Here is a 72,089-nt window from a genome sequence, read left to right on the forward strand (position 1 = left end):
TGCATGCTCTACCAGCAGCCAGCCAGGCACCCCAACTGTTCTTACTTTTTAATGGAAGAAGTTATATGTATGCATATAATACAAAAGCTATCATTGTATCAGAATATCATTGTGTCAAGATAGGGAAATATATCTTACAATTCACACTGACATTGGCAGAGTCTATATATAAGCATTATTGAAACTGGTTTGCACAGAAGTGATAGTAGTTGGTGGTTCTGGAAAGATTACTAAATCTAAAGATGTTAATAAACTGGCTATTGAGAATCTTTGGTGTAATTTACCAAATTCAAAACCACCTCTTTTATGTTTACAATCCAGTACTTAAAATGCTGAAGACTAATGAATAAAATAGGTTTATATTGTATTTGAGTTATAGATGGGAACAAAGTAAAAATCAAACTGCTAAAACACATTAAAAAGGACCTAAGCCTAATCTTATAAGACTAGGTGAAGACTTTTCATCTGAAATAACAATTCTTAAGATCCAGAAAAAATCACCTGTCACAGAGGCCCTTCTTCCTTGAGAGGGGCTGAGGTTAAAGCAAGCCCTGGCTTTGCTACTCACCAGCTGGGATCTTGGGCAAGGCATTTAACCTCTCTGTGCCTGTGGTCTTCTCCATAAAACAGGTGCAGTGACAGAAGGGGATTTGAGAATTAATTATGCTGATGCATATTAGATGCTCAGAACAAGGCCTGGTGCTATCCATAAAGTTTACTTTAGAATTATTTGCTAACTGTACATACCTAGTATATTAGTGACAACTCAATGATTCTCTAGGAATCAATTTACTAGAATATACACTTAAAATTAGGAAAGGGAAAATAATTTTTCTAGGACACAAAAGGACATACTGAAAACTGGGAAATAGATACCCACAAATTTTCCCTTTGTCATAAAACTTTAAAAAGTGTTCTGAATGTAGGGATAACTTCCCAAAGATAGAAGTGGCAAATGAGCTTTTATTTGGGAAAAAACAAGATTAAATAGCAATATGAAAAAGTGTTTATTGGTAAAAACCTGTTACATAAATATACAAATGACCCAAAGTCATCTGACTTAATATGTAAACTTTACACAACTAAACTATGAACACATTTCCATCTTATATCATATCATGTTACTTTTCTCTTTGAGAGGCACAATTTTTCTTTTCCAAGAAAGGGAAAAAATTATTATTTTAAAATCTAATCACCAGTTTACTTGAGAAGACCCCGGCAATAATTATGCAATAAGTAAGAGTCATGTCCTAATTAGGCCCTGTTGAATTTATTAAAATTTGAAACAAAGCATTGAGCTTTTTCTCTGCTAATATTAAAACAACCTCATTTCAGATGAGGGGGAAGTTTTCTGTAGTCAAATTATCTTGAATATTTTAAATATTAAATGTTACTTTATTTAGCTTGGCTGGAGAGAATTTATTTCATTTTAGTATTTAGGTGCACATTCAGGTGCAAATCACACATCAATTGAGAACCAAAGTAGATAATGAATCTGTGTTTTCTATAAAGTCAGCAATGTGCCTGCACCTGAACATGTGTGGTCTTGTTTTGAATGGAAATATGATATTGGTGCTATTTCATTATTTATAATAGTTCCTTTAAATAGAATCCCAGTAGAGAGCTTTGATATTTACATGAATGTTCTTAAGTGTTATTTATGCTCGGCAGAGCTGATTCCATTTTGGTGAATCCACCAGAACCCTGGAACTGTTCAAGAATATAAAGTTCTCTTTGAGGGATACTGAATGGGCTTGGGAAAAAAGCTACAGAACATCTGGATGAAGGCAAGGCTTTCCCACTCCCCTAACCCCTTTGGGCCTTCTCAGTTATCTGAAAGCAGTAAATAATGCTCCACACCCCTCAATAATTATGCTTTGATCTTAATTCATTAGCAACTCCTTTGCAAAGGAGAATGTAGAATCTTACTTCTTCAGAAGCTGGTAATTTTAGAGAAAGAAAAGACAAAGGATAGGGTAAGTCATATTAAAAGACAACCAGTAGAGAAGAAACAATTATCCATTTGACAGTGAACCTTTTCAAAAATGAAAACGGGTTGCTAGGTTTTACTTAATAAGTAAATTTAAAGATTTTATTTTTTATTTATTTATTTGAGACAGAGAGAATGAGAGACAGAGAGCATGAGAGGGAGGAGGGTCAGAGGGAGAAGCAGACTCCCCGCTGAGCAGGGAGCCCGATGCGGGACTCGATCCCGGGACTCCAGGATCATGACCTGAGCCGAAGGCAGTCGCTCAACCAACTGAGCCACCCAGGCGCCCTTAATAAGTAAATTTAAAAACTCTACTTGAGACCTGAACAGTATTCTAGTCATGTATTTTCAGAGCAATCTGTTTAAAAGTTCTGTATTTTTGTCCCTATAAACATCCCATAAAAACTAGACATAAGAAAAACAGATGAAACCAATTCTATATAAGAACATAATTTATCTTTTTCATATAAAGTATATACTATATGAGCACTAGACAAACTGCACACCACACTCAGTACTCAATGCCTTCCCTGTGCAAGTAGCCTGGACACCACCCGGGAGGTGGTAAGAAATATAGACTCTCAGGCTCTACCCCAGACCCACTACATCGCGAGGAGTAATCAGCTCTCCGGATGATTCGGATGTCCACTTTAAGGCAGCAAATGAGAGGCAGGGGAATTGTGCGTCAGAGTCCCCTGGGAACTTGCTGAAAATACACCTGCCAGCGCTCTGCCCCTGGGGGCCCAGGGGGCCTGGAAGGAGGTAGAGGCATATGCATTTTAAAGAAGCTTCAGGGTGATTCTGAAGCAACTTCCTGGTTAAGAAACCATCCTTTAAAAAAGATTTTAACCAAAATCTTTAACATGTTACCAAATGTTAAAGTCAATAAACCTTACCCCACAACTCATCCAGTCTCTTTCACACCATGGGGGCTGGTGCCAGATGAGGACATGTGTTCTCAGTTTCCCCTACTAAGTAATTTCTGACAGACTAACCTTACAGAATCTCTTCTCTATTCAAAAGAATGAAAATTTCTCTCCATTGCTGTTTTTAAAAATAATTACCTTCTTGCTTGGTAAAAATTTCCGTAGAAGATCTGAATGTTTGTTTCTTTTCCAATCTGATGCCATAATGCCTCCAACCCCTTCCCACCATGCTGGTAGCTCCTGCCTGTGTTCTTAAATTTTTTCTTCGATTTACATCCAATAGTTGTTACGTGGTCGGTAAAATACTGGTTGGTAAATAGCATGTGAGAATAGGTGGCTTTTAATAAATATACATTATATATATATATTATAATAATATATATTAACAAATATTCTATTTATTATATATCTCATATAGTATGTGTAAATATATCTTATTTCTCCAGATAAATATGTATTCATTAAAAGCCACCTATTCTCATGTGTTATTTACCAACCAGTTTATTACTGGTTATATATATATATATGAATATATGATTTCTGTCTTATTTTAATAAGCAGGCTCTATGCCAGTTGGCTTTTTTTCCTTAAAATATAATTTCCATAAAGACTGTACCAGACATATTTACTAAGCAAACATCTTAGTAAAATTACATTAACTCAGCATAGGGTCCTGCCTTCAGTAAGCACTAAGCAAAAAACAGGATTTGTAATTATTATACTTGTAATGTTAAACTCAAGTCAAGAGAGTATTTTGGGGGGTGATTTTGTTTTGACAAAGGTAACATGAAAAACATAAACCTTTCACTTTTAATTAAAAGAAACAAATAGTGACCTGGTTGCTTATTTTATAAAACAGATTTATATAACAGACTTCTGACTTTACTCATCTGTTAAATGGATTAATCAATTGCATTTTAAAATACTCCAAATGGCAGTGCCATTTCAAGCATTCTTAAAATGTTAAATTATATTCAAAATTAGTATGAATCAATCTCTACCTATACATAGAAGGACATATGAACATATAAATGATGTCCTTTTTCCCCTACAGAATATCACATCTAACATATCAAGGACTGTGGAGAGAAATACCAAATAATGTGCACCCTTACATGTAGCTATGAATAACTTTTTGTAGTTAATCTTCTAGAATAAGCACTTAAAATAAGTTTTTGTTCCTTCAAAGCAATTCTGTTAGGCACATATCAAGTAATACTACTAACTCTCCAAATACTTTTGGGTTTTCCTTTAGAACTCTCTGATACATAAGTCATAAGAAAACTGGTCTCGGGGCGCCTGGGTGGCTCGGATGGTTGGGCGTCTGCCTTCGGCTTGGGTCATGATCTCGGGGTCCTGGGATCGAGCCCCATATCAGGCTCCTGACTCAGCGGGGAGCCTGCTTCTCCCTCTCCCTCTGCCTCTCCCCCTGGTTCATGCTCTCTCTGTGTCTCAAATGAATAAAATCTTTAAAAAAAAAGAAAACTGGTCTCACTGGCCAATTGTTACCCATTTTATTGGGATTAAAAATGGCATTTCCTGTTCTGCACACCTACCTTATTCATCCCCACTTAGCTCTAAATGAAATTTGGTGGTTTCAGAAAATTAAATTCATCTTCAGTGGAAAGAGTTGTCACTAATGGTATTCAAAGGAATGTATCATAAAGACATTCCAAAATTATCCAAATAATAAAGAGCACCACTATTGGAATAGGGGGGATAGCCTCTCTAGTTAAATATGCTTCATTCAGATGTGAAACAGGACTAATTTGTTAAAAGTCACATGATGTCAGTTATAATTTATATATTATATCCCCTCCTTTGAATCATCTAGAAATAAAATGAAAATAGGTGTTTTTCATAATAAGCAAATCTAAATTTCTAGTTGGACAATAAAATCGCATTAATTGAAGCAATTAAATTTAAGATATTACCTTTATTAAATAAAAAAGTTACACTAGGATTTTTATACACTGCTGAAAACAATGACTATTTTGTTTATTTCTCTAAAGACAGCAGTACTTCCCATTTCTCTCTCATGGTATTATAGTTAAGCCTCAATTTAGGTCCAGAAAATAAATAACAGGGTAGATTTTTTGCATTTCTCTATATTTATCAACTGGAAAGGAATTTCAGAGCATGAAGATAAAATGAGGCTGAAATAAAAGAACTTTTAGATACTGACAGTTTGTCCTTATAATCTGGTTAAATTTGGCTTCTTAAAATTCTATACTCATATCCACAGAAGTCAATTTCTATTTTAGTAGCCCTAAAAGAGCTGGGGAGAGAAGATTTAATTACTGTAGTAGTAAATAGCAAATACTTTGGCAAGCATGAACAATAGCACAAGTAAAGACATTTACAAATACATCTGTAACATCTCTTTGATGTGTTATGAGCTACAAATCAGAAGAAAAGCATTATGGTTATTTGATTGCGGGGTACTGGTGGGCATTCACAATGTAGCCAACACATTGATCCTCTATGGAAGTACAGATTCATGAAAAAAAAAAAAAAAAAATAAAAAAAAAAATGGGGGAGAAAAAAAAAAAAGAAAAAAACAAAAAATTTGAAAAATTTATCTTTTTTTTTGAAAAAAAAAAAAAAAAAAAGAAAGAAAAGAAAAAAGGAGGGGGTTCCCTGAAGCATGGAAAGTATTTTTCAGTGGGTGTGCCTCTATTCCGTTATCAGGGGAGGGCTTAATGCAGATTCTGGCCAGTCATACACATCTGGCAGCAGGGAATCATATTCACTTCGCCATATTCTTTCTCTAATGTATTTGGCCTTGTCCTCAGGTTCTGGGTATCGGAAAGCCATTTTGTTAGCATACAGGTATTCTGTAACCTGAAAAATAAATAAGATGACTGCATAGGCTCTGAGTATTAACCTGAGAGAAAAAGTACTATTAAAACCCAGAGACGTGAATTTAGAAGAATGACATTTTTCTTTTTTCAAATTAAAAAAAAAATAACATTACTTTGACTCATTTCAAAACATTTGGAAACTATTAAAACTTGAAAGATGAAATAAAAATAATCTGCAATTTCACCATAAATTTGATGTGTTTTAAAGCCCCTCCCCCCCCATTATTGGCATTTCCTTAATACTTCAACCTAACAAACAATTTTAAGCTCTACTTTGTGTCAGTCAAATAGCCCTACTTGGGCGACCTGCCTAGCCCATGTCCTTCCCCCACTTTCAAGTAGCATGTAGGAGAGTTTATTTCCTACCCACAGATGACTGGACTGGGGTGAAAACCTAACCTAATGTGAGCCAGGTGTTTTTGCTCTAGAATTTGGATTAAGAGACACAGAAATTATTATAAATCAGGTGTTGGACACCAGAACTACAAGGTCCAGTAAAGTTGGGGCTGGGACCTACACACGGCAACTCCCCACCACCACCATGGAGTGCCAGGCATGTTCCATGTGTTTTACATGTACAGCTCATTTAATCCTCGCACGAATCCTATGAGGTAAGTACTGGTAGTATTATCCTCAGTTTACATATGAGGACACCAAAGTATGAGGAGTTTAGGTAACTAACTTGCCCAAGATAGTTGAATGAGAGCTGTGTCTCAAACCCAAAGCATTCAGATTATAGATCCCAGGCCCGAAACAGTTAAGCCAGATTACTTCCCACCTCATTTGGCTTGAGTGGCTTTCCGATATTTGTAAGCAAGCCACACAAAGCATGACTGGTGATGAGGATAAACCCTCTCTGAGCCTCAGTTTTGATGTAAAATGAGGTAGTACAGAAAGCTTCCTCACAGGATAGCACAGTGCCTATTATATAGTAAATTCTCAAGTTATGGTTTCATTTTAACTTAAAAAAAATACTGTAACGCATGATTAAAAAAATTCAAACAATTAATGCATTTCTCTTCCTACTCCAATTCCCATTTTTTTTAAAAGATTTTATTTATTTTTCATTTGAGAGAGCGAGAATGAGAGAGAGAGAGAGAGAGCACATGAGGGGGGGAGGGTCAGAAGGAGAAGCAGACTCCCCGCCGAGCAGGGAGCCCGATGCGGGACTCGATCCAGGGACTCCAGGATCATGACCTGAGCCGAAGGCAGTCGCCTAACCGACTGAGCCACCCAGACGCCCCTCCAATTCCCATTTCAACTGGTAACCACTATAAAAGTTTATTTCAGCTTTCTAAGAAAAAAATTTAACCAAAAAATGAAGGTTATTAAAAATAAGCTTTCATTCCAGGGACTCAACCTTACTGTATTTTGTGATGAAAATGTGTTTCAATTATTTTCTAGCCTATTACAAGAAACATATTTGTACACACAGAAAAGGCTGGGGCAAAGCATGAGATCAGAGATGCTGACTGGCTGTGGGATGGGGTGAGGGACAGAAACAAAGCACTGCCTAGTCTCCTGATCCCTTGCTCTTAAAAAGGAAAACCTTAAGCCAATGAAGAAGAAGCAAATTCTCTACCCTGGGGAAGGGAGAAGAGGCATGATGCTGCGGCTACACTCCTGTACCAACCCCTAAGCACAGGTATCTCCTATTTCATATGACCTTTCATCTGGACACACCGGTAACCTCCCAACTGACTGATATGTTCCAAAATCTGTCCCAAATGTAGTATGAGTCTAAGACTGCGCTCTTTTCATCCTAGTTCTGGGCTCTAAAATCCTCAGTTGTTTTGCAACAGTAAGGTATTTAGACTCCTTAGCCTGGCATTTGTGTGTCTGTATAAGCTGGCCTGAAGGTAACTTGCAAATCCCGTCTTATGCCATTTTCCTACCTATACTTTAGATTCCAGCTCAACTGGATTGGCTGTTATTTATTTTTTAAGATGTTATTTTAGGGGCGCCTGGGTGGCTCAGTCGGTTAAGCGACTGCCTTCGGCTCAGGTCATGATCCTGGAGTCCCTGGATCGAGTCCCGCATCGGGCTCCCTGCTCGGCGGGGAGTCTGCTTCTCCCTCTGACCCTCACCCCTCTCATGTGCTCTCTCTCTCTCTCATTCTGTCTCAAATAAATAAATAAAATCTTAAAAAAAAAAAAAAAGATGTTATTTTAAAGTAATCTCTACACTCATCATGGGGCTCAAACTCATAACTCCAAGATGAAGAGTCACATGCTCCATTGATTAAGCCAGTCAGGTGCCCCTGGATTGGCTGTTCTTTCTTTCTTTTTTTTTTTTTAAAGATTATTTGAGTGAGAGAGAAAGCAGGCAAGAGTGTGTGTGAGTGGCGGGAGGGGCAGAGGGAGAGGGAGAGAATCTCAAGCAGACTCCCCACCAAGTGCGGAGCCTGATATGAGGCTTGATCTCATGACCCTGAGATCATGACCTGAGCCAAAATTAAGAGTCAGATGCTCAACCAAACTGACTGAGCCACAAAGGCGCCCCTGGCTATTACTTCTTAAATATATCATCCTCTAATCCCCAATCTTTATTTAGTTTATGAGTGTTAAAATAATGCAACAATATTTATAGTCAAAGGGGTAAAAATTTTATGATCATCAGCATACAGTCAAAAATGTGGTTGATAAATTCTACATCTAATCCTGATGTTTAAGAAAATTTTAGTAAACTAGGGATGAAGATTACTTCTTTAAAAAGATAAAAAAATATTTATTTCAACCAAAAGCCAGTATCACATTTAGTATTAAAATACAAGGATGCCCTTATCAACTAAGTTGCTTAAAACTCCTCTTAAAGGGGAAAAAAAGAGCAATACATAAAAAATGAAGAAAAAAATTACTTGCAAATGATTCAAAACTCAAAATTCCAAAAGAGTTAATTAAAAGAGTTAAGATTGCTCAACAAACTAGTTATCAAGTAAATTCATAAAAATTAATACCTCCCCTATATGCCAGAAACGATAAGTTAGGAAACAGATATGGAAAGAAAAATCTTCATTTATTATAAAGAACAAAAAAATTTTAGAAAACAATGAATCATGGAACACTACATCAAAAACTAATGATGTACTGTATGGTGACTAATACAACATAATAAAGTTAAATTAAATTTAAAAAAAAGAACAAAAAAATTTTAAATATCTAGGAAAATAAGTATTAAGCAACATACGACGTTTAGAGAAGAAAACAACAAAATTATTTTGACTTACAAAAAGAAACAGACTGCGCTGAGTGGGAAGAGGTACTGGTGGGGAGGGAAGAGCCAGTCCCCAAGACTCAATTTCATTAATTTATAAGTCTGATAGTTTCATACATAGATGCAGGGTTTTCTTTGAATTTAAAAAATTGATAGAAAAATTCATCCTAAAGAATGCACAATTTAAACAGATATGAAAATACTGAAAAACCATAATAATGGGAAACATATAGTTTCAAATAATACACATTATACATACCACAATAATTATTATTTAAGATTTTATTTTTGAGTAATCTTTACATCAACTTACAACTCCTAGATCAAGTTGCACTCTCTACTGATTGAACCAGCCAGGCACCCACATACCACAATAATTTTAAGGGTGCGTGGGTGGTGCCCCCCAGGGGCACCTGGGTGGCTCACTCGGTTAAGTGTCTGTCTTTGGCTCAGGTCATGATCTTGGGGTCCTGGGATCAAGCCCCGCATTGGGCTCCCTGCTCAGCGGGGAGTCTGCCTGAGATTCTCTCCCTCCCCCTCTGCCCCTCCCCCTGCTATCTTTCTCTCTCTCAAATAAATAAATAAATCTTAAAAAAAAATATTGTGGGTTACATTTTGGTAGTAAGAAAATGGGTGATCTAAAATTTCTTTGCACCCTTGAAATATTTCAAACTTCTCTCTAATAAACTTGTATTACTTAAGGAAACATCATTAAAACTTATGTGAAGAGGTATAAATTAATACTTACTTTAATAGCAATGTTAATAGAAACTTCCTGAATATCAGCAAGTGGTGGGTAAAGTCTCCCTTGAGCTAGCTCTTTATCTGTCAATTGATTTGCCAGAGCCTGAAGAGAAAAACAGCATTTTATTTTATTTTTTAAATTTTTTTATTGTTATGTTAATCCCCATACATTACATCATTAGTTTTAGATGTAGTGTTCCATGATTCATTGTTTGTGCATAACACCCAGTGCTCCATGCAGAACGTGCCCTCCTTAATACCCATCACCAGGCTAACCCATCCTCCCACCCCCCTCCCCTCTAGAACCCTCAGTTTGTTTTTCAGAGTCCATCGTCTCTCATGGTTCGTCTACCCCTCCGATTTCCCCCACTTCATTCTTCCCCTCCTGCTATCTTCTTCTTTTTTTTTTCTTAACATATATTGCATTATCTGTTTCAGAGGTACAGATCTGAGATTCAACAGTCTTGCACAACTCACAGCACTTACCAGAGCACATACCCTCCCCATTTTATTTTTGATTGTTTAAATAACACAGAATAAGGACCTAATAAAATGGAAAAGGGGTTTGGGGAGGAGAAAATACAGGTAACATAATTCTTATTTTTAGCAGGAATATGCTTAAAGCACTGCAGAGATTAAAACTGTTCACCACTAAACAAGAAATAACCAGACTGAAAGGTTTATTGACATATTCTACTTAATACCTACAAAGTTTGGCATAATTACATCAGTTACTATGAAAATAAACATTAAAATCTGTATTAATGTGAGTTCTTCAAAACTCACATTACAGTCTGGCGCTCAGACCAGCCCACTCAAAATCAACCAGTATTTGTCCACTAAAAAAAATGAAGGTGTTACATTTTATCTATGCTGTCATAATATATTACCTTCAGATATATATATACACAACAGGTACAGTATGTGTTATATATATGAAAGGATTCATAGCTTAACATTCAAACATTTGAAAAATCATGATAAAAAATTAGTTTTATGCAAAAGTAGATAGCCAAATCAAAAAAGCAACAGATGAATAACTTCCTTTCCATTCATAAGGCAGATTTAACCCCTTTTCTCTCTCTGCTTTTAATTAAAATCCACTCATCTTTATAATTCATCCTGATAAAAGAGCCAAACAATATTTAAAACATTTACCTTTGCAGCTTCTAGGAAAACATGGTCACTAATATGCCGGGTGTTACAGAGAATAACAGCTAAAGCCACACCTACGAAACATTTTAAATAGTTTATTTAGTAAGGTCACTTTTCAAATTATGAAAGGAACCAAATAAATTCCTAGACTTAAAGCAAGTTAATGGTAACACTACCCCCCAGACAGCCACCCCCCTCAAACAAAGCAGCCAAGAGAAAACAGAAATCTGAGAGTGAAAATCAAATGATCTTAGTTAACTGTTACAATTCTTATCTCCTAGAATAACTTTAGAAATATGAAATGGTTTTTCTCAATTTAGTTTTTGCAATTAGCAAAATTGCAATGCATACAATTCATCAACACTTGTTACAAGAAACATCAATTCCCAGCCCACCTTTAACCCTTCCACTTCTTGCTCTGTAGAAGCAGCTACTTTCAATTCTTTTAGCTGATTATTTTTGTATTTCTCTCTCTCAAACAGCTTGCTTGTATATCTCCTGATTGACGTCCTGTAGGAAATAAGTACTTGGCTTTCTTTCACATTTCCAGCCTCGTCCCTTCTTCCAGTATGGTTAGAGCACCATTTTGGCTGAATCAATCAGTAGTCAACGTTTATATTATTATGGCTTCATGAGTATTACTCACAGCAGAGCCATTATTAACATCGTGTCATAACTAGTTCTCCCCTTCTGCATAACTTTTGGTTTTCCCTGAAGTTACTCTCCTGTTCTCCTTGTTTTACTTTTTCAGTACTTAAAATTATTTCACACTGAAACACTCATTCGATTGCCTGAATCATCCAGTATCTCAGTCACCTCACGTACTCTCTTCCTTCATCCTCTAGAAGAAACTGCTGCCGCTACCATCTGGTGCAGCTGCTCTCCATCCCAGATCTGGATCAGTCATCCTGGAAAATCCCTTATGTTCATGGGGATTCCCTTTGTTTCTTTCTGAGTTCACTTCCTAAATCCCACCTCTTCCTAGCTTTTTGTTACTCTCTTTTTTTGGTAGGACACGATTTCCTGTAGTGCCCCCCTTTCAGTTCCTTTTCTGAAGATGCTCCCCTTTAGCACCACCCCCCCCTTTTTTTTTTTACTACTTTCCACTAATTTGATAGTTTGGGTTTAGAATTCTAGTTTGGAAATAATTTCCCTTCAGAATTGTGAGGCATTATTTCAATACCTTCTAGCTGCCAGCATTGTTGGTGAGAAATCAGTGCCAATTTGATTCCAGATCCTTTTCAGTGATTATCTTTTCACTGCATCTCTGGAAGTATTAGGATCCTTTTTCGTACCGAATATTCTGCAGTTTCCCAGTGATGTGCCTTGAGGTGCATGACTTTCACATACCACATCTGGCACTCAGTGGGGGGCCCTTCCTATCTAGAAACTTGGGTCTTTCAGTTTGGGGAAATGTTCATGAAGTCTTTGACAGTTTTCTTCCTTCCACTTATCTGTTCTCTCCCTCTACAATTGTTTTCTGATATTGTACTTTCTGGACTAGTCCTCTAATTTTCTTCTTTTGTTTTCCATCCCTTGTTCTCTGCTTGTTTTTTAGGTGATTTCCCCAGCTTTTTTTTTTTTTAAATAATCCTTCTGCTATCAAACTTTTCATTTTCAAGAGCTCATTTTTGTTTTCTAATTTAAAAAAATTCTGTCTTGTTTCTGGAACATAATATTTTTGTCTCCATGAGGATATTGATAATTTTTAAACTTTCCTTCTCCCCACCTAACCCCTGCTTCTTCCTAAACGGCTTTTTAACTTGTTTATTTTAGTCTCTTTTATGAGATAAATTGTTCATATAAGAGACTTACCTTAGCTGACCAGTAATCTTTGAGTGTTTTTCATATGTAAGGGTTAGGAACTAAAAGAATGATTGGTAGCCATGAGCATGAGGAGGGGGCTTGCCCACTCTGAGCATCACTGTGGTGACTTGGCTTTCAATCAGCCTACTTTTTGGCACCTCCTTCCTCAACTTTGTCTGGTGTCTTCCAGTCTAGAAAGTCTCAGTTTTACAGCATTCAAAGAGTATCCCAACAGTCTTTGGCCAGAGTGGGGCAATACAGTTATCCACTTAATCAAGGATGAGAAGGAAATCAGGTGGTTAATAGATTCCTTATTTTAATCCAGCCTCTAGATAATATATATATTTCAGAAAATAGAGCATTTGTTCCATCTACAGTTAATATAGTTGCTTAAATGTCTGGGGCAAAATCTATTGTCCTCTTATATTTGTCTTGTCTATTTCATGTTCCTTCCTTTCCTCTTCACTCTTGACTGTTGGATTTTTTTTTTTAATCATTTCATTTCCTCCCCCAACATTCTCTCACCATAGTTGGGAAGTTTTTCTAGTCTTCTAGTGGTTATCCTAAAATTTATAACATGCACCCTTATGAAAACTCCACGGCAATCTGTAATTTACCCTCCCACAAAATCTTTTCGCTCTGGCTGCATTCATAGTCTTCTCTTTGTTGTTGTTTGCTGAAGCCTCACAAGGATGTTCCTAGATGTGGCCTTCCTTTTATTTATCCCACATGGGTTTCACGTCAATATTGTGTATTGACGTCACTGATCAGGTTCTAAGAAATTCTCAGCCACGAAGCCTACAAATATTGCCTCTGCTTCATTCTCATGCTCATCTTCTGGGACTATACAATAAAGTGTATCAATTAAAGGTATATATCTGTTTTTCTATATTTTTCTCTTTTTTTGGTCTCTGGATCATTTCCTCTGACCTTACAGTTTAACTCTCTTTAGTCTAATCTGCTATAAGCCTCATTCACTGAGTTCTTAAATTTATTTTATTTTTCAATTCTACAATTTAGCGTTCCTTGGCTGAATCTTTCAAGCTTGGCTTTTATCTCCATAAACACAATAGCATATTTGTTTCATAGCATCTGTTTGATATCTAGAATTCCAGAGTTTTCTTGTTGTTTCTGATACTTTTGGCTTCTGCTGTTGTCTCTGTATGTGTGTCTTTATTTTTTATTTTTTAACTGGGGTTGTATTTCAAAATTTGTGATAGTAATTTGAAGAAAAGGATAGTGTTATCTTGTTCCACAGAAGATTTCTGTTCGCTTCTGCAAGTCACTTGTGGATGCTAGTAAGCCAGAACAAAGGCTTGAGGTCTTCTAGATCATCCGTGTGACAGTGCAAACTATACCCATATTCCAAGCTACAGCCTTTAGGGTTTCAGCCCACTAGTGGTTCACGTAGAACCCCATTCTTGGCAGATGCCAGACTCTAATGCTTGCCCTCCTTCCAGGAAAAGCATGGTTTTACTGCTCAGCCACTTCTTGCTGAGAATACTTGCAGTGCAAAAGTCCTTCACATGCTGGTTTTCTGAGCTCTAGTCCTCTCCCTACTCTTGATCCAGAATTCCCGAGGATTTTGTTAGTCAGTATCTTTTTAGCCTTTGGACCCTTTTAAGGCTTTATTTTTGTTGTTACTTCACCCAGTTATAATTGCTGGACCAGGTAATTCAAACATTATCAGAGCCTTACATTTTTTTTTAATCAACAGACTTTTGGCCTCCTGCTTTAAAGTCCATTTTTACCTCTACTACCAAGTCATTTTTACATCTATATGTATAGTGCTGGTAACGGTTAATAATAAAGTTATAGGACTTTGTAGTGTTGTATAAAAACAATCAATTGCCAAGTTCCTTATTCGTCAAATAAGATACAGAAAATGACTTTGTTAAAATCAGCAGAAAAGTATTCTTTTCCATGCTGTTATGCCTTTATGCCACAGAAATATTGTTGGATAGAATAGATTGATTTTGAACATTATCAAGTTCTAGAAAGAGATAACTGGTGATGGGAGAGTTCCTATTACAGACACTAGGTCTCAAGAGCGAAGCACTTCTAGACATGAAACGGCTACATGGGAGGAAAAAGGAGGAAAATTCATACACAAAAGCACTGGGATATTCACAGGCTAAAAGTCTTCTTTACTTTGACAACAGTTATAACGTGCTAGCTTGATGCTAGCCTACGTACACTACAAATCTACCTGTCATGAAATCTGAGTTAGAGCCTACTGTCAGCTCTTCAGGGAGAGGCCCACAAGAAGACAAAGGAAATTCAGGCCAAATCCAACAGTCTTTCATTAAAATGAATGAACAATTAAGGATCACCAGAAATTTACAGAAAATGAACAGCACAAAGGAAGAAATATTTAAAAGAATCTTAGCTCTCAGAAGAAACTCAAAAGGATCCTGCAACCTTTAAAAAAAAATAAAAGTGGTTATGAAAAAAGTGTGGCTTTAAGATAAGATAAAGGTATTGGGAATTAAAAAAATAGTATTTGAGCCTACTGAACTGATGATATGTGATATTAAGCAAATGTTAATTTCATGTGGTATGATATGAGTATTATGGTTATGTTTAATTTAAAAAATTACTTTTTTAGAGATACATACTGAAGTAGTTATAAATGAAATTATACGATGTCTCTGATTTGCTTTAAAATAATCCAGTGAGGAAGGAATGGGTAGGAAAATATGGTTACATGTTGGTAACTGCTGAAATGTGGGAGACTGGAACATGGGACTTCATTCTTCTCTCTGCTTTTGTGTATGTTTGAAAATTTTTATAATTAAGAAAAAGACTTTTTTGTTGTTTCTAGTTTTTACTTTAAGTAGGCTTCACGCCCACATATGGGGCTTGAATTCACAGCCCTGAGATCAAGAGTCGCATATTCTATGCACTGAGCCAGCCAGGTACCGCATAAAAAAAGACTTCTGAAACGTACACTGAAAGTGCTAAAAAACAGATGAATGAATGAATGCCACAGAACTCCCCCACATTACAGAATAAAAAAAGGCAGAGCTGAAAATGTGAAATATAATTTACAAGTCAAGGACAACAGAGGTATTTGACCATGGTCTAACATAAGTTCCTTAAGAGAAAAACAGAAATAATGGAAGGAAAGAAATGAGAAAAAAAAGTTATAAAAATCCTTTGGAAAAGAAGATACAGTGACCTGTCCCTCCCACAGATACGCATAGTAAATGGAAATAAGCCCAAACCTGGATGCATCCTAGTAACCTTTTGGAAATCTAAAGATAAAGAGAAAAATTTAAGTATTTTTAGGGAGAAAAAGCTAGTATGGATAAGGAAATGAGAATCTCAATGACATCAGATTTCTCACAGCAACACTAAAAGTGGAGAAATATTTTCAAAGATCTGCGGGAATGGGTGTTCAATCTACAAATCTCTACCCAACCAAACTATCAAGTGAGAAGACAAAATAAAGACGTTTTTAAGATATGTGAAAACTCAGGAAGTTTTCATCCATGCTTAATAAAAACACTTTTTCAAAAGATGTGCTCCAGAAAAATGAGACCAAGATAGAGAGGAATAGCACCAAGACAGAAATGGCACATATGCATGAGAGAGAACAACATGGGTCACAAGAAGTAGTCTGCTGTGCAGGACGGCTGGGTGGTTCAGTCAGTTAAGCATGTGACTCTTGGTTTCAGCTCAGGTCATGATCTCGGAGTTATGAGACTGAGCACCGCATCAGGCTCCCTGCTCAGCAGAGAGTCTGCTTGGGATTCTCTCCCTCTGCTCCTCCCCTGATATGCACTCATGCTCTCTCTCCTTCAAATAAATAAATAAATAAATCTTAAAAAAAGAAAAAGGAGTCTGCTGTGGAGCAGGATCCAGAAGAAATGAAGAAATTAAAGAAAGATTCACTATACTTGATACTTGAAAGACTTTTACTTTGAGTTTTATAAAAATTTTGTAATATAGAATTACATATTCTACATTTATCAAATCATACTCCTGTTTAGATATAATATATAATCATGTAATTTCAGAATCAATCCATAGACAAGGCACAGAAAATAATAGAGCACAACGTACATGTCCAAAAACCCTCTCTACAATGTAGAAATATTGACTAACCAAAATTGAGAGATGGAATAAGAACAGATAAAGCTAAATACCAGATTTTTCAACAGCGGCAAGCTAATAAAAACTGTCATAAGTTGCTATCAACAGTTTAGATATGTTATATAAAAAATAAAGGTACCTACTAGGAAAACTAAAAATAGTAACACAAATTGAAAGGTAGAGAAGCAAGGTATTAGGAGGTACATGTACACTATTACATTGAACAGTGGGAAGTTCGTACATATAGTCTACAGCCAGAATCAAGATAAGGGAAGATAAGTATATCAGTCATGATGGTAAACCATCAGAAAAACTCAAAGCAAACCACTGACAGTGGTTATAGCTGAGAAGTATAGTAAGGAGGTACCAAGTGGGACACTGGGCTGTTTCCATAGTTTGGCTATTGTAGATAATGCTGCTATAAACATCAGGGTGCATGTATCCCTTTGAATTAGTATTTTTGTATTCTTTGGGTAAATACCTAATAGTGCAATTGCTAAATCATAGGGTAGTTCTATTTTTAACCTTTTGAGGAAACTCCCTACTGTTCTCCAGAGTGGCTGCACCAGTTTGCATTCCCACCAGCAGTGCAAGAGGGTTCCCCCTTTCTCCACATCCTCACCAACACCTACTGTTTCTTGTGTTACTAATTTTAGCCATTCTGATGGGTGTGAGGTAAGATTATCTCATTATGGTTTTGACTTGTATTTCCCCGATGATCAGTGATGATGACCATCTTTTCATGTACCCATTGGCCATCTGTATGTCTTCTTTGGAAAAATGTCTGATTTATGTCTTTTGCCGATATTTTAATTGGATTACTTGGGTTTGGGGTGTTGAGTTTTATAAGTTCTTTTTATATTTTGGACACTAACGCTTTATCAGATAGGTAATTTGCAAATATCTTCTCCCATTCTGTAGGTTGCCTATAGGGCACCGGGGTGGCTCAGTCGTTAAGCGTCTGCCTTCGGCTCAGGTCATGATCCCAGCATTTTGGATTCTAGCCCCGCATCAGGCTCCCTGCTCAGTGGGGAGCCTCCTTCTCCCTCTCCCACTCCCCTTGCTTGTGTTCCCTTTCTTACTATCTTTCTCTGTCAAACAAATAAATAAAATCTTAAAAAAAAAGGAAGATGTGTGTATATATATATATATATACACACACACACACACACACAATGTAATATTACTCGGCCATAAAAAAAAAAAAATGAAATCTTGCCATTTGGGACAACATGGATGGAGCTAGAGAGTATTATCCTCAGCGAAATAAGTCAGTCAGAGAAAGACAAATACCATATGATTTCACTCATATGTGGAATTTAAGAAATAAACGAGCAAAGGGAAAAGAGAGGGGCAAACTAAGAAACAGACTCTTAACTATAGAGAACAAACTGATGGTTCCCAGAGGACGGGTGGGTGGTGGGGATTAAGGTGGGCACTTGTCCTGATGAGCACTGGGTGTTGTATGGAAGTGCTGAATCACTATATTGTGCACCTGAAACTAATACTACACTGTATGTTAACTAACTGGAATTTATTTATTTATTTAAAGATTTATTTTATTTTATTTATTTGACAGAGAGAGAGAGACAGCTAGAGAGGGAACACAAATGGGGGACTGGGAGAGGGAGAAGCAGGCTCCTGGCTGAGCAGGGAGCCCGATGTGGGGCTTGATCCCAGGACCCTGGGATCATGACCTGAGCTGAAGGCAGACGCTTAATGACTGAGCCACCCAAGCGCCCCACTAACTGGAATTTAAATAAAAACTTTTAAAAAAGGAGGTACTGAAGGCAGAGATAAAGAGGAGTAAATAATTTTATAACATTCTGTTCTTTTTACACTTTTATATACCATATACTACATTATTTCTATAATAAAAACAAGTTTAATGAAAAAGATGAATAAATACATTTATAGGGAAAATAAAGCAAGTTGGATTTGCTGAATTCCTTGAGTTTCCCTAGACATACATACCAAAATTCTATAAATACTATTGTTCATTTTAACCTTAAATTCTACATAATTTCGTTAAGTAGTTTAACATAATTAACAAATACTCTTTAACATAAATAATGGTGGCACTTACCTGGAAAAATATACACATTGTTTCCTTGGCCTGGTGTAAAGAGTTGCCCGTCACTGAGTTTCACTGGCTCAAATGGACTGCCACTGGCAAACAAACACCTTCCCTGTTAAGAAATGAAATAACCTCAATTTGTGACTTAATGTGGACTAACATTGAGGTGAATCAAAACAAAATTAAATCCTGTACTAAAAAAGACCAATATATTACTTGCGAGCAGGCATAATTTACTATATAACATAATCCTTTCATTAAAATTCTTATCAGAATGAGTTTTTATGCATAGCACACATTCAAATAAAATTGAAAACTGTCCATTAATAAACTAAAAAACCTCATGCTTCTCATTCCTTTAAAAAGTTTAAAATGTAGATGGGCCAACAAAAGCATCCCGAATAATAAAGACTGCTATAAACATCTGTGTTTGAAGGGGAACACATCAAAAATTAAACTGTATAATCACTGACTATACATCTACTATTTCTGGCTCTGTACCAGGTGCTTGGTATGTGTTAACTCAGTTTAGCCTGCACAAAAAGTCTTATGAGATTATCATCATCTCCATCTCACTGATATAAAAAAAAAGAATCTCAGAAAACTACAGCTTAGATTTCCAAGTACTCTGTAAAAAGTCACACAATTGTAGAGGTTAAACTTGAATCCAGATTTTTTTTTTATAACTCCAAAGCCCATGGTCTTTGTATTATGCTCATAATGCCCCCCGTCGGGCAGTTTACACAACAGATGTATGGTATAACCCCACTATTACCCCAGAAAAATACAGCATGTTGCCTTGTTGAAGAAAAGTAAGTCTCCAAATTTGTTGTATCAATTTTAGTACTGTGCTCAACAATGGCATATAATGTTACTAGCATATTCGATATATTTTTTTAAAAGATTTTATTTATTTGAGAGAGAGAAAACAAGCGAGCGCACAACAGCGGGGGAGGATCAGGGGAAGAAGCAGACTCCCTGCTGAAAAGGGAGCCCCATGCGGGGCTTGATCCCAAGACCTTGAGATCATGACCTGAGCCAAAGGCAGACGCTTAAGCAACTAAGTCACCCAGGCGCCCCCATATTCAATATTTCTAAGAGAATTAGATACTTGTGAAATTGAAGAGGACCTGAAAGTAAATTTATAAATCCTTTATTTTTTTAAAAAATATTTTATTTATTTGAGAGAGAGAGAGTGAGCAAGAGAGTACATAAGCCAGGGGAGCAGCAGAGGGAGAGGGAGAAGCAGGCTCACCGCTGAGCAGGGACCTAGGGCTCAATCCCAGGACCCCGGGATCATGACCTGAGCCGAAGGCAGATGCTTAACCAACTGAGCCACCCAGGTGCCCCTATAAATCCTCTGAATATCATTTCCCTGCCACAAAACCCATCTGTTCCACTCCTCCTTGGCAAAAAAACACAAAGAGCAAGAAAACAGTAGTTCTCAAACAGGATAATCTATCTTGGAATACTTGAGGTATGACTAAAGTAACATGTTTATTTATTTTTTAATTTTAATTTTTTTTAAAGATTTATTTATGTATTTCAGAGGGAGAGAGAGAGAGAGAGAGTGAGCAGGGGGGGAGGGGCAAAGGGAGAGGGAAAGCCAGTCTCAAGCAGACTCCACACTAAGCACAGAGCCCGACACTGGGCTCAGTCTCACAACCCTGAGATCATGACCCAAGCTGAAATCAAGCTTAACTGACTGAGCCACCCAGGCACCCCAAAAGTAAGTCATGTTTAAACAGCTACCTGGATTAAGTAAGAGATGGTTTACAGAAAACTGAACTATCTCCACACAGTAGGATGGACAAACTGACATAGCACCTGAACACTGGACAGAATAATAATTGTTTAGACAATGCTTTGTCTTCTTTTCTCTAGATCTAAAAATGTGTATTATACCAAGGCTGATTATTCTTTGAAGTACAGTGGATCCTTGGCATTAGTGGATTTAACACTCAACAATTTGACCCTTTGGACCAATGAAGGTCTACAATGTATATTAATTATTACTTTTACAAGACATACTTTCAGTTTCAAAGTGACACTAAGTGTAGAAGCTATCTACCTATGCTAGTGCTGGGCCCAGGTGACTATCCTGAAGCTGCAATGTCAGGTGGCTGTATCATTTTCTACAGAGAGCTATGATCATTCTCTACCTGTTCTAAGCATTGTTCCACTTGTGATGAAATTGTTTCTTTGAAGATTAAAGTCAGTTCATGGTTAATGCCATATATCATTACAATGATAATGCTTATAATAAGATACATTATTTTTGTGATACCACTAATTTTAATAGCTTTATAAAATGGCTTATACAATATAAGCTCTTCATAGGAAAAATGTTACATTCTAATGATATCAGTAAATTTGGAAATTTAGAAAGACCTTGGGTATCTTCTCTAGAATGGCAAGATTCTACAGCAGTTCATCTTCTTCAGGCTATTTTTTTTTCTTTCATAGTCAACCTATAGTTTAAATGTGGCTGGATCTCAATGATAACCAAGTGTTCTCATTCTGAAGTTCAAGAATTAAAAAAAGTATTTTTCTCACTAAGAAGCAGAGGGTGTTAGAGTAACACCAAGACTTCTCTCTACTGAAAACAAAAGGGCACTAAAAATTTAAGAGGTGACTGCAAATACATGATTTATGCCATTATTTTATATAACACTAAGAAGGAATTTATGTAAAATTAAACTATGACACAATGATTTTTTATCATTTTTAGGAGGTAATACAATATTGAGAAAAAATTTGCATATTAGAATTGATGGAATACAACATATCAAACTAGTCTCCTTGGAGGATTTTTATTCATTCTAATAATGCACAGCTCTTATAATAGTATTTATTCAAAAAATATAATTCTTAAATGTTTGGGCAGTCTTCTAGTGATATACTACTACTGCCCAAAACATTTATATTTTTTATATTTCTAAAATGCCAAAACCCACTGATACGTTGAGTATATTTATCAGTTGTTGTATAAGACTAATTAATTTGGAGGCACAATAACCACTAGTTTTAAGTAGTAAAGACTGGTAAACAGGATACCCTACTTTGTAAAAAGAAAGACAGTATACTAAAGAGACTGATTTTTATTTATTTACTTTTTTGATATCTGGATGCTGATTTTGTGGATGATTTCAAAGAAAAATATTTCAATAACCATTAGAAGTTTCAGTGATTACTATAACTGTTGGAAACCAATAGTCAGGAGAATTTACTTTGACTAAACTGAGTGGCAATATGAAGTGAAAGGAATTTAGAGGGCATGTATGTTATCAAAATAAATTTTTTGGCAGTGAGAAAAAAGAATGCTAAAGACATAAGGAGCATGAATACTCAGTCTGGAAAGTTCTGAGAAGGTTCTGCTTTGGCAATGATCTAGGCTGTTTCACACCAATTCTCCCTCTGATAACATGAGAGAAACTGGATAAAATATATTAAAAATATCTGTTAAGAAAGCAGCAGTGCTATTAAGATAGTGAGAGCTCGGGTGTGGGAGATGCAGAAGAACAGGAAAACAAGGTATGCGAGCCCAGCACTTGAAGCTTTCCCCCTCAAGGTGACTGCGGACTTCAAAAGCAGTATCTGTGGCCGAGAGCCTGAGCAACAAAGCTTTCAGGAGCCTCACAATGACACAGAGAGAAAAGTAAAGTTCAGGGGCTGCTGGGGATGATGGGTGCTAATAAATACCCCAGGACTTTTGATTCATGCCAAAAGGGGTACACACTGGGAGAAAGGGTAAACTGTGGAAAAAGAGCAGGCACCCCAAGGACTGCATCCTGGTTAGATTACGGTGAGCTGCTCCAGACCAATACCCACCAGAGGAAAAGGGAAGACCCCTTCATCCAGAGCCTCAAATTACTGCTACAATTTTTCACCCATACCATCTAGCATTCGACAAGGAAACAAAAAACAAAAATAAAACTAGGCTTACAAAAATACAAGATGGCAAAACCAAGAAAAAGAAAGACAGATAATAGAAATGGACTCCCAGAGAGTACGGTATTTCTTGCTATCAGACATTAACTTTAATCATAATCATATATTTCAGAAATTAAATAACAAGATAGAATATTTTAGCAGAGAACTATAAGCTAGGCAGAAAGATGAAATAAGTATTCTAAAAACACTGCTAAAAATTGTGAGGTGTGATAATGATACTGTGATTATATCTTTAAAAGAACTCTTAACTTTTGAGAGATACACTATAATATTTATAATGAAACGATATGATGTCTTGAGATCTGTTTCAAAATAACCCAGGATGGGTAGGATGTAGAAGGAACAAGATTGATGAAGAGGTGATAATTAGTGCACCTGGTACTAGCATATGGGAGTTGATTAGTCTCTTCTACCTCTGTATATGTTCGGAATTTTCCATAATAAAAGATGTTTTTAACAGAGTGGGGACAAAAACATTTATCACAGATTTGTTACCTATTCTGAAGTACATGACCTAATAATTATTCCTGCTGGGTATCACTGTAAATGAGCCTTTAAATATTACTTCCTGGGGCCACTTAAAGATCACTTACAAGAACAATACAGAATGTGGTTACATTGTAGAGATTAAAAATATATTCCTACAGAACAGTAGGAAAAAACCCACTTGTCCTAATGGTATATGAGCAGATACTTGTAATTGGTATATAACCCTATGGCAGTGTCAAAGAATTCAAAAGAAATAAATGTGGTTTTTTTTTTAAGATTTTTTTATTTGACAGAGAGAGAGATAGTGAGAGCAGGAACACAAGCAGGGGGAGTGGGAGAGGGAGAAGCAGGCTTTCTGCCGAGCAGGGAGCCCGATGTGGGACTCGATCCCAGGACCCTGGGATCATGACCTGAGCCGAAGGCAGACGCTTAACGACTGAGCCACCCAGGCACCCCAAAAGAACTAAATCTTAAAGATTTGGATGAAAGTAAAAACTTGTTCCTGATAGCTGTCAGATGACTGAAAACAATGACCTTCCTAAAGACAAACACCAATGGTGAAGATATGTTTGAAGAGTAAAAAGAATTGTTTTATTAAATGTGAGGGCAAGGAAGCAGAATTGATTATTTCTATAATATGCCATTTAAGTCTGTGTCACTAATTAGAAAAATAGTCAAATCAAAATTCTAAAAATGAAAAGTATAATAAAATTAAGACCCTAGCAATAGATTAGCATAGCTAAAGAGTATATACAACTGGAAGATAAACCCAAAGAAAATCACCAGATTAAAATCCAGTATGCAGGGGCACCAGGACGGTTCAGTCGGTTAAGCGCCCAACTCTTGATTTCGGCTCAGGTCATGATCTCAGAGTCGTGGAATCAAGCCCTGCGTCAGGCTCTGTGCTCAGCATGGAGTCTGCTTGTCCCTCTCTCTGCTCCTCCCCCTGCTCTCGCTCTCTCAAATAAATAAATAAATAAAAATCTTAAAAAAAAAAAAGACACACACAGTATGCCAATAGGATGGAATATGCAGAGAGTTGTGTAAGAGATGCATGAGATATGTGAACACGTCTGACACTCTACAACTGGAGACCCACAAGAGGAAGACAGAGAACGCAGCCAACTCAAGTATTTCCAACACAGACCACAAAAGAGGGCATCAAGATACAGAGCTCTACAGTCCCAGATGGAATAAATACAAACACAACTATGCCCAGTGTAGCAAAACCCAAGACAAAATGATGTATCAAAAGGAAAACAGAAGTCATGAGGCGCCTGGGTGGCTCAGTCGTTAAGTGTCTGCCTTCGGCTCAGGTCATGATCCTGGGATCGAGCCCCACATCGGGCTCCCTGCTCCGTGGGAAGCCTGCTTCTCCCTCTCCCACTCCCCCTGCTTATGTTCCCGCTCTCGCTTTGTCTCTCTCTGTTGAATAAATAAATAAAATCTTTTAAAAAAAAAGAAAAACAGAAGTCAGGAAACAATAGAATAGTATCTCTACTGACTTTTACTTCTATGCACAGTGAAAAACTATCCTTCAAAATGAAGGCAAAATAAAGAGATTATTAAGAGAAATTCATCAGATCCACACTCAAGCAAAGTTCTTCTGGTAGAAGGAAAATGATCCAAGATAAAAGCACAGACATACAGGTCGGACAGAATGGCAACAAAAGATATTAAAATGTATCGAAATGAATATTTTATGTTTCAAACAATAACATCTTTTGGGATTTAAAATATAATGAAAATGCACAACAAGGGGTGCCTGGGTGGCTCAGTCCTCAAGCATCTGCCTTCAGCTCAGGTCATGATCCCAGGGTCCTGGGATCAAGCCCCGCATCCGGCTCCCTGCTCCACGGGAAGCCTGCTTCTCCCTCTCCCACTGCCCCTGCTTGTATTCCTTCTCTTGTTCTCTGTGTCAAACAAATAAATAAAATCTTAAAAAAAAAAAGCACAACAATAGCACACAAGACATGAAGATGTTAACATGGAGACATAAGGTAATTATTTTCCAGAATCCATACACACAATAGTTTATATCAGAACTTGATGATCCATGGGTGTATACTGTAATCTCTACAGTTAACCATGAAAAGAATTATGCAAGAATGTATAACTAAGGCTAACAAAGGAAAACAATAGACACAACCAATTCATACAATTATTAGTACCTCTGTAAGTGTATATGCTTCTTCAGCCGTGCATTCAGCCATTGCTGTAGGATTGCTTAATGCAAATATTATAGGCCTTTCATTGATATCAGCCATGGCTTTGATTACACTAGGAGTGAAAAGTGGGCCAGCTCCTGCAACTCCTATAATACATAAGGGGAGAGAAAAGCAACTTCTTTACATGTACCATAAAACAATTCTTATCAACAGCATTTCTACAATAGGTTTAATACAACAAAAGCACAGATTTTGTATTGCTGAGAAAATGCCATGGGAACACAATCTCAAATCTGAAAACAACAATAAAATGCTAAAAATTTTCACTAAAATATTTATAGTTTACCCCAAACATAGTAAATTGTAGGAAATTAAAAAAAGAGTATGACTATCTCCATCACTGTCTAATTAAGATAAAACTTGCTACAACATGAATGAACCTTGAGGATATTATGCTAAGTAAAATAAGCCAGTCACAAAAGGACAAATACTATATGATTCCACTTATATGAGATACCTAGAGTAGTCAAATTCATAAACACAAAAAGTAGAATAGTGATAGTGAGGGGCTAGGGGAAAGTATTTGTTTAATGGGTACGGAGTTTCAGTTTTACAAAACGAGTTTTGGAGACCGGCTGCACAACAATGTGAACGCGCTTAACACTACCCAATTGTACACTTAAAAAGGGTTATGATATATGCAACTGATGAATTACTGAGCTCTACATCTGATACTCATGATGTACTATATGTTGGCTAACTGAATTTAAATTTAAAAAAAAAATGGTTATGAGGCAAATTTTATGTGTATTTTACCACAATTAAAAATATTCTAATATTCTAAAAAGATAAAAACTTGCATCTCAAATGTTAAGTTGTTAAACTCTGGTGTTCATTACAAAATAATAGGAATTCAGAAGGGATAAAAAAATCATCTTGACTAAAGCAATCTACTTTCTTGATGCAATTTAATGACCTTTTCTTAAGCCCCTAAAATGCCTCAGGCACTGCATTGGGCCATTGGGATACAAACATGAATACAATGCAGCTTACAGTTGAGAGAAAAACAAAGTAAGCAGAAAACGAGAAAACCTGTAACAGGTGCCAAGTATGCAGTGTTACAGAAGCATGAAGAGTACTTAGCCCATGATGGGAATCTGGGGATAACCAAGCAATACCTCATTCGAGTACTTTTCCAGTTCATCTAGTAAAAAGACTTATATTCAACAGTAAAAATAATTATTTTTCAATTCCACTTTATAAACTGATATGTAATAAAAATACTGATCTAGAGGCTAGAGTTTTAGTGCTTGCTCGGTCACTCCTGGCTGTATGAAATATTCACAAATCTTGGGCAAGTTGTTTAACATCTCTGTGCTTGTTTTTCTTATGTAAAAAAGGAATTTATATTCAGTGTTTCTCCATGTAGAAGTGTGTGGACATATTTTTAGGAGTCTATGAGTTCTAAAAGAATTAAACATTTTTAATTTTTGTTTCCTTGACCCTCCAGAGATAGAATCAATGGACAGATTCTTAGGTTTTCATATTGAGTTTTGAGAGAAATTGACTGGGTGATCTTCAAGATGTCCTCTTGCTCTAAGAAATTAAGAGTTCTAATCAATGAAGAAGCTAATAACCATAGAAACTTATTGTTTGTGACTGTTTTACTATTTAGCATTCAATAGGGCTTCTACATGAAAGTGACAAAATTATTAAAAACTTACGGATTCAAATCTTACAGCTATATAGAAAATGAAATAGTCCTCTTTTAAAGACTTCTACATTTTCTGGGGCACCTGGGTGGCTCAACTGGTCCGACTCTTGGTTTCAGCTCAGGTCATGATCTCAGGGTCCTGAGACTGAGCCCTGTGTCGGGCTCTGCGCTCAGTGCGGAGTCAGCTTGTCCCTCTGCTCTTCCCAACCCTCCTACCTCCCCTAGCCCCCACCCCGCTCACATGCCCTCTCTTTCTGTCTCTAAATGAACAAATAAAATCTTTACAAAAAATAAAGACTTTTACATTTTCTGGGGTGAACCCAATGCCATTTTGGCATATTCTGAAGTCAGCTATGCAATGTCTGACCCTCATAACATACCAAAGCTTTCTGCTTTGTTGCCAATGCAAAGCTTTGACCCTGCATAGGACTTTCTTGGTTCAGTCTGTCCTATGACCTTGGTCTTCTTCAGGTTTTGAGCACAGTAGTCACACCAACTCTAAAAGCAAAGCATGATCAATTGCACAGCTTCCCGCACTTAAGAGTACAGGCAAGGGGCGCCTGGGTGGCTCAGTCGGTTATGCGTCTGCCTTCGGCTCAGGTCATGATCCCAGGGTCCTGGGACCGAGCCCCGCATCGGGCTCCCTGCTCCACGGGAAGCCTGCTTCTCCCTCTCCCACTCCCCCTACTTGTGTTCCCTTTCTCGCTGTGTCTCTGTCAAATAAATAAATAAAATCTTCAAAAAAAAAAAAGAGTACAGGCAACATCTGTTAACTGAACTTTACACACTATGACCAAAAAGCTATCACAGAAAAACACATTATATGCTGAAAGCTAGACAAAATAGGTCATTTCATTTTTACTACTCCTGCATGGTAGTTATGACCAGCAACATAAAGTTAAGTGATATGATGACTTGTCAACAACTCTACTTACCAATTATAGCTGAAGGCCTGAGTATATTTACTGCATCTTCAAAAGTATCAGGTATATTCCCCGGGGCTGAGTGAGCAAATGGTTCCTGATGACTCTCTATTTTAGCTTTCCGCCCCTGAATTTTTGAGAAAAATACAGTATTTTTTAGTAAATGCTTACTGAGGATTAACTGAAAAGACATCATTATGAGTCATATATTGTTTCTACACTAGGAATATCTTTTCATTCTCATTTACTTTCCTCTTCAGCCTCTATCTTCCAATTCTATCTTGCCGTGTCCACAAAACCCAGATATAAACATAAATCCCGTCATAAATAGAAACTTTCTAGTCCCTGTCAAAAACTCATTTACTTTGTGAAGTGCTTCTAAATCCAATATGGCACAAAGGCTTGGAATCCCTTATCTGGGCTAGATGTAAAATATTTTCATATTTTATAAAGGTATTATGGTAATATATCAAATATTATAAATTCCCCCACCATGGCACACCAAACTGAACAAAATTTAGTACACTAAGTACAAAAGGTCGAGATTATTAATACCCTCTCTGGTTTTGCTACCAGATAAGTTCAAGTCAATCAGATTTGTTACCAATTTCAAAAAAAACTTTGGGATTTCAGAGCTTTTAGGATTTCAGAATTGCAGACAGACATCATGGACTTGTACTAGCAAGAGTTCTGAAATAAGAGGAACAGTGAATTCTGGTTCAAGATGGCTGAATGAAGAAATGTGTTTTCCTCCCAAAATCCTAAGCCAAAAACTATAACAATTAAATCTTTAGTAGTGTTTCAAGGCCAGGAGACATACCACTGACAAACTAGAACAGCGAAGAATTTCTCAACAATTTAAAGTGGTCAAAAATATATCAAATGCAAAAACCAACCAGGCTGAGAAATCCACATCCTTATTTTGGCAAAAGAGGAGACCCCACTGCAGAGGTGAATTTTTCCATCAGAATTCCAGGATAACCCCAGATAAGAACTAGCGGGCTCTGGGAAAAGCAGCACACTATCATCAGCTGGATGGGAAGTTAATTAAAGGACTGACATATAGGCACAACAGATCCAGGTTCTCAGGACAGGGGCTCTTTATGCTTGCCCCCAGGAGGATCACAGCTCTCCAATATGCAGGTTCAACAGGAAACTCTCAAAGTCTCAAAAAGGAGGGCAGTGTTTGGGTCAGCAGGAGAGTCTAGACGCCTAAAACCCATAGGTCAAGCTATTCACGCACCCTAAAAGAAGAATATACCCTGAACTTGCAGATACACAGGGATTCTCATTTGTGCTAGCCAACAGCATCCTCATTCTAGATTTGACTTGTTACAAATATAAAAAAGAAACAAAAAAACATTTGTGAAAACCAACACCACAAAAAGAAGCACCAAACTGTGTACCAGTAAAAATATGTATTCTGCCAATAGCCTTCTAAAAGTACAAAGTTTATAATCCTTGTATCTTATATACAAGCAAATACAGTGGTTATAGCTCACTTGGAAGGCAGCCCAGCTGAATGGCCAAGAGCACAGGCTTCACAGGCTGCTTGGATATGACCTTGGGAAAGTCACCTGCCCTTTCAGATCCTCAGTTTCCTTATTTGTAAAACTTCACAGAATTTTTGAGAAGATTAAATGAGATACCTGTAGAATCTTATCACAATGGTCTGGTACATTTTAAACTACTATTTTAAATTATGTATAATTTAAGCACTCAAGATTTTTCATTCACACACTTTTTCATTTTATTTTCTGTACCAACAGTTGTGAGTATTAGTTAAGAAGAAAAGATTTCAGAACTGAAACAAAGTACATTGAAATAAGCTTGCTCCAAAGAGGTATATTTCAAGTAACTGCTGTATGTCATTATATACAGCAAAAAGACAACAGCATTGTGTACTGGATAGGTTCAACCATGAAATGGTTTACCTAACGTGTTACACAGTATAAGATAAAATGCATTTAGTAAGCTACTAAAAATGGCAATCAATGCTAGGAAGGCAGGCAGGTGCAAAGGATACTAAATTAATCTGGGCTGGAAGCTCTTTCTTATCCATGAGCTGGCTTCAGGAAAGGGTCCGTGGATTTCTCTCACACTGTTACAAGGGATTAAGATCTCTAAATGGTTAAGGAATTTCTGCTCAAATGTCGGATGTCCTGCTAACGATTTAATTAGAAACTTCTGAGTTTCAATTAAAAACCTAGTTTTAGAAAGGTCAAATACAATGTTATTTGTATGGTTACTTGATCTCTTAAGAGTCAGAAAACAAAGCAAGAAAGAATATGGCTGGTGCCAACACGGAGATTATGACTTACTGAGTATGAAGCAAGAGTCTTTATAAAAGACAAAAAGGAGACTGGAGGATTTCTGTTGAGAATATACTGGAAGGTCCCCAACTGATACAATCTAGATAGTTCAGTATGATACACTATTTTAAGAATTGATAAAATTTTTAAAACGTCAAACTAAAAGTATCATTGTAACAACATTCTTTTGCTTCTCCAAGATTTAAATAGCTTACCTTAAATAATAAACCAAACTTGTCAACCATCCAAATTTTCTTTTGTGCCTCTTCTTCTGAGAGGCCATTTTCTACCATAGCCATAACTATGAGATTTGCAATTCCAAGAGCAGCCTGTCCAACAAAACATAAATTTAAAAAATAAAGACCAGGGTATAATACAATGCTTGAATTATTTTATATATGAGGATTATATGTTATGAGGAATATTTGGTTTATTCCCTAACAAATCATGCAAAAGTTGATTCTTTGTGATATTCTCTCTAAACATAGTATTATCTCTAAACATTTTAAATTACCTACGTTACAACAGAGATTTTCACTTCATACAAGATCCCAACAAAATTAGAAGCTCATTATGTCACATTTTTCCAATTCTAAAGGAGAGTTTTAGTTTTAAATTCTAAAAGCTTACAAAAACTTACCTCTCCTGCTCCAAGGAATAAGATTTTGTGTTCTGAGAATGATTTACCAATAACTTTTTGTGCTGCAAGAAGACCTGCTAGAGCTACTGCAGCTGTTCCTATAAAGAAAAAAAAAGATTTTTTAAAATGATTTATTTATTTTGGGGAGAGAGAGAGCTCATGAACGGGGACCAGGGGGAGGGCAGAAGGAAAGAATCTCAAGCAGACTCCCCACTGAGTGCAGAGCCCAATGCAGGGCCTGATCTCATGACCCCAAGATTATGACCTGAGCTGAAATCAAGAGTTGGATGTTCAACCAACTGAGCCACCCAGGTGCCCCCCCAAAATAAATATTTTTTTAAATAAAAAAAGGGCAGATTAAAAACATTTAAAGAAGGAGAGATCAAAAACCTAAGCTTTTCTTTTTGCTTTACCTTGAATATCATCATTGAAGGTACAATACTTTTCTCGATATTTTCTCAAGAACCTGAATGCATTATGATTTCCAAAGTCTTCAAACTGAATAAGTGTGTTCTGTCCATATCTAAAAACAGCAAAATCCATAATGGCTGTGCTGAAAATACCATTATTAAACAGCTTTCCTGTCTAATATTCCTTATGATCCCATTTAAAAATAATGTATCATGTTAGTCCATTTAAGGCCATCTGGCAATTTTCAGAGCCTGTGAAAACTGGAGTCGAAATGCAGAAATCTACTACTCATTCAGAAAAATTTATGAGGTGAATCTATGGGATATTAATCGGTATAAGCGATTTCCAAGTGCCTACAAGGTTGCCCAGCACATATAAGCATGAAATAACTTCCTAAAAAGAGATTTTTATTTGAGTCTCATAAAGTATATATTTGATATGTGTAGTCTCGTTATATTAAGAGTTAAACAGCAACACAGGAAAGTATATATTAAATAAGAGGTTAAAAAATAATTTCTGTAGGAGTTCACTGGCATTCAAAAAAAGAACCCAATCATCTGGGGTAAGGGAAGGCTTGAAAAGGAGGTAAGACTTTATTTGGGCCCTCAAAGAACAAAAAGTAAAGAGGTAGGAAGAAAAACAAGGTGTATTTTGGTGACCCTGAATTTTCAACAGTCAGGTTATATATTTCAGGGTTTATATGAAAGGATCAGGAGAAGCTGGTTAAGGTAGGTTGGCGCCAGATAAGGTAGACTCTTGAATGCAAAATTAGGGAATGGGGATTTTATTCTGTATCTGATACAGAATCACTGAAGGGCTTCAGGAAAGGAAAGACTCTCTAGGAAGGACAGACCTGCCAGTGACAATGCAGCACATTCTGGTGTGTGGAGAAGCAGCTAGAAGGCCCCTCTGGTATGGGGACAAGAGAATCTGAGGGAGAAGCCATGGGAAGTCAAAGGGACAATTATGAGACATTAGAATGAACAAACAGAACTTGATGAGGACCACCTGAGATGTAAGGGAAAGGCTGTTCAAGTGCCAGGGCAATCTGGATGACTAAGAAGATACTATTTGATTGTCCAAGGTAGGGAAGTGAGGGAAGGGAGGAGATGGCAATTTCTGGGAAGATGAAAAGTTTAGTTTTAGGTATGTCAGCTTTAACTCTGAAAAGGCATTAATTTTCTAGTATGTTCTATGTATGAGCAATGTAAAAGGTGGGGCTGAGCTGGATCATAAAGAGCTTGGACTTTACCCTAGGACAACAGGGAACCACTGAGAGATTTCAAGCAATAGAATGACATGATGAAGTGCACATTTTTAAAAGATTAACACAGAAGTAAGGTGAAGATGAAATGGAGAGGAGAGAAATTAGAGGCAGGTTTAGAAGCATCCCGGAGAAAGAGGAAGATCTGCAGAAAGGCTGTGGCAATGGAAAAGAGGAGATGTATCTCTAAGGCATTTAAGTGGTAGGACCATCTGGGTCTGAGGACTGATGGACTCTGGAGAGGGTTGATGGAGAAGGAGGAAGAGTCAAAGATAATATCAAGAGCAAAATTTTGGCCAGAGCGTGAATGTTGCTGCCATTAATAGAGGTTGGCTAAACAGAAGACGGGCAGTTTGCTAAGGGAAGGAGTTGTTTTGCACACGAATATGAAGAAGCAACAGAATGTCTAGATGGAGGATTCTGTGTGTTAGAACTGAATAGTGAGGGTCTGGCGGGAGCGGGGAATGCACACTTGCCACATGAAGTCAGACAACTCAGGAGAGCAAGGCAGAATACAAAGGGTGTCACCAGTCTCAAGACATCTAAGCAGGCAGGACAGAACCCAAGCTCTCAAAAATCTAATCTCCTTCTATGCATCTTCAAAAGAGATAAAGAAAAACAAAACTGTGGTTCCTTTCTTTTATTAAAGACGCTTTCATTTACTCAAACTTAAAAAAAAAAAAATACCTGTCAGTAATGGCTTTCATAAACTCATCAATCAGGTCATCATAACGTTGTGATCGATCTCTTTTCTGATATAAGCCCATGTAAAACGGATCTTTTAAGAGTGCCTATAAAATAGACCAAATGTAATAATCATTTTGTTACATAACCAGCTTAAACATGTTCTATAAAACAAAAATTGCAAAATAAAAAAATTACTAATGTAATTTTTAAAACCTTACTACATTTGTTCAAGAAACTCTTAAGAGACTTAATTTATTATTTGTATAAATATTTATAAATAAATAAATTTATAAATAAATAAAATGTTATTTGTATAAATATTAAAAGTACAGTTTAAGACAAAGGCTAACTTTAATCACAAAATTTTCCCATCTTATATTATCTTCCAAAGAAGAGTGTAGTAAAGCTTTCGTTTTTTAAATATGGGAGGGAGATCGAAGGGGGAAACAGTCTTACTCACTGGATTATCGGTTCCTACATCAATGCACACAGGCAGGCATCTATCCGGCCGTATTCCTGCACAAGCGGTATACAAACACAGTTTCCCCACTGGGATTCCCATTCCATAGACACCCAGATCTCCGAGTCCCAGAATTCTCTCTCCGTCAGTCACCACAACAGCCTTAATTGCAAAAAAAATATATAAATTAAAAGTTGTCAAAAGTGGGGTACTAAAAAGCATTTGAAAAAAGATTCTCTGTTTATTTTCACTCTCATTTTTAAAATAATATTGTTTCTTGACTAACTACCAAAGTAAGCCAACCAAGCATATTTAAAATTCTAGGATTTCTAGAATCTAGGTGTAAAATAAAGATGAACTAGATCTGATTTCCCTTTGTCTTTGATTTAGAAACAGAATGTTTCTGACTGGAGGATCAGCTTATAGATCTTCACAAAAACTAAACTGGGGAGAGGCAGGCAAACTTCTGATAGAGATTAACCAGAAAAAAAAAAAAACAAGGTTAGAAATGAACAATATGCTGCTCCCACATAATAACCTAGGCCAAACAAGAAACACCTTAACAACAGTGGGGGGAAAAAGATCTAAAATAAAAAATATACTTATCTTCAAGGTTTGAAGATGATACTATGAGTTTAATTATCTGGCTAAATTTTTTCTAGATTATTAGAACTCATGATTATTCATCAAAGATTATTTTGGTGAGGAAGACATGTTATAAAGGCAAGTAAGATTACTGCCTGTAACAAGCACTAAAGCCTGCCAAAAGATCTTAAGTAAATCATTAGATTTTATTTTATGAAAGACAGCCAGATGGACCAGATTTATATTTATGACATTTGAAACTCTAAGAGTTTTATATTTGCTTAAGGATCTAAATCTATCTGAGATTTAGAAGAAAAAAGGTGTCATAAATCCTCTCACCACCCACCAAAATGAAAGTTTTTATGGCATTTTATTTTCTCTACCTAGAATAATATTAATAGAAACAGAAAAGCAATAGAGAGAAGGTGAGAAACACCAGTGGCATCAACAGTGACAGGTTCACCTGGTGAACTAACTCCCATTTCATTCCCAGAGTCGAACTCTGTACTGGTGACCCAGTTTGCAATTATTACTATCATGATCTCCTCAGAGCACAAAATCTGCATGTATGCAAGTGCAAAATAAATCAGAGCAACAGTGAAAACTATTCTTGGAAATTCAGAGGTAACTTAACAGAGAAGGAAAAAAAAGATTATGAAGAGGAAGGTTGTGCTGTTAGTAGTACCTTAACATGATTTTCTGGCCAGTTATCCACAATTGATCTAACATGACCTCTGTCTGAGATTGAAATAAATAATCCCCTGCAACAGAACAAAAACACCTTTGCATTTCACAACAGTTTTTTGTTTTCTCCTAAGTTTTTGTTCATAACTGGAATATTTAGATATTTTAATAAAACATCAAGACACAGTATCATTTCCAAGCAGATTTGGCTAAATCACACTGGATTATTTTCAAATATTTTCAACTATTCCAAACTGTAATTGCATTGCTCACACAGTAGCTGCAACAAAGATCATTATTAAATGACATGATTGTATTACCCAGGAAGAATCTCGATACATCTCCAGTAGAAAGCAGTATAAAAATAAACCACCAATGAAGGACAGCATAATAAAGCTATGTAAACTACTATTAAAACTCACTAAAACTGAAAATTTGAAATTTGAAGGAGCAGGAAGGGAAAGAAGAAAAGTATAGTAACTTCACACAAAAGAGGATGTCCTTGAAGCATTAGGAAAAAGTGAAAAGTTATTTTAAACACACTGTGTATTGTTATCCAATTGAGATAAATCATCCAGATTTTTAAAAAGGAAGAGAGGAAGGGAAGAAGGGGTGGGAGAGAAACATAGGTTGTAGAAAACAGGTTAGGTAGAGATGAAGGCCAACAGGCGCCCAGTGCCTTCACACTGGTTCTTATACTTAACTTTCTCATTGGTATCTCAACTTTGGCATTACTATCCTAACTCAAATCAGTTTAAACAGTTTTTCAACCATAGCTGAATAATATAATCATCTGATGGGCTTTTTAAAAAATGCCAGGGGCCCCACCCCCAAAGATTCTGATTTAACTGACCTGGATTTTAGATCAAGATTTACTGACCATCTTCTATGCAAAAAACACAGTATCTGCCCTCACCACAAAGCCATATTCTTTATGCTTCATGTCAGTTCTGAGCGCTGGGTACACATCAGAACTACACCAGGAACTTTTATGAAACACCTACATGGGGGCTCAACTCCAGACTGACTGAATCAGAATCCCTATAGGTGGGGCCCAGGCATAAATATATTTTTAAGTTTCTCCTTGTCCTTTAATCTGGATTGAGAACCACTATTCTGAATGAAAAAGAACTATAAAAGAGCTGAACAGCTGGGTTAACGTAACAAATTGTTTAACACACATTAATTGATGGCAGCACATAGAACAGACAGTGTTCTCAAAGTGTCTTCCAGGGAACACCTGCAATACCGTCACCAACTGTGTTCATTAAAATCCACACCTCCACAACTTTCTCTTTTTCATTAGAATCTTGGGAATGGGAAGGAGAGGAAGGTTGGCACGGATCAAAATTTAAGTCCCACAGCTGTTTTGTACACACATTAAAGTCTGAAAGCCACTAGGCTAGATGAGGGGAGAGTGAAGATCAATGCTATCATGCGTTGTCTGAAGGTCTACATTTGTATCGATATGTAAGCAGGGCATGGGAAAGGTGTGAGGACTGTTGAAAATGCTAATAGGTTAGAGGAACGCAACAAGAAAACACAAATTAATCATAAGTTTACAAAGAATTGTCCCATCAGTTCCTCATCTGACCTTCTCAGATGCTCTTTAATAGGTACTAGCATCCCTATTTTACAAGAACACAGATTCAGAGGGAGAAAGTGACTTATGGAAAGACTTCAGTAGATGCCCATTCCCGTACTCTTTCTATTTAAAATATTTGAGGTGCTAGAACTATTTGAAATTAAAATTTGGAGAAGCTCATAAAAAAGAACAAACAACAGAGATTAAAGCCAACAAAAAAATTAGAATCTTTTAATGTGGGCAGACTGTCAAACTGACATTAATGATAACTCTGGAGAACCTGCCACCAAAATTAATAGTACACCCCCCCCATTTTTGTACAGAAATGCACAGTTCTTCTACCAATCATAATAACTTGCAGAAGATTAGGAATGAATGTTGCCATTTCTACAAAAACAAGATATGAACATGCTGGGTTTTATTAACCCCTTTTTGTCCAAATTAAGCTTTTGTGAGGTGGGAAATGTGATTGACATAAGACTGTAATACATAAAGGAGAAATGTGAGAGGTGTTAGGGAGTGCAATTTTTCCTATACAATGATCATTTACAAACATATCTTTAAAAATAAGCCTTACTTAGGTCTTCTAAAGATGTGTCCATATTGGGTGCAGGCAAGACCCACTGTTGGTGTATATACAATTGGCATCAGACTTTCAATATCATCTTGCAGAATTCTATAAAACAACTTCTCATTTCTTTCTTGTATTCCCATTATATAGATGTATCTGAAATTAAGCACAGTAAATAATGTCTACATCAGTCAGCATTTACACTCAAAGTTTTGGCCTTTAGAATTAGAAGTTATATGTAAACATCTAAAACTGAGGACTCCCCTTCCTACCAGAAAACAAAACCCTAAATTATCATTTTTAACACCAAGGACAAAAATTAACAAAAATAAAAATGTTCTTAAATGGTAGATGATGATAACAAAGAAGAGGAGGAGGAGAACAGCAGAAACAACAGCTAACATTTATTGAGCCCTTACTGTGAGTCAGGCTCTGTACCAGGCACTAGAAATGCAAAGACTACCAGGAGACCACCCTACTCACAAGGAAATAACCTTCAAGGTGACTGACATGTAAATATGGAAGGAAAATAAAGTGGCATTCAATCAGAAAGGATGAATACCCAACTTTTACATCAACATGGATGGGACTGGAGGAGATTATGCTAAGTGAAATAAGTCAAGCAGAGAAAGTCAATTATCATATGGTTTCACTTATTTGTGGAACATAAGGAATAGCATGGAGACATTAGGAGAAGGAAGGGAAAAATGAAGGGGGCGGAAATCGGAGGGAGAGATGAACCATGAGAGACTATGGACTCTGAGAAACAAACTGAGGGTTTTAGAGGGGAGGGGGGATGGGGGATAGGTTAGCCCGGTGACGGGTATTGAGGAGGGCACGTACTGCATGGAGCACTGGGTGTTACATGGAAACAATGAACCGTGGATCATCACATCAAAAACCAATGGTATATTGTATGGTGACTAACATAATAAAAAAAATAAAAATAAATAAATAAAGTGGCATTCATTCAACTATTTACTAAATACTATGTGCCAGGCACTATGTTGGACTCCCAGGATGTAAGAAGTGACCCCTGTCCTTGTGGAGTTAGAATCCAGTAGCTTAAACGCGTTATAAGGTCCATACAGAGTACAGCGGTACCACAAAGGCAAAGGTAAATTTGTATACATATATAATAAATGGCTTTTCAAGAATAAAGTTTAGAAAACTGGGAAATGTTGACTTGAAAAAACCAATGACAGGGCGCCTGGCTGACCCAGTCAGAAGAGTGTGTGACTCTTGATCTCAGGGTTGTGAGTTTGATGTTGGGTATACAGATAACTAAAAAAATAAAATAAAATAAATGAACTTAAAAAAATAAAAAGCTGTAGATGCTTCTACTTTTATTTTATTTTATTTTTTACTCTTTTTTTTTTATTCTTATGTTAATCCCCATACATTACATCATTAGTTTTAGATGAAGTGTTCCATGATTCATTGTTTGTGCATAACACCCAGTGCTCCATGCAGAATGTGCCCTCCTCAATACCCACCACCAGGCTAACCCATCCTCCCACCCCCCTCCCCTCAACTTGTCTCTCCTATTATCATCTGACCAAATGGGGATCTGAGATCCCATTCTTGATTTCTTCCTCTCCCACTCTGTCTTACCCTAGTCTAATAAATCAACAAGACCTACAGTGTCCACATGCTAATTAATTTTCAAATATACCTATAACTCCCCTCCACCCTCACTCTGTCCAAGCCAACATCATTTCTCACTTGGGCTACCTCAAGAACTTTCTTTCTTTCTTTTTTTAGAGGTGGGGGCAGAGAGAGGAGAGTGAATCTTCAGCAGGCTCCACGCCAGCATGGAGCCCAACTCAGGGCTCAGTCTCACAACCCTACAATCATGACCTGAGCTGAAATCAAAGGTTGGACGCTTTACTGACTGAGCCACCCAGGCGCACCACTTTAAGAACTTTGCCCCCCTGCTCCAATCTATTCTTCTCTTAAAAAAATAACTCCGACCATTTCTATTCTCCTTGAATGCCTTCCAAACACCCATTAAATAGGCTTATGCTTCTAAAACAGTTAACAAGACCTCTGCCTACTTTCTAGCCTCATCTTCCTACTGAAATTACTTCAGTTTCTCAAATGCACCACATCTCCTACCTTGGTGTTGCTATATACAAGGCACCCTTTGCCTGGAACACCCTCCATCCATGCACAGTCCCATACTTACACTCCCTGAATGAAACACAGGTGGCACACTCTCCCTTTCTGACCGTTCCCCTCCCCCACCACACATAATCTACACAGATTTTCCTGTTTTCAGGTCCCTCAACACCCTACTCCTACTTCTGCAATTCTCACTCCACTTCCTCACTTTGTCTTCCCTCCAGCCTGGATGATACCATGAGCTAAGGACTATTGCCTTATATAAATCTGTATTTCCAGGGGTGCCTGGGTGGCTCAGTCGTTAAGCGCCTGCCTTCGGCTCGGGTCATGATCCCAGGGTCCTGGGATCGAGCCCCACATCGGGCTCTCTGCTCGGCGGGAAGCCTGCTTCTCCCTCTCCCACTCCCCCTGCTTGTGTTCCCTCTCTCGCTGTCTCTCTCTGTCAAATAAATAAATAAAATCTTAAAAAAAAAAATCTGTATTTCCAGTAACTAGCAAAGTTAATGGAATATAAGTGGTGTGCAAATATATGGTGAACAAATAGGGAGAAGTGATTCTATTTATAAGAGGAATAATATTTTCTATGTAGCTACTGCAGACACAAATAATACCAGTAGGTTCACTTTCACCTTCATCTCACTTTGGTCACTCTTCTGAATGCTTCCCACTGGATCTTGTCCTCACCTAGGACTGTTACAGCTCAGAAATCTCGAATGCCACTAATGCAGTACTCTGATCATAACCCTCTCCCCTTTGGCTAGCTATATAATGCCCCACTTCACAGTTCTTAGGGAGACCTCTGACTTCTGGATCGCTTCATTTCCTCCTGTTCTATTAGGCTCCCTCCTGGCCTCTCTTTTTTCCCCACTCTGGATCTCATGATCAAGCCTCTCACTCTCAACAAATCTTCACCACTGTGGAACACCCCTGCATCTTTATCACTGCACTACCCTGCCACAGCGTCAGTCTTTTCCAGCCATGAACCCCCTGAAGGCAAGGGCTGAATTTCTCATTTTTGTAGTTCTAGAGCTTAAAACAATGCCTGGCACATAAGAGCCCTGAATGAATATTAGCTGAATGAATTAATGTAGCATCTTTGCCAGCCCAGCAAACCCCAAACCTGAATTACTGTTACATTTTACCTTTTCTGTGGAAAAATAACATTGCTGGGCAGAATGGCATCAATACAAATAAGATTATACCACTAGGCCTTCCGGGCCTACCCATGCCTTTACTCTGTCCTTGTTCAGCTTCACTTTTGGCTAAATGGCTGTTCTAAACATTTATCACTCTCCTTACCAATTCTATTTAACCTTGGTCCTTATAAATCTTAGCCACAACCTTCATATTCTACATCATAGAGAGAATCAAGGTCATCAGGTGGGATGAGATCTCACAAGCTCTGCTCCACCACCTACATACACCACCTTCTTACCTGTGTCTGTATTTTATCTTCAATCTCGCCTCAGAGAATGAGCTGTTCTTTTTTCTTGTTCAAGGCCAGCCTCTACCTCTGTACTCAACCCAGTGCTCTCTGTCTTTGCATTTGACCCTATGAGCTCTACTTTTGCACTTGACCCTATGACCCTTTCCATTCTCTGGGATCTTGTTCTATCAGTTACCCTTTCTTCTGGGCTCATTCCTCACAGCGCAAGCACCTTCAACTTCCTTCTAGCCTGAAAAATACCACCCCCCCCAAAATATAGTCCCCAAGCAGGACTATAAACCCAAGTCTTGCCTTACTTACTGTTCAGTGTCTTTCCTATCCCCTTACCTAACTTCTTGAAAAAGTGCATTTCCTTTCCTCTCAATCATTTCTCAGTCTATTGTACTCTTCCTTTTGCCCTGACAGATCAAAGAAACCACTCTCACCTGTCATCAAACAATAATTTCCCATACTTAACAAACCCAAAGGATATTTCTAATTCTGCATTCAGACTGATCCCTCTACACAGAATACCTTGCCCTTCTTTCTCCTTTTACCTGCCACCTGTAACATACTGTTTAAAACTCAGCTCAGGCATCACCTCCTCTAGGAAGCTTTAACGGACTCCCTAAGTTCGGCTAGGGGCCGAACTTTCAGAACATCCTCTGCATGTAACTTTTTGTCATTGTTCTGCACACTGTAGTATAAAGTACAATGATGATCACAGTATAACTACTGATGAGCTCCTAGAAGGCAGGGCTGTGTGTTACTGGGGTGGCAACACATTCTAGTTCGCCTGGGACAGTTTCAGTTACTTCTCTTTTTCACTCCCCTGGATTGGATGATATATTAAATGGTCACCTGTCTTTTACCTACTTTACAGCCTCAGTGGTTAGCACAGTGGCACACACAAAGTAGACGATTAATAAAAGTTGTTGAATATAAAGGGTACAAATCAGATGATAGCTTTTGCTTCTAACGTTCCATTCAAGGATGAAATGCTCTGTGATTTTAAGCTTAAAAAATAGATTTCTGCTAAATTTTACAATAGTGAACACAAGTATTCAGTGAAATAAAGGAAACATAATCATTATAAAAATAATAGTTAACTGCCTAAAACACAAACTTCATTACAAGACTGCATATTTCTTATACAATAATAACCATCATGCTCCCAATTTTTCTGATCAGAGCATCAATAAATAACTAAACATCTAATCAACTCTTACTTTTCCAAAGGGCCATTCAATTTTTTCACGTTTCTATGAAATCGTAAAGCTTGAATATCTTGTGTCTCTATTTTGGGAGGTAGAAGTCCTTGAAGACCAAGCATTTGTCGTTCTTGTAATGTAAATGCCATTCCCTAAAAAGGAGAAAAGGATGAAAATTTATTGCTTACTGAGGTTGCAATGGTGCTATCCTACAAAATGTAATTTAAATGTAAATTTTTTTAAAATCAGTAAGATATCATTTTGCCCAGACTGTAAAAAATTTGTAAGACTGATCATCTCTAGTGTTGGTAAGGGTGTGGTAAAAGAGTTACTCTCACATACCATTGCTGGAAATGTAAACAGGTTTAAGTTTCTAGAAGACAACTTAAAAATATTCTTAAATTTTAATGTATATACACTATTTCTAGAGAGCCATCTTAGAGAAATATTCATACACAAAATAAAGAGGCGTATACGAAAAGATTAGTTCTAGTACTGTTTCTAGTTCTCTTGACTATTACAAACTAACTAAAAGTCCATCAATTCTGCAACAGTTAAGGAACCTATGGTATTTCCATACCATGACACACCATACACTTAAACAAAGATCTCCAATTATGTAGAAGTATCTCCCAGACACATAGTTAAGGAAAAAAAGCAAGCTGCAAATCAAACACACTCAATGTTGACTATTATGTTCAGAAAACCCCCATAAAATACATATTACACACAGATGCCTGCATACATTAGAAATGAAATTGATACTTAGGAAGAAATTAACGTATGTCATAAGAAAATCTTTTCCAATTTCTGATATTCAGTTGTGTGTTAAATTCTTTTCATCCAACTGATGGCAGTGAAAATGCCAGAGTAAGGACTTCCCAATCTTTTCCTCTATAAAAGCAGTAAGAACACTGGCCAAGTGATCAGAATAAACTTCTTCAGAATTCTGGAAACTAACCAAAGGCTTCATCAATCAGGGAACATTCTATTCAAGAAAAACAGCTGAATTCTCAAAAGAACAGCAAGCTTTATGACATTTTTATTTGCCTTATTCCTATGCTTCCCTCCCCAGCTCCATAGGAGCCTAGAAAACAGCAATCACTATGAAGCAATCGCTTTGAAAAACAGCCTGGCAGCTACTAGAGAGAGGCTAGAGATAATTCGAAAACCCCATACTCAGGAAATTTGTCATTATTTGACTTGTCCGGTGGTTCAGTGGAAGACCCCACTTGCAAGGCTATCTTTATTTAATCTGATTTGGAGTTCACCCAGTGTGAACAGCTTTTTCTCCAGAAGAGCTTGTTGAAAACAATCAGAGGTAATTATTTAACATGGCAGCTGCCTAAGGCAGTGGATGACAGCTGAGGCAAACAATAGGTTAACCAAAAAGCTGAAAACGAAAAGCTGAGGAACAAAATGTCCACATGGTGAGTGGGAATTTGAAAAGCTTGACATATTCCTAAGAATCTAGACGGTCACCGTGAGCTACAGGCAAGTCCAGGAAAGATTTGGGAAGGCCCTTAGCTCCCACCTCTGGCTAACCTTGAGCCTCTGTGTAAGCAGGAAGTGAAGGCTGATGTGTAGTTGTAAACTGCCTGAGTCCTAAAGGCATGCCCCAACATGTACACAGAGCCCTTAGGTATTTAAGTCTCCGTCTAGTCATTAGTTGACCACTAAGCTAACAAAGCAGACTTTCGTGGGCATATCAAAACAAGAATAAAGACTTTAAAGAAGTCGTTCAATTATAGTTTACACACATTAAAAGAATTAGTTCAGAAATGTCACTAAATAGACAACAGCAATACAACAAACCCTGGGAGGAATATCCGGTTTCCAGAGCAGCCACATTGTTGAATATGTCCAGTTTTCAACAAAAAATTGTAAGACATGCAAAAAGACAAAGTCTGGCTCACGCACTGGAAAAAGGGTAGTTAATAGAAACTGTCCCTGAGGAAGCTCAAACATTGTACTAACTAAACAAAGACTTTAGTGATTTTAAATATATTCAAAGAACAAAAAGACACCACATCTAAAGAACTAAAGGGAGGGGCCCCTGGGTGGCTCAGTCGTTAAGCGTCTGCCTTTGGCTCAGGTCATGATCCCAGGGTCCTGGAGATCGAGACCCATATCGGGCTCCCTGCTCAGCGGGGAGCCTGCTTCCCCTCTCCCACTCCCCCTGCTTGTGTTCCCTCTCTCGCTGTCTCTTGCTCTGTCAAATAAATAAATAAAATCTTTAAAAAAAAAAAAAAAGAACTAAAGGGAAGTACAAGAATGATATCCAACTACAGCATATTAATGAAAAGAACCAAATATAGAAATTCTGGAATTCAAAGTACAATAACTGAAACAAAAAAATTCAGAGGGGCTGAACAGCAGATTTGAGCAGGTGGAAGAAAGGATCGGCAAACACAAGAAAAATCAATTGAGATTATCCAGTTTGAGAAACAGAAAGAAAAAGCAATGAGTGAATATGAACAGAGCCTCAGAGACCTGTGGGACACCATCAAGTATGCCAACATATGCATAAGAGGAGTCCCAGAAGGCAAGGAGAGAAAAGGATAAAAGAATATTTGAAGAAATAATGGCCAAAAGCTTCTCAAGTTTGATGAGTAACATTACCCCTAGAAGAAACACACATCCTAGAATCTCAACAGCTGCAATCAGAAAAAAACTCAAAGAGATCTACACCTAGACACATCATATTCAAACTGTTAAAAGACAAAAGAAGAAACGTGAAAGCAGAGAGAAGTCACTCATCATGTACAGGGGATCCTCAAAAAGAGGAACAGCTAATTTCTTAACAGAAACCACAGAGGCCATAAGGCAGTAGAATGACATATTAAAAGTGCTGAAAGAAAAAACTGTCCACCAAGAATTTCTAAATCCTTACAAAATTATCCAAAAATGAAGAAGATATTTAGATATTTTCAAATAAAAATAGAGAACTCGTTGTTGGCAGGCCTGTCTCACAAGGAATATCAAAGGGAGTCCTTCAGGCTGAAATAAAGACACTAGACAGTAACTCAAATCTACATGAAGAAATCAAGAACACAAGTAGGATCACCATATAGGTAAATATAAAAGTCGGTATCAATGTATTTTTTTTTGTTTGTAGCTCTTCGTCTCTCCTACCTGACTTAGACAGCTACACACACACAGTGTGCCTGGGTGGCTCAGTCGTTAAGCGTCTGCCTTCGGCTCAGGTCATGATCCCAGGGTCCTGGGATCAAGCCCCGCACTGGGCTCCCTGCTCAGTGGGGAGCCTGCTTCTCCCTCTCCCACGCCCCCCTGCTTGTGTTCCCTCTCTTGCTGTCTCTCTCTGTCAAAAAATAAATAAAATCTTTAAAAAAAAAAAAAAGACAATTACACAAAGAAATAATTATAAATCTGTACTGATGGTCACACAATGTATAAACATGTAATTTTTATGAAAAAGCAGACAAAAGGAAAGGATGGAACTATACAGGAACAGTTTTTATTTTTTTATTATTATTTTTAAAGATTTTTATTTATTTGACAGAGAGAGACACAGTGAGAGAGGGAACACAAGCAGGGGGAGTGGGAGAAGGAGAAGCAGGCTTCCTGCTGAGCAGGGAGCCCGATGCGGGGCTCGATCCCAGGACCCTGGGATCATGACCTGAGCCAAAGGGAGACGATTAACAGCTGAGCCACCCAGGCGCCCCTATAGGAACAGTTTTTATGTACTATTAAAATTAAGTTGGAATCAATCTGAATTTGACTGTTATAAAGATGGTAATTATAATTCCCAGGACAAACCACTAAGAAAATAAATCAGAAAATGGCAGTAGAAGAAGTGACAAGGGAATTAAAACGGTATACTAGAAAATATCAATTTAACACAAAGGAAGGGAACAATGGAGAAAGAGAGGGACAAAAAAGACAAGACACTTAGAAAACCAACAGACATAATGACAGACATAAATTGTACCTTATCAACCATTATATAATCTAAATGGATTAAAATCTATAATAAAAAGGCATGGATTGGCAAGATGGAGAACATGATCTAATTTTATGCTGTCTACAGGAGACACACTTTGATTCAAAACACAATTAGGTAGAAAGTAAAAGGATGGAAAAACATATACCATGTAAAAAGTAACCCAAAGAGAGCTAGAATGGCTAAATTAATGACAAACAAAATAGATTGGGAAACACACATTGTTCACAGAGAAGGACATTTTATAATGATAAAAGGGTCAATCCATTAAGAAGATGTAACAATTATAAATATATACGCATCTGTGAAAAAGGTCCAGAAATACATGAAGCAAAATCTGACAGAATCCTAGGAAGAAAGCCAAGTTGGAGACTTCAATACCTCACTTCCAATAATGGAGAAAACAACTACACCGAAAATCAGAAGAAAACAGAAGACCTGAACAACACTATAAAGCGACTAGACATGACAGACGTGTATGGCACACTCCACACAACAGCAGCAGGATACGCATCCTTCAAACCGAGTGCCCATAGAATATTCTCCAGGACGCACCACATGTTAAATCATAAAACAAGTCTCAATAAATTTAAAAGGATTTAAATCACCCAAAGTATGATCTCCAACCATAATGCAATGAGATTAAAAATCAGTAATAGAAGGTAATTTGGGGAATTCACAAATACATGGATTTTAAACAACACACTCCTAAATGACCAATTGACCAAAGAAGAAATCACAAAGGAAATTAGAAGATACTTGGAGGGCGCCTGGGTGGCTCAGTTGGTTAAGCGACTGCCTTCGGCTCAGGTCATGATCCTGGAGTCCCGGGATGGAGTCCCGCATCGGGCTCCCTGCTCAGCAGGGAGCCTGCTTCTGCCTCTGACCCTCCCCCCTCTCATGTGCTCTCTCTCTCTCATTCTCTCTGTCTCAAATAAATAAATAAAATCTTTATAAAAAAAAAAAAAAAAAAGAAGATACTTGGAGATGAATTAAGACATACATACCAAAACTTATGGGGATGCAGTGAAAGCAATGCCCACTGGGAAATTTATAGCTGTAAGCATCCACATTAAAAAGGTAGAAAGATCTCAATTCAATAATCTAAACTTCCACCTTAAGAAACTAGTGGGGGAGAGAAAGAACAAACTAAACCTGAAGCAAAAAAGAAGGAAATACAAAAGATCAGAGTGAAAATAAATGAAATAGAAAACAGAAAAAACAACTGGAAAATAAATCAGTGAACCCAAAAGTTGGTTCTTTCAAAGGATGTACCAAATTGACAAACCTTTAGCTATACCGGAAAAGGAGAAAAAGGAGGAGAATGAAATCACTAAATCTTTGCACCTCATGATTCTCCTTGTAATATTTCACCTAAGGCTGGGATATATAAAAGAGGTAAAACCCAAACTGTCACCCTTACTTCCTTTTCCCACGCTAGTACAAGGCTAAAGTGGAAAAGCTAAACTTCATTCATTTTTTTAAATTATTCATTTATTTATTTAAGTAACCTCCGCACCCAATGCGGGGATGAACTCATGACCCTGAGATCAAGAGTCGAATGCTAAGCCAGCCAGACACCCCTAAACTTTAGATTTAAATGAACTGATTAGTTCACTTAAAGGTGCTTCACCTACCCTACTGCCAAAGATAAATGAGTTGGCTACACAAGGTGTCACTGCCTATCTCCTACTTAGGTTTAAGGGACACTCAAAAGCGTTTTATTTGGGGTGCCTGGGTAGCTCAGTCAGTTGGATGTCCAACTCTAGATTTTACTTATTTATTTATTGAGAGAGAGAGAAAGAGTGTGCGAGCAGTGGGAGGGACAAAAGGAGAGGGAGAATCTCAAGCAGACTCTGAGCTGAGTGGGGAGCCCCCCCCACCCCAGCCACCTGTTCCACCATGTCTGCCCTTTTCTCATCTACGCCACAGCAATACCCTCCCAATTAACATACTGGAAGTGTGCCTCCTTTGGCTGATCCTGAAAGATCCCCTGAGCTATTTTCCTTTAGACACACCCAGTTTCTTCACATAAGCCATTATTGATGAAAATCCGTTAACTAGATTTGAATGTATAGGTACACACTGGGAAGAAAGAAAAATCTCCTTCTATTTGTTTCCCTCCAAGTGCAGTTAGAATAAACTGTCAGGAATTACGAAGTTACCAAATACCTACTTACAAAACTGCTAACTAATAACTAATGATTCATAATGTCAAGACTGAAAACGATATTCAACAATAGCATCATGGCTAACTAAATTATAAAACATCCCCTGAAAGGAGTTACTCACACTTACATAGAATTCACAGTGACTAAAGTAGCTTTATAATTCTCCTTTTTCTCCACAACAGTCTAGGGGAAGAAACTGGGATCCAAAGAGGTTATATCTACCCTGAAGATTACAAGCCTGTAAGGGTCAAACTGGGTCTCTCTTCAGTCTCTGTGATTCCAAATCTACCTACTGGACTATTATGCAGCCATATACAGAAGGCTTATGAAGGATCATGGAGATTACTTATAATATACTCTTCCCAGTAGTAAAATGACATATAAAATTGTATCCTATGATCTTCAAAGTAAATATACTTTTTTTTAAAGATTTTATTTATTTGTCAGAGAGAGAGAAAGCACAAGCAGGAGGAGCGGCAGGCAGAGCAGGCAGAGGGAGAAGCAGACTCCCCGCTGAGCAAGGAGCCCGATGTGGGACTCAATCCCAGGACCCTGAGATCCTGACCTGAGTGGAAGGCAGCTGCTTAACTGAGTCACCCAGATGTCCCAGTAAATATAATTTTAGGGGGATTTGGTAAAATAAAAACAGATGATATACTGGGATGGTAGGAATGTGATTTTTCTTTCTTTTATTAGTCATAATATAATTATTATTTATGCAAAAAATAAGAAAAATTTGAATTCATTTACTATTAGAGATCTAGCCAGGGGAAGTTAAAATAAAAACAAACAAAACCCTCACAGAACTAAGAACCATAAAACCAGTGCTCCAGGTACAAACTGGAAAGCGCATGCTTCCTACAGGAAAGGATGCAGAGCTGAGTTTCAAAAAATTATTTAGGGGCACCTGGGTGGCTCAGTCATTAAGCATCTGCCTTTGGCTCAGGTCATGATCCCGGGGTCCTGGGATCGAGTCCCACATTGGGCTCCCTGCTCAGTGGGAAGCCTGCTTCTCCCTCTCCCACTCCCCCTGCTTGTGTTCCCTCTCTCGCTGTGTCCCTCTCTGTCAAATAAATAAATAAAATCTTTAAAAAAAAACCCAAAAAACAAAAAATTATTAAAAAGGTTACCAAATGAGCAAGAGGAGAAAAGGGGAAATCCAATCTTCCACTTGCACAGCCTTTTGAATATTTCAAAATGCTGTATTACCTACATGATTTCAGTGAGAAAACTGAGGTCTGGAGAGGTTAAATGAAGCGTGAATATTTCATGGCTAGTAAATTCAAATTCACACTGAAACTCCTGCTTATAACCTAGCACAATGATGTCCAATCCTTTGAAGTATAAGGACTTTTATTTATTTATTTATTTATTTTTAAAGATTTTATTTATTTATTTGAGAGAGAGAGAATGAGAGAGAGCACATGAGAGGGGGGAGGGTCAGAGGGAGAAGCAGACTCCCTGATGAGCAGGGAGCCGGATGTGGGACTCGATCGGGGGACTCCAGGATCATGACCTGAGCCGAAGGCAGTCGCTTAACCAACTGAGCCACCCAGGCGCCCAAAGTATAAGGACTTTTAAAAAATTTCGTAAAGAATTTTGGGCGCCTGGGTGGCTCGTTGGTTGGGCGACTGCCTTCAGCTCAGGTCATGATCCTGGAGTCCCAGGATCGAGTTCCACATCAGGCTCCCTGCTCAGCAGGGAGTCTGCTTCTCCCTCTGACCCTCTTCCCTCTCGTGCTATCTCTCATTCTCTCTCTCTCAAATAAATAAATAAAAAATCTTTAAAAAAAAAAAATTTCGTAAAGAATTTCATGTTCATACCAGAATAGGCAAATCTATAGGAAGAGAAACAGATTCGTGGTTGCTAGGGGCTGAGAAGGGGGAGGGGAGAAGGGGAAGGGGAGGTGACTGCGGAATGGCTCCTGGGTTTCCATTTCAGGTGATGGAGGCACCACACTGAATGTACTTAATGTCACTGACCTATACACTTTTAAATTGTTACAACTGTAAACTGTACACTATTTACTACAATGAAAAAGCCTGAAAGACATAGTAACAGGTCTGCCTTTAGTAGACAGTGATTACAGAACATCTTAAAAGATTACAGACAATCTTAAAAGAATTCAATACTGCCTAAAATTACTATTTTATTAATCATAGCAGCAACATACTCTTAAAACATTTAGCCTACAACGTTTGAAGCACAAACCTGATTTCTTTTAAGTTCCCAAGGAGTTCATGACCCTCAAATCAGGAATCACTAGTCTATGTTCCTTCTTAAAAACACACAACAAAAAACTCTTCCTGATGCTTAAGGGGTAATGAGGTAATCTTACAGATGCTATCCAACCTTAGAAATTTCTAAGGGCCAGAGCATTAGTTTTTTTTTTTAAAGATTTTATTTATTTGACAGAGAAAGACACAGGGAGAGAGGGAACACAAGCAGGGGGAGTGGGAGAGGGAGAAGCAGGCTTCCCGCTGAGCAGGGAGCCCGATGAGGGGCTCGATCCCAGGACGCTGGGATCATGACCTGAGCCGAAGGCAGACACTTAACGCCTGAGCCACCTAGGCGCCCCTAGATTTTATTTTCTTTACAGAAGTACTGTAATGCATTTTAGACTACCCTCCTCCTTAAAATTAACTTGCCACTTAATGTACTTTATACATTTCTCACCATTCTCTCATAGTACATTTTAAATAGTTTCTGTAAGGATAAAAATAAAATAAGAACAACATAATTAGCAAATATTTACTATATCTGTGGAATTGTAAAATATATAAAATTTTGAATGGTCCCTGCCCCAAAGGAACCTGAAATACAGTTAAGAAATACAAATTCATGAAAACATAAATACCAACAAGTACTTCAATGACAACTTAAGACATGAAAGGAAGCACACAGCAACAGATATTGATTACTTGCCATAGGAACAGGAAGATAAAAACTGCTACAGGGTTTCAGAGAAGGGAGCGATTATTCCAGTCTATGGTGTATGGAAAGGCTCTACAGGAGAACTGGATTTTGAATGAGTTGCATCTTGAAGAGCAAGCAAGATTTGGGGAAGCGAGGCAAAAACAAGAGAGGATTAGAAAATCCCTCATTAAGCTTCATTTAATTCACTACTGCCTGCTGAATTCTCATTCTGTCCAAGGTACCAAAAATGCAAAGGTAAGGCACTCTGGGTAACCCTTGGTCAATTTCCCTTTGTAGGCCTGAAATCCTTCAAAACATATCATACTGTACAATTAGTTATCCTCAACCCCCATCACATGGGAAACAAGTGGGATTGGCAAATTTCTGATGACCGTTGTTTTAAAATAAATCACACCTTAATCTGAATGCATTATTCCCAAGAGGTAAATTTCACATATTACAATGAACTCAATGTATCCTCTTACAAGCTTTCCATGAAAGAATCTCTTTCTAGAAGTATGTGTACTTACTAATTAATATCACCACTAGAAAATAGAGAGGGGCTTGCCCACTGAACACAGCTTGGACATGGAATAAAGGCAAGACTAGATATCAATAATGCCCATCACTGGGGTGCCTGGGTGGCTCAGTAGGTTAAGCGACTGCCTTCAGCTCAGGTCATGACCCCAGGGCCCTGGGATCGAGCCCCGCATCAGGCTCCCTGCTCGGCGGGAAGCTTGCTTCTCCCTCTCCCACTTGTGTTCCTTCTCTTGCTGTCTCTCCCTCTCTCTGTGTCAATTAAATAAATAAATAAAATCTTAAAAAAAAAAATAATAATGCCCATCACTTCTGCCCCAAGAGTATAAAGAGGGGGTCAGAAGTCTCTCCACTTTGAAGCAGTACTGTGAGATTAATGGACAAAAGCACTTGTGTGCAATGATTTGTGTCCAAAAAGCTGGGTGGAGGTATAGACATTAGACAAAATTTCATTTTACAATTTTAACCCCATCTTCCAAGGGCTCAATTGGATTTGAGCTGGGTAAATCTAAATATCCCACACTGGCCAAAAGGCCTGGACAGATTGCTATACTAGGGATTTTTCTGAGCTGAAACTAGGAAACAAAGTCAATCTTTTTCTGGTGGTATAAGTTGTGAGGGTGAAACTGGGAGCCATAAAGCAGTCATGATTCTTGCCATGTGGAGAAAAGTGGAAAGTCATGCAGAAAAATCACCTACCTCTGAATAGTTTTAGTATAAAGCTACAAAATAAAAGAAGTTCATACTTTATCAGTCTAAAATATATCAAACCTTTACCAGGAAGAGAGAAAATGTTATGTTAGTATTAATGTTACTAACCTTGTTTGTTCTTGGGTTCAACATGAGCGTCTTGCCTTTTTCTTTTATGTGCATATGACGACATGCTACAGTACAGGGAGTAGCAACTATTCTTAACCGGGACAACATCTTTCCTTTCACCTGGGGAAAAAGAAGCAAATAAAGGATGAGAAACGTATTATCGAACTGCATGCACATCAGGTATCAGTTTTCAAAAGGAGATACAGAAAGCTTAATTTTCCACACTTGAAAAAGCTTTATCAAAGTAAATTTATGTTTCTATAAGTTGTAACCATTGTAAAAAAAAAAAAAAAAAGTAATAATTGGGTGAAGACAATGACTGACTTTTCCTGACAATACTCTTAAGTCCCTAGTTAATAATCATTGCTATTTTGTATATACTATATACTACAGTGTGCTAAACATTTATTCTTTTTCTAAGCCACAAGTGTGGCAAGGCTTGTATCTCCCGATTATGAGAGAAGGAAATAAATTGAGAGATTAAGAAACAAGGTAACATCAGTAAACAAAGACATGCGGCCCATGTAAATGCATATGGGAGTTTAGGTTGAAGATGGAAAAGTAAGTAACAGGAAAGCCTGCAGCATAAACATTCAGAGGAAGAGAAGCTATTCAAATTCTTAATCTAGCTGTACAATTTTAACGTACTAATAATAGTCAGCGTTTTCATGTAATGTACTAAATATTTTTTGTTTTCATAAAAACCTGTTATTTAATATTAAAAAACATGCAAAGTGGCTAGAAAACATGTTTTTGCCCTTTCACGACATCACAAACACATGGGAATTTTTCAAAATGGAAAACTCTACATAACACATTACACGTTAAATATTGAAAATGGGAATATAATAGATTCTTCTGCATATCAATTCTCCCACTCAAAATCACTTTGCAAAGCCAATTTATCTTAATCATTACAAATCATTGCAATTATCCGGCAATAAGTTTTTTTTTTTTGTTTTTTTTTTTTTTAAAGATTTTATTTATTTATTCATGAGAGATAGAGAGAGAGAGGCAGAGGGAGAAGCAGGCTCCCCGCGGAACAAGGAGCCCGATGCGGGACTCGATCCCAGGACCCTGGGATCATGACCTGAGCTGAAGGCAGACGCTTAACCGACTGAGCCACCCAGGCGTCCCCGGCAGTAAGTTTTTTACTGGAATTTTTATTTGCTTAGAAGTCAAGGTTTGTATACGGGGTGCAGCAAACCATTACAGTGGGATTATTTTTTAAGTTAATTTTTATGGAAGTGAATTCCATAACAAAACTTGCCATTTTAAAGTGAACAATTCAGAGGGATTTAGAAAATCCATAATGTTGTACAATCCACCTCCACCTAGTTCCGAACCATCTTCACCATCCCAGAAGGAAACTCTACCCCATTAAACAGTTCTTCCCCTCCTCCAGTACCTGCAACCACCAACCTGCTTTCTATCTTTATGGATTTACCTATTCTGGATATTTCATATAAATGTGGTGCATAAATGTGGCCACAAAAACAAAAAATCTATCTGATTAAAAGGACATCAAGAATCATGAGAGATGGGGACTGGGGTGGGAGGATAGGACAGATGTTTAACGGTACAAACTTGCAGTAAGAGTCCTAAGAAATAAGCAACTCCTAAAGATATAATACATAGTATAGTGAATATAGACAACAATATTGTATTATAATCATCAAATTTTCTAAGAGACTAGGTCTTAATTGTTCCAACCACTAAAAAGAAATGATAATTACATAACATGAGAGGTGATAATTATCACTACAATGGCAATCATGTTACAATATATAAATATATCAAATTAATGTTATATACCTTAAATTTATACAATGTCATACGCCAAATATACTTCAATAATAATAATAAAAAAGAATTATGAGAGATATACAACAAAATAATTGGGTCACTCTAAAAAGTCAGCAAAAGACAAACAGTAAGGAACTACTGTAATTTAAAGAAGACTGAACATATGACAACTACATACAAAACCTGAATCAAAAAAAAAATGCTATCAAGGACACTTATTGGGACAGCTGGCAAAACTGGAAGATATACTGTAGCTTAAATAAAAGTACTGTAAAATTTTCTGTATTTGATAATCATATGGAAGAGATATCCTTGTTCTGAAAACACAGTGAAGTCTTAAGGGGCCAAGAAGTATGATGTATGTAACCAAAGTCTTTCAAATCATTTCAAAATAAATTTTAAAAAGATTGAAATGGTAGCACTGATTATGTGTTTGTGTGGTTCTTCCAGGAGAGAGCATTATTTGTCAAAATTAAAACTTTGGTACCAAAAGACTGGATTAGTATTACAGTATATTGGTGAGGTAGGCAAATCTAAGATATAGTATGGAATACTTTTTACTTTAAATCAAAGACAATCTGAAAAAGTTTCATTTTGTAATCAGTACTTGTGGTATAATAAGAAATATATTAGGGGGAGCTCCTGGGTGGCTCAGTCATTTAAATGTCCGACTCTTGATTTCCGCTCAGGTCATGATCTCAGGGTCCTGAAGTTGAGCCCCAAGACAGGCTCCAGTGGAGAGTCTGCTTGAGATTCTCTGCCTCTTGCTCTCCCTCTGCCCCCCCCCAAAATAAATAAGTAAATAAAATCTTAAAAAAAAAAAGAAATATATTTGGTTTTTGTCCCCCGTTTCTGGCACAGAGCTCCTAAAAATCCTTGGAATTTCCTGAATGATAGAGGAGTATTTTTTGTTATTCATAAGAAGCCACTTTTGAGGGGCGCCTGGGTGGCTCAGTCGTTAGGTGTCTGCCTTCGGCTCAGGTCATGATCCCAGGGTCCTGGGATCGAGCCCCGCATCGGGCTCCCTGCTCGGCGGAAGCCTGCTCCTCCCTCTCCCACTCCCCCTGCTTGTGTTCCCTCTCTCGCTGTGTCTCTATGTCAAATAAATAAAATCTTTAAAAAAAAAAAAAGAAGCCACTTTTGATCACATTTGAGTTTATGGTCCACCTAGGGTGGACCACTACAAAGCCTCAGATAGAGCTAGTCACCGGCAACACCAAGTGATTAGAGTAGGAACTTTCTGCCCCACTCCAGAACCTCCAGAAAGGGAAGTGGGCAGGGCCTGAAGACTCTTTAACGAGGAGATCGGATGAGCTTTCATGTTGGTGGATACATCTAGGTGCTGGGGGGTGGCACACTCAGGGAGGGCAAGGAAGCTCTATGTCTCCCCACCCCCCACTCCCATCAATACCTAGTTCTATGTATCCTTCCATCTGTTCCTGAGTTGTATCCTTTTATAATAAATCAGCAAATATAAGTAAAGTATTTCTCTGAGTTCTGTGTGCCATTACAGAAAATCATCAAAACAAGAGGGGGTTGTGGGAAGCCTCAATTTATAGAGAGTTGGTCTGAAGTATGCGTCACAACCTGGGACTTGCAACTGGCATCTCAAGTAGGGGCAGTCTTTTGGGACTGAACCCTTAACCTATGGGATCTGAAGCTATCTCCGTATGGACAGTGTCAGAATTAAGTTAAATTAAAGCAAACCCAGTCAGCATCTGCTGAGAATTGGATAATTGCTGGGTGGGGGAAAAGAATCCCACGTTTAGTGGCCAGAAGAATTGAAACTGCGAGTAAAGAAAATTAAAGTTTTTCCTTTCCATAGTTAACTTAAGAGCAGCATTCTAATATATGAAATCTATTTTCAACTCCTGGTTAAAGTTTTGCTTCTTTCCAATACCGAATTTAGTCTGTATAATGAAGATACCACCACTTGTGAAATCGACCTTACAGATAATTGTGATGATCAAATGAGACTATATGCAAAAAAGTATAATTACAGAATGTTTTATCACTGAAATTACTAGTAAGTGATAGAGAGTAAAATAAAATATAAAAGTAATTTTAATAGTGTCTTTGAAACAGTGCTAAGTTAAAAAAATTTAAGGAAAAAAAATCTGCCAAAACTAGAACCAAGGACTAAGAAATAGACAGGGAGGCTTAAATACCAGTAATGAGAACAATGAGAGGCAACAAGATAAAATGTTATGTTATGCAGGTGGGATGGAAGAACTCTAAGAATGAGTGAAGTAAAAACAGGAACCAAAAGGCAGGGCTTCTAATTTTTAATTAATATGTAAAATCAAGCTGCTTGCTTCCTTGACAGTTTCTGGGATACTGAGATATGCCTCTGGTTTCTCCCCCTGGTGTGTCATTCACATGGCCTTGCCCTGGAACTTACTCTCTGGTGTTTACAAACTGGGCCGGGACAGAAACTGCTAGGCCACTGGCTGGGCTGCTGGAGACTACTCTCCCTGGCCCCCTACTTGGGATTAAAGGAGGCCAATGCCAGGGAGACAGAAATTGGAGGTCATGACTGGGTGCAAGGAGCACAAGCTCTGCAGTCAGACTGGAGTCTGAATCTGTACTCAGCTCATCACCGTTTTGGATTCAGTTGTGTCACCCAGGCATTCCCAAATGGTCTCTGAATTGGTGTTAGCCTGGACCACATTTTACACTGGTGTGTGGCCAAATGAGAAAATTGGGACAATGCAATACAGTCGTTCATAAAACAAAATTTATTCTCTTGATTTCCTGTTCTAATTATGTTCTTCCTACCTTTTTGGTGATAAGAATGTCTTTTCTTTTATGAAAGGATGGGGATGGTGGATTGCAATAGTTCTTAAAAGGGTCCTTAACCTTGACAGAATTAAAAGTTGGCAGTCTGTGTCTGGTCCCAATTGTCCCCCTATACACACCTGCCCATCAAGTCCAAAGTCTGGGGACTGCCTTAGAAGTCAATGAAACAGGGGAGGGGAACTCTATTTTGCAGAGCTGTGTGTAGTAATGATGATATTTATAAAGTATCAAGCAATTAAGAGCTTTATCATCATCATAAAGAGCTTGACTACTTGAAAGTTTATTCAATAAAATCCATATCCAGGCAGTTTAGCAGAGTAGTCAAAGATAAGCTCTGGAATCAAACTACTGGACTTAAATCCTGGCTTGGCCAGTGCTAACTCTGATTTTGAATAGGTCTGTTGCAGTTTTCTCATCACTCAAATGGGGATGATAAACAACAGGACCTACTAATCAGGGCCATTTTAAGATTTAAATTACATAATCCATGTAAGATGCTTATCACAGTGCCCTCTAAGTGCTCTATAAATGTTAGTTATCTAAGCACTGTTAGTAGAAACAGACTAAGGTGGTCAGAAGGTGTCTTCTGAATGCCTGTTAGTCTCTGCATCAACATCTTCTACTGTGAAATCCTTATTAAGAGGCTACAAGGATAGTCATGGTTAGCATTTATTTAAACTATTTCAAATCAAATCTCTAGGTCAATAATGAGAATTTGGATGGTATACAGATCCAGGCAACATCAAATGTCATTCTGAACAACATCTACAGAATCAATATAGTATTTTTCATTACTTTTGAAATTTGTAAATATTGATCAAAGGAAATATACAGCCACATAATCAAAATAGTGACTTTAAAATAAAAGTTAACTTTTTATAAAACAGATTTTTAGAAAATCAAATGTAGAGTGATTTTGATAGTATGGATTTTGCCCTCCTCCTAAAATTGATCCTCAGTAAACAACTACAGGTTTCAGTTATTATTTATGTTTTAAAGTATGACTGAATTTGGGGCACCTGGGTGGCTCTGTCGGTTAAGTGTCTGACTCTTGATATCAGCTCAGGTTTCGATCTTAGGGTCGTGAGTTCAAGCTCCTAGTTGCGTGTGGATCCTACTTAAAAAATAAAATAAAATAAATAAAATATGACTAAGTTTGTCAAAAATTCACCACATAAATTATAATTTATTTTAGTTTAACTTAATATAAAAATTAATATAGTTTAAAATAGCTTATTGTTATAGGAAAATACAAGTTATGCCTCAGCAGCATTATAGGAGTTAATTTGCAAAAGCAATTCTCAAGTGGTAAATGAGTTTTTCTTTTATGAATTTTTAATGTGTTTCCATAACAACTGAATTATAAAAGACAAAAACATTATACATAAACACCTTGTAAGGCTGAAACCTGTAAGCAGTTCCTTCTCAGGAATAAGTACTGAGCAAGAGTATATTTAATTCTCAAGAGAATGAAGAACTTCTACAAAAGCATAGCCCAACATTTCCTTAATATATGATAAAAGTTCTATCAGCATAACTGGGCTCTATGCCTAATTTTTAATTAAGTCTTTATAACTACCATAAAAGAGTCAAATACAGATTGCAAATCAAAGTTCAAAGCTAATTAAAGGTCCAACATTAGAAGACAAGAATTAAACTGTTTTTTCTGTATTTCTGCAAACCATGTAACATAGTAACATGTAACTCAATTAGTTTTAGTAGATACACAATAGATTATATATTCATCTATATTTTGTCCAAAATAAATATAGACATAATAAACACATGGAGGAAGGTGGGAGGGGGAAGTGTGGGCAACTATTTCTTCTCTAACTTCCAGGATGCCTGGAAACTAAAGAATAAATTCATGAGTAAAGATGAAGATTAAAATTCCTGAGGACAACACTGCAATTACTTTAACAACATGAACAATGCTTAAGAAGCAACAGGATTAAGATGGGGCTGGAGTCGTTGTGTTAAATTGCCTGAGTTCGAATCCAGACTTTGCCACCTAAAACCTGTGATCTTGTGAAAGATACTTAACCTTCTTAAGCCTTAGTTTCATTTGTTAGGTGGAAATAACAGTACCAACCTCAAAGAGTTATTTTGAGATGATTCATGTACAGAACAATGTCCAGCCCATAACCACAATTAATACGTGCTTCTATTGTTACCAATTGCAACACTAAAAGAAACAACAATGCTATTAACTATTCTGCTTAGAAGTGACTGCCACGGGCGCCTGGGTGGCTCAGTCGTTAGGCGTCTGCCTTCGGCTCAGGTCATGGTCCCGGGGTCCTGGGATCGAGTCCCACATCGGGCTCCCTGCTCGGCGGGAAGCCTGCCTCTCCCTCTCCCACTCCCCCTGCTTGTGTTTCTGCTCTCGCTATCTCTCTCTCTGTCGAGTGAATAAATAAAATCTTTAAAAAAAAAAAAAAAAAAAGAAGTGACTGCCACAAGCATTAGGAAAATAGATAAGGAGATAACGCATTTTGTAAGGAAGCACTACTGTTAAGATGTATTATTTTGATTATGCTTCTCATCAAAAGGCAACATGTCTTCTAAAACTGTTTTCGTAACCACGAAAGAAAGTCAATTCCAGGACCTCAAATGTAACACCACCACACAAGCAGAGGTGGTTATCACCAGCTTCAAGGAAACACCTGCCATTTCTGGTCAATTTATGCCATTTCACATGAATGGACAGAACTGTTCCAACCGCAGAACTTTCTAGCTTGCAGCAAACTTCCTTTAAAGAGAGGAACGAACGAACAAACGAACACACACACACAAAGCCTAACTCCTGTCATTAATTCATCCCTGCAGGAGCAGATTTGATAAAAGGTGTCAAGCCACAAAATCGGTCTTCAAAGGGCGCGGGAGGGAGCGACGCTCGTGGTCTGGAAGCCACTGGACCTCATTCAGGGGCAGCAAGGGGGCCGCCCTGGGACCAGCGAATCTAGAAACGGGCAAGTCGAGCCCCAAAACCGTGCCCGGGAAATAGCCGCGGACGCTCGTATTGGGGACCGCCGCGACCTGACCGCTCCCCAGCCCTCAGCCCGGGCTCGGGGCGCCGCTTCCCTTCACCCCGCCCCGCCCATCCGCCAAGTGGGTCTGGGCCGGCCGCACGCACGAAAGCCGGCGGCGGGTCCGCAATCGGCTCGGCCGATCGGGCGGGAGTAGGCGGGCGCCCGCTCCCCTCCCGCAGCTCCCGCCCGAGCCCCTCCGCGCCAGGCCGCCTGCAACCGCGCGCTGCGCGGAGCCTTAGCCGAAGTCTCACCCCGCGACAGGTGGTGCTGCGGTAAGAGAGGCAGCGGCCCTGCCGCCCACACGCGCGATGCTCAGCTGCGGCCGAGTCCGGCCCCCCTCTTCCCTGAGCTTCGCGGAGCCGGCGCTACCTCAGGTTCGGACAGGCATGGCCGGCCGACAGCCGGCGAGGCAGCCAGGCAGTCGGCGTAGTGAGCCAGCGAGCCGGGAGGCGGGCCGGCGCGGCTCGGGGAGGAGACTGACGGGCGCGCGGGCCAACGCGGAGGAAGAAAGCCGGCCCGGGGAGCGGGGCTCCGCCCGCCACTTCGCGGCCGGCGCGCCCGGGTTCCTTCCCCTTAGGACCTTCCTTGATCTGGTTCTTTGAGGTTACTGTTTTGAGGACGAGCGCGCGCCAGTGTGGACGCGATCTCGAGGAATGCGAGAGGGGCCGTGTAGAGAAGGAGTCCGGAGACCCAGGCGACGCCCGTTGTTCCACGAAAGGAGCGGGGGCTGGTTTACGGCGGACCCCGCATCTCCCGGGTTGCCGGGGTACTCCAGGGGGATGGCAGCGCGTTCGCGCGAGAAGAGGCTCTGCGCAGGCGCGGGCGGGCCGGGGGAAATCCGCGGGTACCAGTCTCCCAGCCCCAGGAGGCGAGAGGAAGGCTGGGAGTTTGGGTCCTTCGTGGACAGCGAGCGGAGGCAGACAGAAGATGAAGGAGAGATTAAGAGCTGGATACAGGACAGGTGGCTGGAGAAGCAGAAGAGGGGGAACGCAGGAAATGTGAGGCCTCTGCACTTAAGGAACGCTTTCTATCTCTGAGCTATTTTTATGTGTCTAGGCCTCGATCTTCTGCAGAATTCTTTGCCATTCTCCTCACCTGCTGGCACAGTTACTGGCTCGCAGGGAATTTACTAATCTCTATCATCACAGTCACCATAAACAGATGTTCAATGTCCTCTCTCAGAAAAGCACTGCAACACTAAATTGTCATCTTGAAAGCACCAGGGACTGTACTTTAGTAACCCTTTACCCACTCACGGTTATGATATTGGAGGATTTTTCTTCACTTTTTTTCAGAAAAATCTTATCACCAAAAATTCTTTGCTGTAAATGAGTTTGTGTACTTTTAAAGTATGGTAATGCTAATTTTATTATTTTTTTTAAGATTTTGTTTTTAAGTAATCTCTACATCCAAAGTGGGGCTCAGACTCACAACCCCTAGATCAAGAGTTGCATGCTCCATGGACTGAGTCAGCCAGGTGCCCCTGGTAATGATAATTTTAAAGTGAAGATGTAAAGGATACAAAAAGAATCAAGGAAGATGGAATAAGAAAACTGAAAGTGATGGAAATGTAAAATAGAGAAAATTGAGTGGAAGTAGAGAAAAGTGAGTTGTCAGTTCCTAAACGCTGACAATTATGGGAAATCTGGAGCAACTACGCCACTGTGAGCATCAAAGGGCGTGCATGTTTGGGAACACTATAGTTAGATGATAAATGATAGGTATGGCTGCTATAGTAACCACCACAATAAAAGGAATGTAATTAAGCATCACCTAAAATAACCCTGCTCACCAGAAATTGTCAAGAACATCAAACTGAATGAGGGAAACTTCAAAAAGTAAAAATGTCATAAATGCTTCATTAGAAAGACAGTTTGTCCTACATTAGAATAACCCTGGTCTGAAAAGTTGTAGAGAGCTATCATGGATGGAACTTATTTTGGTTAAATTGAGGTCATTTCATTCCTTAAATGAAATATTTGTTACTGTCAAGAAGGCGAACACTGCTATTTGGCTGGCCCACCCCAATTAATTTATCCTGAGTCACTTTGGTTATTGGTCTGAGGCTTCCTATCCAAGACAGTAACATATGGCTATTGAGCACTTGAAAGGTTGCTAGTTTAAATTGAGATACACACTGAGTATGAAAACAATACAAAAAAAAAAAAAAGACTGTAAAACATGTATCTTGATTTTTAAAATATTGATCACCCATCAAAAAATTTTTGGATATTTTTGGTTAAATGAAATGTGTTATTGAAATTAGTTTCCTCTCTTTTTCCCTTTTTTAACATGGCTATTAGAAAATGCAAAATTAAATATGTAGCTCCCATTTGTGGCTTGCATTATATTTCAGTTGGACAGAGCTAGTCTAAGAGGACCCTGTTAAAGTCACATACATGGAAGCTGCTGGGTGGGACTTCTGGAAAGACTTTAAAAAATAGACTCAACTGGCATGTACCTTTGGCTTTTTGCTTCATTCCACTTCTTGCCAGAAAAGTTTGAAGGCATGGCACCCATCATTGGACCGTAAGATGACAATCGAATGGATGAAGGCTTACACTCTAAGGATATTGGCAGGATTAAATAGCTTGGATCCCTGATAATATTATTGAGCCACATTCAGCCTTGGTTCCTAGCCTGATATTTCTTATTTTGTGAAATAAGCCTCTGTATAAATCAACTCAAATAGGGTTTCTGTTGTTTGGGGCTAAAAATAATTTCTAACAAGTACTGTTAAAATACACAAAAATCTTGTTCCCTGCTGTAATATCTTAGTTTATACTTCTTTCTTTAGAACAGCTCATAGCTCAAATGGAGGATATCAAACCTAAAGTAGTAGTAACAGTAGTAGTAGTAATGATAATAATAGATTTTCCACACATCAGTTTTCAGTCATATGGGAAATTTACCGCCAGTTACAGAGTAATGACCACGTCATCTAACCCAGATGCTATATCCTTCACTGCAGTTCTCCCCTGTAGAAACCAGCAGAGGAAACTTTGGGAGGTTTTAGGCTTTATGTCTCTATTAATGATTACTCATGTTTTCCAATTACATTTGTTGTTCTCCTACCCTTGCATTGTCCAGATCAAGAATATAATATATGTAAGATGTCACCAAGTACCTGTTATGTGAAAGAACATGTTAATTGCTATATTAACTTTTCCATTTTGTATGTGTGTGTTGACGAAGAAAACTTTCTTGTTCAAATTTGTCTCATTTTAGGTTTTCCACTTTTCAGATGTTACTTAAGAGAATGAAAGAACTTCTCCTTAAATGCAGGGTTCTCTCCAGTAAATGGAGTTACCGGACAGTCCTTGAGTAGAAATGCAGCTAAATAAGAAATGTAGCTCCAGGGGTGCCTGGGTGGCTCAGTTGGTTAAGCGTCTGCCTTTGGCTCAGGTCATGATCCCAGGATCCTGGGATCGAGCCCCACATGGGGCTCCCTGCTCAGCGGGGCATCTGCTTCTCCCTCTCCCTGCTGCTCCCCCTGCTTGTGCTCTCTCTCTCTCTATCTCTCTCTGTCAAATAAATAAAATCTTAAAAAAAAAAGAAAGAAATATAACTCCAAGCAGAGTATAGAGTATCCACCAATTAAATGTCCCATTTATGGATAACCTGGGAATGATAGAAGGAAGATTGTTGAGATTCCTGTGGGCATGTTTAGGTATAGTGGGTTATGTGTGCAAATTATCTGAACAAATGCCTCAGTTCTTCAATAGTTTTTTACTTTTGTTTTTTGTTTGTTTGCATCCTTGTTTATATTGAAGGAAAGAGCACACTTTGGGAGTTTGAAACACTGGAGTTCTAGTACTCTCTTGCACTCTTTTAAAAAGTCACTCGACAGCTTTCTCCTGTCAGGTAGGTGCTATTAGACTTTCTCTACCTATTGCAAAGGTCACTGAAAGGAGGAAGTGTGATAAAAAATATACAAAGCTTTGTAAAGTCGAAGAGATACAAATACAAAGTATTCTCATTCCTGTTCCCTTGCTGGCATATAGATGATGTTCAATAAATAATAATTAGCATTCATTGAGCACTTATTTGCTAAGCATTGTTCTAAAGTTCCTTATGTATACACTAAAATCATTTAATTGTCTCAACAATACTGTGATGTGTAGGTATAATTATTATTCCCATTTTACATAAGGGAAATCTGAGGATTTAGAGGTTGATTCATCTAAGAAAAAAGGGATACAAACTACGTTGTAGAAACTCTGAATATTTTTGAATATTTTTATATACAGTTCAATGTCTTGGAAAGACCAGAAAAAGTATTTGGATTGTTATGCCACTCCAACCCCCAACCTAGGACGTAGGAAGGCCCTTCCAACTTAAGCTGTCTATTAAAATCATCTTCATAACTTAAGGACAAATTCTAAGCTCACCTCTTCAGTAAAGCCTGGTGCGATAGCATGTAAATATGCATTGGGATTACCTGGAACACTAAAAAAGAAAAAATGCCTATTCTATACTAATTAAATAAGAATCTTCCGATATGGGACTCTAGCACCTGTGTTTCTTAATAATTCTCCTGTATTTCTTTTTAATATACTTCTTATATAGTAAAACCTCCATGAGAGTAGGGGCTTATAAAAATTATTTCTCCCTGTATTCCTTTCAAGCCCTCACATATGGTTAATGTTTGATTAATTATAGGCAGGTTTAGACATGTCAACATCTTCCTTGGTCCAGTGAAGGAGTTCTCAGAGTGTGATTCTAGATCATCATCATCATAACCATTACCACCACCACCACCTGGGAACTTGTTAGAAATGCAACTGCTTGGGCCCTACCGCAGACCCACTGAATCAGGAATTCTGGGTTGGGGCCCAGCACTGTGTGTTTTGACAAACCGTCCAGTTGCTTTGGATACACACTCAAATTTAAGAATCATTGTCTGATGCCATGCATTGATCAGAATCTAATTTATGTTTTTGTGTAGAATTTCCTGCTCATTGGGAAACAAGGATGAAAAAGATACAATGCTTGCCCTCATGGAGTCTGCATTGTAATATGGACACAAAACATTTACTCGTGTAAGTGCAATTTAATAAGCAATGAGTTGTTAAGTATTTACAGGTGAGGTGACAGGATCATGATGTCTTGGGTTTGTTTTAAAATTTTCTAGGGAAGGCCGCCTGGCTGGCTTGGTCATTTCAGTGGCCAACTCTTGGTTTTGACTCAGGTTGTGATTTCAAGGGTCCAGAGATGTTGCCCCGCATTGGGCTCCAGGTTCAGCACACGGTCTGCTAAGTTTCTCTTTCCCTCTCCTTTGCCCCTCTCCCCCCACTCACTGTCTCTCTCTCTCTCTCTCTCCTCTCTCCCCTCCCTCTCTAAAATAAATAAATAAATCTTTTAAAAAAATTATTCTAGGGAAAAAAATGGGGATTGATGAAACAAGATAGGCAAAATGCTATTATTAAGGTTGGGTGATATCTTTAAAGGAGTTTATTATACTGTATTCTTTATTTTTTGTATAATTGAACGTTTCATTATTAAAAAATTTAAGGCAATATGTGAAAAATAAGCTCAAAATGCTGTAGTAGTTCAAGAGAAGCAACCACTTCTTATACTTGGATTACCTAGAAAGCTCTGTGGAGGACATGGTAAGAGAGCAAGACTTGACTTACATAGAGAATTTCCTTAAGTAATGTATTACCTGCAAGTCCACAAACTCTTATCCATAACTTCAAATCCAAAGATTTTTACTTGTAATTTTGGTGGTGCCAGAATTTATTTGACGGCAAATAAGAGTTGTCACAAAGCTATTTAGGGCCTATATTTTCCCAACATAATGTAAATATTTGTATTTATATTATTCTTCTTACATATTTGTATATTACATATTCTTCAATAATTATTAATGTTTGTTATGTTACTACTAAAAGTAGTAGGAGGAAATAGGAATAGGGTTTGGTTGCTAAACAAATAGAGAAGGACATGGGAGTGGATAAGTCTGTGTCAGTCCTGTGGTTTTGGGAGCTGTCTCAGCCTTTGCTACCTCAGGCTTTGTCTCTGGTTTGGCTAGTTCACCTGTGAAGTGGGAGGAGCCTTAAAGGGGCACGCTTCCAGGGCACACCTGGCCAGGTAACTTCCTTATAAAGCTCTTCAATAGGCAGCTTAAAGTGTTATATATGCCAGTTATCTCAAGATGGACACACTTCTTCCCACCTTTCTTAAAATTAAAGGAAGAAGCTTGGAAAAACTTCAGTACCAGTTGCCATGAAAATAGAGCAACTTTATTTCATCTAAGCGCCAAGTGTGTTTCCTTAAGGACGATCCATATGATTGAGTTTTCAGAGAATTATAGAGGGTCATTCTCCTTATAATGAGAATACATGTGGTAGGATCATTGGTTTTAGGTTGGCACATCATCTATAGCAAAAGCACATAGATTGTGCTAATCACGTGTTTAGGTTTACACAACTCCATCTGCCTTAGATTAGAAAACATTAATTATGAATGCTGACTGCACCCCTGGGAATTATCTTTCAATAAATTAGGGTCATTAAAAATGCAAACTCTTTAAAAATAAAAGAGAAAATAAACAGTATATCTAAAGGCATTTATGCTAGACGCTGCAGAAACAAGCCTCCAGTCAGGCTAGTTTGGAAGTGACACAAGCGTTTGATGTTTAAAAAAAAAAAAAAGAAAGAAAGGCATATGATATAGGTAAGTACTGTCATTAAAAAACAATGATGTTTTAAAATACAATGAAGTGCCAATGATGGTTACTACCGCTAAAAAAGCAGTACTGTTTTTTATATAATTAAAATAATGTAATTTATCAGGCTGTCTACTAAAAGAGTAAATTATACCATAATAGGCAGTAATTAATACCATAATAAGCAGTACCTTCATTACCAAAATATTTTAAGGAAAGTTCTAGAAACTTTTGTGAAGAACAAAGAAGTTAATATCATAGGCTTATTAAAAATAGAGGAATATTTACTCCTTAAAGAAAAATAGCACTTTGGTGTTTATGGATAATATTTTATCTCTTGATTTTCCTCTAGGACTCAGGTAACCTGGAGAGAGTAAAATTTGCTAGTGTCATGTCATTGTGAAAATACCTTCTTTTTTTATGAAGGTGATTTAGTCTTACTAATGCCACCTCTAAAATTTTCTTTTTTTTTTTTTAAAGATTTATTTATTTGTGAGAGCGAGAATGAGAGAGAGAGTGTACATGAGAGGGGGGAGGGTCAGAGGGAGAAGCAGACTCCCCGCTGAGCAGGGAGCCCGATGCGGGACTCAATCCCGGGACTCCAGGATCATGACCTGAGCCGAAGGCAGTCGCTTAACCAACTGAGCCACCCAGGCACCCCACCTCTAAAATTTTCTTGAGCCATTGGCCGGCTTGGTGTTACTCATTCTAAATCCTAATCTGGCTCCATCATTATCTATAAGCCCTTAAGAGAGGACTGGAAGAGCAACAACATTGGCATCACCAGATTGTTAGAAGAATGAAATCTGGACTCCCACCCCAAACCTACTGCATCAGAATCCAACATGGCCAGGTGGTTCCATGCACATTAACATTTGAGAAGCATGGAGAACCTCTGAAGTTCTAGATTCTGTGAATTCATGCTGCTGTGAATGAATTTTTATTTCTAGATATGGGATAGTGAGAAACCCATGAAACTATCTTCAAGAAGTTCCTGTGCCAAGGCAAATGCAGTTGTTCTTTCCTGCCCATAATGAGCATATGTTATGCTTAAACCATGAGCAGCACAATTTTATTCTTCATTCACTAGATATGTAGTTATGGTCTAGATAGCAGGTAGAACATTTGCACCAAATAGAATGTATGCAAAGTCTCTGTCTGATGTCAGGGGGAAAAAAAATCCCAGAAATGTTTGCCTTGATCACCCAAATAGCATCCCTGGTATCTTGAGCATTACTTTACATATGGGTCCTTAATAGACCCTGAACACTTGGTAGTTCTTAGACTATATGGGATGAAAATGTACCTCTGAGATTCTATCTCTTGGGGGCAGTACTGGGACATTTTTCTACAAAGTTTTCAAGATTTCTGTGGCCAAGAGAGTAGCTATAATAGATACGGTAATTTAAGAAAACCATGAATTAATAAATTGGGTTTGATTATCCAATATAGTTTCCTACTGAGCAATAAATGGTGGACTCTTTGGCACAAGGGATATCAGAATTCTAAAAACAGCTTTAATATTGTTAAGTTGAGTATTTCATATCTTTTAGATCAACAAGATATGGTCTAACCATAAGAGAAATCTCCCAGGCATGCCTTTCCTCCCTTTACTGTTTGATTTTAGACCTGCTAGCTTTCTGAAATGTTTCTCAAAGTGAATCATCTCCCACACCAAGCAGCAGTCCTCCGCTGGGCATTTTTCCACATGTCCTTTCCATGGCCATTGGTTACCTGATGAATGTCTGGGGACCCCAGGACCTCCCTGGAGGTTTGACTCAATGCTGATGGTTCACATTAGAACGTGGCCATCTTGGGGTCTGTACCAATTCCAGCAATTAATTGGAGTATCTTAATAGGCATCCAAAGGGAAGTAGAATATCTTTCTTTCATTGCACTTGAACCCAAAGTATATTGCCCAGAAGAATATAGAATCAGGGACGCCTGGGTGGCTCAGTCAGTTGAGCATCTGCCTTCAGCTTGGATCATGGTCCCAGAGTCCTGGGATCATCCCCAAGTTGGGTTCCCTGCTCAGTGAGGAGCCTGCTTGTCCCTCCACCTGCCACTCCCTCTGCTTGTGCTCTCTCTCAAATAAATAAATAAATAAATAAATAAAATCTTCACAAAAAAAAAGAATATAGAATAAAAGGTTAGTCCCAAACAACACAACCTTGGAAAAATTATATCTGGATTCCAGCTTATTAAGGGCATCAAATGGTGTAAACATAATCTCTTGTTCATATCTTTGTGCCTGCAACTAGAAATGATGAACCGTAGCTTTATTCATAAAATACCAGATCAGAGGTTCTTCATCTTCTTTTATGCAATGGACATCACCAACAGTCTGGTGAAGCCTACAGACTCTTCAGAATGTTTTTTCTTAATGTATAAAATAATACATGTAGAATAACCAAAGAATCTAATTATAATAAAATAAAATTATCAAAATAGTTTAAGATTTTATTTATTTATTTCAGATAGAGAGTGTGAGAGAGAGAGCAGGAGTTGGGGACAGAGGGAGAGGAAGAAGCAGGCTCCCCACTGAGCAGGGAGCCCGATGCAGGACTCAATCCCAGGACTCCAGGATCATGACCTGAGCTGAAGGCAGATGCTTAACTGACCGAGCCACCTAGGTGCCCCAAAATATCTTTAAATCCCAAATTCCTGATATAATAATACATGTACCACTTTATAATACATTAAATAAAAATCTAATGGTGGGTCTAATAACTAGTAATGATGAGTATAAATGGTATTTGAAAGTATCTGCAACAACTCTAAGGTGGTATAAAAAAATCTGTGGCTTCTGTTAATCCTAGCAGTTTGTTGCTTTCATCCATAATTGAACAAAATGCTAAATTCCAGTTAGAGATAGTGAAAATAAACATATTTTTCTCTTTTTTAAATTTTATTTTTCATTTATTTGAGAGAGAGAGCCTGAGAGCACAAGTGGGGGGAAGAGCAGAGGGAGAGGGAGAAGCAGACTCCCCACTGAGCAGGGAGCCCCACTTGGGACTCGCTCCCTGGACCCTGGGCCATGACTTGAGCCGAAGGCAGATGCTTAACCGACTGAGCCAACGTATTTTTCTCAATCCAAGTTCACCTACTACCTGTGGTTAAGAACCCCTTGTACTGGACTGTTTTTACCCAAGTTCAGCTAAGAACCTCCTTCTACCTGTCAGCAATTTAGGAGTTCAGCTTCTTTTTTTTTTTTTTTTTTTTTAAGATTTTATTTATTTATTTGACAGAGAGACAGCGAGAGAGGGAACACAAGCAGGGGGAGTGGGAGAGGGAGAAGCAGGCTTCCCGCCGAGCAGGGAGCCCGATGCGGGGCTCGATCCCAGGACCCTGGGATCATGACCTGAGCCGAAGGCAGACGCTTAACGACTGAGCCACACAGGCGCCCCCGGGAGTTCAGCTTCTGATACTGGAAAATAGTTTCCTGTAGCAGTTTGTTTTGTCAGATCTCCAGTTTCAAGGATATGCGGAGACATTCCCTGTCAACAGGTCTTTTGTGACTTACTGTAAATCCTACTCCATTTCAATTTATTGAGCTGTACCTGGGACAGTGCCCCTGGGCTTTCCCTTAGCCCAGTGACTCAGCATTACGACACAAACTCGGGTTTACCTGGTTCGCTTGCAGGGGTTGCTCTCAACTTGAAAATTGGCCAAATTTCCCAGCCTCCCAGGTCGATCATTTAGGAAACTTCCCTTAGTCATCTTCTGTTCCTTGTTAAGAGGGATTTGTTCATGTCTCTCCTTGTGCCAGAGGCACAGACTGCTAGACATGTTAAGAAAGTAATTTATTACCGACATTCTTTTTTTTTTTTTAAGATTTTTTATTTATTTATTTGACAGAGAGACAGCGAGAGAGCGAACACAAGCAGGGGGAGAGGGAGAGCGAGAAGCATACTCCCTGCCGAGCAGGGAGCCTGATGTGGGACTCGATCCCAGGACCCTGGGATCATGACCTGAGCCGAAGGCAGACGCTTAACGACTGAGCCACCCAGGCACCCCCTATTACTGACATTCTTACTCTTGGAGTAATTGTTCTAGAATACATTTTTAAAGCCTACCACGAGGATTTCTTTTTTAAAGATTTTATTTATTTATTTGACAGAGAGAGACGCAGCGAGAGAGGGAACACAAGCAGGGGGAACGGGAGAGGGAGTAGCAGGCTTCCCGCCGAACAGGGAGCCCGATGCGGGGGCTCGATCCCAGGACCCTGGGATCATGACCTGAGCCGAAGGCAGAAATGCTTAATGACTGAGCCACCCAGGCGCCCACAAAAGGATTTTTTTAAAAAAGAATTTTACAATTTTTGTCTTGGTAGAAAAATGTATCTTAGCTCCTTTTGTGAAGAAAAATGACTTGCTCATATTTTTTTATTTCATTCACATTTTCTGAGTAAACATGAAAAGCAACTCTCATCCTTCTGTAAGTTTGGAAAGGGAATAGAATGTTATTTCACACCAGCTGTGAAAATAACATTCAAAAAGCATTATGCCAACGGTGAGAAAAGGGAAATCGAACTGTTTGGTCATGAATTCAGCCCATTCTGTACGTATTAGGGTGGAAAGGAGAAGTGAGAAGAAAATGTGAGAAGGAACATTCTGTTACTCATTTTACTCTATCCAAATGAGGGAGTTTGACTTGTCTCCATGGTGTTAAGCCCTTTTAACAAACAGCCTGCAGCTCTGCTTGCTCCTATGAAATCAGTCCCTTCCTTTTTTTTTTTAATTTAAGTTCAATTAACATATAATGCATTATTAGTTTTAGAGGTAGAGATCAGTGATTCATCAGTCTTATATAATACCCAGTGCTCATTACATCACATGCCCTCCTTACTGTCCATCACCCAGTTACCTGATCCGCCTACCCCCTCCCCTCCAGCAACCCTCAGTTTATTTCCTATGATTAAGAGTCTCTTATGGTTTGTCTCCCTCTCTGATTTCATCTTGTTTTATTTTTCCCTCCCTTCCCCTATGCTCCTCTGTTTTGTTTCTTAAATTCCACATATGAGTGAGATCATATGATAATTGTCTTTCTCTGATTGCCTTATTTTGCTTAGCATAATACCCTCTAGTTCCATCCATATCATTGAAAATGGTGAGATTTCATTTTTGATGGCTGAGTAGTAGTCCATTGTATTTCTATACCACATCTTCTTTATCCATTCATCTGTTGATGGGCATCTGGGCTCTTTCCATAGTTTGGCTCTTGTGGATATTGCTGCTATAAACATTGGGGTGCAGGTGCCCCTTCGGATCACTACATTTGTATATTTGGGGTAAATA

At 38.2% G+C, this 72,089-nt stretch overlaps 1 protein-coding gene across 1 annotated transcript; it reads right to left on the minus strand.

The window, feature by feature from the left end:
* Positions 1-5,423: 5,423 nt before the first annotated feature.
* ME2 (malic enzyme 2) lies at positions 5,424-60,413 on the minus strand. Its single transcript, XM_021686364.2, has 16 exons — positions 60,374-60,413; positions 52,489-52,608; positions 42,100-42,233; positions 37,327-37,476; positions 35,166-35,241; positions 33,896-34,057; positions 33,436-33,539; positions 31,487-31,596; positions 31,074-31,171; positions 30,649-30,762; positions 28,134-28,248; positions 25,488-25,630; positions 18,883-18,985; positions 10,896-10,966; positions 9,742-9,840; positions 5,424-5,760 (listed from the first exon to the last, which is right to left on the minus strand). The coding sequence occupies exons 2-16, from the start codon at positions 52,594-52,596 to the stop codon at positions 5,593-5,595; spliced, it is 1,755 nt and encodes a 584-aa protein (XP_021542039.1). The 5' UTR covers positions 52,597-52,608; positions 60,374-60,413; the 3' UTR covers positions 5,424-5,592.
* Between the last annotated feature and the right edge of the window lie 11,676 nt (positions 60,414-72,089).

This window comes from Neomonachus schauinslandi, chromosome 14 (assembly GCF_002201575.2).
Source record: "Neomonachus schauinslandi chromosome 14, ASM220157v2, whole genome shotgun sequence".
NCBI classification, from domain to species: domain Eukaryota; kingdom Metazoa; phylum Chordata; class Mammalia; order Carnivora; family Phocidae; genus Neomonachus; species Neomonachus schauinslandi.

Excerpts from the sequence above, each read along its gene's own strand:
- ME2 (XM_021686364.2), bottom strand. The coding sequence starts at position 52,596 with ATGTTGTCCCGGTTAAGAATAGTTGCTACTCCCTGTACTGTAGCATGT. Across the intron at positions 34,058-35,165 it reads GGCCAGAAAATCATGTTAAG|GCTGTTGTGGTGACTGACGG; the intron begins GTACTACTAACA and ends TTTGCAATTAAG. Across the intron at positions 33,540-33,895 it reads ATGTAGGAACCGATAATCCA|GCACTCTTAAAAGATCCGTT; the intron begins GTGAGTAAGACT and ends TCTATTTTATAG.